Below are 72,089 nucleotides of genomic sequence, written 5' to 3'. Positions count from 1 at the left end.
AATGTTAATTCTTGAGTCAAATGTCACAGGTGAGCCCTAACAATCACCATCTCTAAGGCGTTTCGTCAGAACCCAAACAATCAATTAAGAATGTAGGTTGATAAGAATCAGAATGAGAATATGTATTTACACTCGAAGAATCCGAGGAGTTATAAAGCTATTTCTCAGAGATGCCCAATCGGGGCAGGTCAGAACGTTAGAACAACAAACAGTATAAACACATTATAGTAGTGCAAAGTATATGAAAGGTAAACAAATCACTTATAAATATAAAAATAAACGAAACTTTTTTTTATCTTACCAGGTAAAGCCTGCTGAGCTATTAACTTATTTTTCAGAAGCGACCTAAGCACAAATTATAGCTCAACGAAGTGGCTTATCGTGTGGATATACATAAGCTGCAACATAATCTAAACAATCGAAACATGAGCTTAAATTGAAATACAACTACCATGAAACTACAGCATTTCAACACTGCTCAATAATCTCCCCATTCTGCGCACCATGTACATTAATCCGAGGCTCTGTCCTTTCCTGAATACGCAAATGAATTCATAGCAATTTTGTCCCGTAGAGCAATAGGATCTATTCAAACGAATGCAATAATATACGTGATATTTTGGTTTGTGTTAACTTTTTTGGCGCATACTGTTACAGGCTGCCCTAAATGGGTGCAGTCACTGGGGTAAACAGCCTTACTACAAATATAAGTACATCAGACAAGCAATTTGAAGTCGACACATCAAATTGAGCGTGTATTTCATTTACAACATATGCAAACTATATGTTAATGTTACATTTAGGCCAATGGACTGAACGAGGGAGGAAAAGTGACAGAAAAAAACTATAAAAAGTGAAAACCAATTGTGCAATTTAATCGTGATGCCGAAAGCTGACAATTCATGGAACCGCTGAGAAATTAAATGTGGAATCACTGAGGCGTGATAGGAATTGCTGAGGAGTGGATTGTTACGTGCCTAATGAGCAATTGGACTTAGTAAAAAAAAAGTTACAATTTTAATAAAAAAACCATACACTACTCAGGCCTCATCTCTCCCAACTCCCCCACCCTTCCATGCGTGCCGCTGGGAGTAAGATGCCATGAATGATGAGCAGAAAATGCTATTTTGCGATTAACAATCCTGCCAACGGTGTAACCACGACAGCGAGTCACGGATGTCACAGAAATGTCACGCTCCTCTGTGCGTGACGTCACCGCACATTGCCCTCTTAAGCCACGGCGTGCCGCGATTATTTATTGCTCAAAGTGCAGGGGTCATTGCTATGGGAGTGCAACCAACATTTACTCACCGCTTGGTATGGTTCCGCCCTGAGCCAGTGATATCCTGCCGCTTGATATGTCAGAACGCCAATGTGCTCTGCCCCATACCAGTTGATACTGCTCAAGTTCACGCGAGTCCGGTTCATTAAACAACACTTCTGCTTTCATTCTGTCGAATTTTTGACTGATGACATTTACTCTACCTAAGGGTCACCGTGCTCCACTTCTTCCGGGCCGTATCGCTTTCTTGGCAGCCATGGATGAGGCGGTAAGCATCCAGGGCAGTCTATATGTCAGTCTAGATGGCATGTGATATTCGACATATGTGGTCATAGTACAATATCAAATCAGGGTTTCCGGATGAATCAGAGGTCAGAGAACTAAGCCCACGTCACTGAGTTGATGGTCTCAGCCTGGACAGCAAGGACTGCACAACATCACATTAAATGATTGTTTTTATTTATTTCGAATCTTATAAAAATAAATCTCTGGGTTGACTGCCATGCGATGAACATTCTCTATAGTGCGACATCTCAGGAGTATTTCTGAGATTTCCGTCTTTTTAATGAATATATTCCAATTGTATACTTTTGGCGTCATACCAGGAAGGATATATTTGAAGCTCACGACGAATATTGTATCATCCTATGTGTTAGAGAACAATCCTTGGAGAGACGAAAGAACCACTTCAATGTCACACTAGGGAGCACACTTTTCCACATGCACCCGTGTATATAGATACTAGCATAAGTACCCGGCGTTGCCCGGGTGAAAAATATATTTCTTAATAACCTTACATATATACACACCCTCACCACTCACCACTCACCCTCACCATTCACCCTCACCACTCTCCCTCACCACTCACCCTCACCATTCACCCTCACCACTCTCCCTCACCACTCTCCCTCACCACTCATCCTCACCAATCACACCCTCACCAATCACCACTCACCACTCACCCTCAACACTCACCCTCACCACTCACCCTCACCACTCTCCCTCACCACTCACCCTCACCATTCACCCTCACCACTCTCCCTCACCACTCTCCCTCACCACTCATCCTCACCAATCACACCCTCACCAATCACCACTCACCACTCACCCTCAACACTCACCCTCACCACTCACCCTCACCACTCTCCCTCACCACTCACCCTCACCACTCATCCTCACCATTCACCCTCACCACTCTCCCTCACCACTCTCCCTCACCACTCATCCTCAGCAATCACACCCTCACCAATCACCACTCACCCTCAACACTCACCCTCACCACTCACCACTCACCCTCACCATTCACCCTCACCACTCTCCCTCACCACTCTCCCTCACCACTCATCCTCACCAATCACACCCTCACCAATCACCACTCACCACTCACCCTCACCACTCACCCTCACCACTCAACCTCCCCTCACCACTCACTAATCACCACTCACTAATCACCACTCACAATCGCCACTCACAACCGCCCTCACCATTATATTTTTGCCCCAGTCAACGCCGGATATTTCCCATTCGTAGCAGTTTATATCAACTCTATAAGTAACTTATATTAAACAGGAAGCGCGATCCTAAAGTAATTTACAACCTTCGATTAGTCCTTTGTGCGATTCAAATAATCGTTTCCTGGCATGTTGGGGGTTTACATTTTGAATGAGAGAGTTTCATTTTCATTGTTATTTTATTTTTTATTTTTTTCAGGAGTTTTTAATTAAATTTTTGCCCCGGCCAACGCCGGATATTTCCCGTTCGTAGCAGTTTATATCGACTTTAAGCAACTTATAGTTAACGGGAATCGTCCGAATCTAAAGGAATCTACAACCTTCGATTCCTTTGCGCGATTCAGAGAATCGATTCTTGGCGCGTCGGGTTTAAAAGTAATTACACAGTTGTTTTTTCATTGGTATGTAATGTTTGAAAGTTTTCATAAGATTTTAAATGTATTTTCCCCCCGGGCAACGCTGGGTATATCGAGTTTATACCACAAATGCGTGCGCATATTTTTAACGGGAATTAAAAATGGCGTCCACCCGGCAGCGAATGCGTCGCTACCCGTTGCCAGGGGCAACCGCCGTCCAATGAAACTGCGTATGGTCCGGCGACACACAGACACACACACAGACAGACAGATTTGCGATTTTATATATATAGATACCAGGACATTTAAAAAAATCTTAATTGTAAACTACTGAAATAAATTAATTAAGGTGTCCAGTTTTGGGGGACGTTGCACCCCCGTGCCCCCCCCCAAACTCCGCCCATGATTGAAAGGTCAAGTGCAGTCCTTCCAATACAAAACGAGTCCATTTGATGGAACATTTGTGTGGTTAAAGGTAAAGATGCAGCCCTGCAATTCCTTACTCACACTGGTGCTGGCAGAAAGGCCTTCAATAGAGTCCATTCGAGATATGAGTTGGCCTACTCTTCCACGCGTCTTGCATTAATGTGCATGTCAGTAGCCCAAAAAGCCTGGAGTTCAGTCACAAACACCAAGAGTGCTACTATATTTTACGCTATGTATTTTTTTGAAATATTATGTTTTAACTTCTAACAAGGTTTTTGGTAGTCGTGGTTAATTGTTGTAATATTTTTCAGGAAGAAAAAAATTCTGACATTTTTTTACTTATTTATCTGTTGATTCGGGGCCCCCCTTTTGTGGCCGACGGGACCCCTACAAGTCCGGTGTAATATTTATGGGACATTTTTGCCAGTATCAAAATGAAAATATATATATATAGGTGTTAAGATGTTCAAATAACCCCAGCTATTCATACTTTGATATTTGCATTGCATGTGTGCTGTTCACCTTTTGGCGTTCTCTGGTCTAGCACTGGTGAGACAAGGGCATGGTGTAGGCCAATCAGTTTAAAAGATAATGCATATATTATCAGAGTATGTTCATATGCATGTTTTGCCACATGCGTGTGTGGTTAATGCAGACTTGTATCAGAAAGGGTAAAGCCTATTCTTGTTTTTTTCATCATCCAGCGTAATAACTATGACACAAACCGTGGCAGAATGTCTTTACACATATCTATGTTATTCATTACTTTCTTTTTTAAATGTGTACTTCATTCACAGAAATGCTGTCTGAATTTGGGAGGTGAAAGTAACACCTCAGCTTTGCAACACACACTTCCCCCGTGGTGCATGGTCGCATTTTCTCTAAATCCTTTGTGGTTTTGGTAAATCATTTGATCGCTGCCAAGGTGAAAAGGTCATTGTATCCAATCATATTGATACAAAAACACTTCGCCATTCCAATCTCATAGTACATTTCACAGCTGTCATAATTGGTGCATTCGACCTTTATAGTTTAGCATAAAGGTTTCTCGCCGCATGGTTCTAGGTCTTACCCTAAGTTCGGTCCCTTAAGACCTAAGTTCGGTGCCTATCTCTGTAACCTGTACTCCTTTATTTGCATGTTCTATTCTTAAGTTCCAAGTTGCTTACCCTGTCCTGCCTTGCAATATGTAGCTCTTTGTGCATGCATCTACATTCAAAGTCCTGAATCTTATTTTTTTCTAAGTCTTTTGTTTGAATCCAGATTTCTCACTGGAACACAAATGTAATTCTGCCTCACATAGCCATCATTTTAATGCTAAAGTTGATGTCTCTGCTCTTCCACAATGTTTTTTTCAACGGTTTTATTCAACGGTTTTCCGTAACTTGATTCCTGTGTCGTGGTCAAATCTTGTAATCAAAACTTCGTCTACTTCCGATTGTCCAATCAATTCCAAATTCTGCACACGTACTCAGATCAGATGACAGTGCATGCCTGTATCAAAATCGACATCAATTAATCACTTAATTGCCTCGTTTCAAGCAATTACAATTTTTGTGTGGACGGCTTATTAATTATATATTTGTGTAGGTAAAAAACGCCGCGGTCCCTAAACTGTGGAATCGGCTCACACAAAAAGCAGGCGCCGCGTGTCTCAGGCGCCATTGACGTACTTCTTCACCTTGAGTTAAACGAAGTTGTTAATAAAACCGTTGTATAAAAAAAAACTTTTTAAGCAGTTTATGTTTAGTCCATAAAACCCACTGTGATAACGCCTTCCGTATATCTAGAGCTCCTCATAATGACCATATTATTATTAATTGTAATCATTTGTACTTAGTAGTCGCCTTTCACAAAGTTGTTTTGAGTCGGGACTTAATAATATCAACCGTTGGATAGCCTGATTTCCAATGGAAGGGAGTTCCACAATCAGGAGGGGCACCATTAGGGAATTCTACAATCTAGCAAGGGGGGCTACCAGAGTAAATGCTCGATGACTCCAAGAACACAGTCGAGTAGGAAGTATGCATAAAAGGGTACCATCGGCAGATATTATATACCTTGAAGGGGTATAACATTGAATTAGCTCCTGAATATCTAGTGGAGCTCGCCGTTGTAAGGTCTTAAATTAAGCAACGTGATCTTAAAGTCCACTCGTTTAGAGACTAGAAGCCATTTCATGGACGTTACTTCATCACACAAAATGTTCTCCTGATTCCACTTTCTCATTTATTGCCGATTTGCAGGATGCATGTCATTGCTTATCTGCAAGAGTCAGTCTTTCCAGCAACTAGCAACACATAGTTTATTAATCTCTTATACTGGTAGTAACCTCCTAGTTACACCAGCCCACAGGGGATTATTCTGTCCCTCCGTCCGTCGTGCATCCAAAAATGGGAGGGGTGGGGCTGGGTGGAGAGAGGAGGGTGGGGAGGGGCTGAGTGGGGAGGGTGGGGAGGGGCTGGGTGGGGAGGGTGCGGCTGGGTGGGAGGGGTGGGGCTGGGAGGGGAGGGACTGGTCACCCCGTGGTGCCCTTATAAAAGTCAACGTTTAACCTACTCACGCCGGCTTGTGCCCGCCCTCACAGTCGGGTATATTTGCGGAACACACCACGCCGCCGTTGACCCTGGCCATTGACCGAGCAACCCAACGTTACTACCAGCTCCGTCCGCAAGAATGTGTTAATCCAAGCAAAAAAACCTGCATTCCATATAAGACATATCGACATTTGTTGACTCATAATAAAACCAGGCGAATCAACCTTTTTTTAAAAACAAGATATTTCAACTATAGGCGAGGAGATCGTAAACTTTATCAGCCTGAAAACTTCCCCACAGTTGTGTAGGCACAGAACACGTTGAGGGCAAAAGGAAGAAGCGACAGAGGGCCCGATGTTACCGTAATGACTGTTGATGTTCTCAGCTGCGCGATGCGGATTCATGACATATTTGAACACTTGTGTTCATTACCTTGTTGTTGAATAATTTACGGTTTAATGTACTTCTAATTCTTTTAAACTGTGGATTTTAAATAATAATGATAATAATATACAACCTCTCAATAAAATCTGCAATTTTTTTTAGCAGTTTAATGGATTAAAAAATATAAAAGCAATAAATGTATGATTATTTATTAATGAAAACTTGGTCTCGTTAACTGGAAATGAAATAGGTCGCCAGAATAATGTTTAACACTGCAACACGGCACAGTAATATTTCAACGGGGGGTATGCAGGATACGACTGTGCCCCCCTCCTTTCTCCCAACTCACTTTTACTGAAATAGCTACGGATGTTTTTCACACTTATACACTAATATGTAGGCTATGCCTATATACATTATTTTAATTACACCGTGTACTGGGTTTAGAGGAAGACAGTCTCACAGTGGCAGTATTAATAACAAAGTATTAAAGGTACACTACTCACAAGTTATCATGCGTCTTGCTTTCATGCTGGCCCCATCGGTCTAGGATTTCCTCAAAGTGAGTCGGAGATCGCGTAACTTAATGCTGCTCTATGCACATGATAGCCAGATGCGTTCATCGGGCTTGGCCCATGGTAGACCGCAGGAAATTTTTGTTAAATTAATACATATTTTGAATATTTTTTTCTTGACATGTTGTACTTGTTTATCTGTTGATTCTGGGCCCCCTTGTGTCCGACTGGGTCCCCGATGCGTCGCAGGACGCTGCATACCCCCAATAATTGCGCCCCCTGAGTGATAAGCGATACCGTTCAGTAGTTACTTTTACTGCCACTCTGCATAGTGCTGTAACATAATGCCTCGTGTCGAGGCATTTCACCTTGAAAGATAAAAAGGAACAGCACGCAATTCACCAGCCCATTGACGATAATGACTATACACACACGCACACATTCCTTGTTGTATATGTTATTCGTGGTTCACAAAATGTTCAAATCAAGATAGGATGTTATTGAGCAGGATTTTGCGCCACCTTTAAGCTTATATTATAGCATTACATCGGTATGAAGTATAAACTTCTTTGCAGATCTAGGTGTATCCGTGCGCTGCGAATAATGATTAACAGCAGTTTGGTATAAAAGTTGCCTGCAGGGCATGAGTGTCATTGTCACAAACGGTACAAACAACGCATTGATGTGGGTGAATACATTTGGCTTCACCTTGGATTACTTTGAAAAATATATATAACGTTTTTGCGATATGCTAATGTGGGAATTCAGTTCCACGCAGGAATGTTTTTTTTTCCAAGGTTGAAGGTCACGTTGAGGACAATTCCTGGCTCCAATACAAAAAAAACGAATTTGCAGGGCCCCTGGTTTTTGTTTTTCAATATGACCTGTTGAACATTTCAGAAATATATATTGTTTTATTTTAACTGTGTGACGATCATTTGTTGAATCTAGTTACTTTAAGCTTCGTGACATGCTTGCGATATGTGTTTGTTTTGCGGTTATTCATACTTAGATGTTTTACAGTGCATCACGAGCGTGATAAGATTACAAAATACATTGTAACGTGAGAGATAGCATGTGGACACGGAGACGCACAAATGTTTGTTGATAAAGCAAACTGGATACCTTTCTGAAAATACCTCTTTTAAAGGTCATGAATAGAGTTGATATAATAGGGGCCGTCCATAAATTACGTCACGCACCTGGGGGGGGGGGGGGGTCAGACATTTGTGACGATGTGTGACGAGGGGGGGGGTTGAGAAATGTGACGTCACATCAAAATGCGCAACTTTAAATAAATATAGACAACACGTTCTACTTAAATAAATATACTTTTTAATAAATGTTTTCTCCTACAATATCAGTGCAGCGCCACATTAAATACGCACTACAATGACAATAGTTTAAAGAGATTTGAAGCATGTTTTATTTTTTTTGGGGGGGGGGGTGGGCAGAGCTTTGTGACGTCATATTTGAGGGGGGTCTGACTTTTTGTGACGAAAGGGTGGGGGGGGTCAAAAATCGTCAAAAATCGCGTGACGTACTTTATGGACGCCCCTAAGTGCGTCTGTGGCTAGTGGGGAGCGGTGGTGCCGTGGTTAGCGCGCTGCGCCACTAACTCGGTCACCTCAGTTCGATCCCCGCTAGCGGCCAACAATCGGTTACGAAGATCTTGGAACTGGTCCTGAGCCTTCCCTCCTAGGTCGACTCAGCCTCAAATAAGTGCCTGTTGCGGGGGTGTAAACATCATCCCCTCTGGGAAAATAAAGGCGCGTCGGGCGTGGTGTTGGCCACCCTACCCCCATCGTGTACCATGCTGGCCTTCATAGGGGCCGTCCATAAATGACGTCACGCACCTAGGGGGGGGGTCAGACATTTGTGACGAGGGGGGGGGGGTGAGAAATGTGACAACTTATTTACAGACTTGCCACTGAAATACTGTAAGTAGAACGATTCCAGAAAACCAAAGCTTGGAAAGTATCAAGCACAGACCAACAGGCCCAATAACCAAAGAATAACAGGAGTATTTGTGTTGTGTCATCAAGAAACATTTACAGAGATTACGACACACAATGCACTTTTCACAAACCGTACCATTGCAAGCAGAGCCTGCCATTGCTAGCCAAGCCTGACTGAGAACTTAAGTACACAGAGCATGTTGTGTACAAGACGTATCAACACGAGCCCTTTCAAATTCACACCACCGATTACCGAATGCCATGGCGTGATAGCGTACTTGACTTGCAATCGAGAGGGTGCCAGTTTGATTCAATATACCCGTGTATACGGTTACTCCACAGTGGTGGGGTTCGGTGTGGGTACTCAGAACCTCTTCTAATAAGCCATTCCATTGGGGAAAAGTAGGCCAAAATACCCTGCCAGGGGTGGGGGAGTTCCCTAAGTTCCCTCTAGTGGAGGAGGCCCTTCAGCAAGCAGTGGCACGAGGAAGCGATTGCAGACTTGCACCTTTAAATTCTAAAACCATGACTTCTTATTATTGATTTGTGCTTGAGTTTGCATACACAGCAGTGATGCCATATTCTCCACTGTAATAGATGTCTTGCTTAAGAATTGGCATGGGATTCATGCAAAGTTGACAACATTCTACCTTTTGGAAGTGGAATAATTTCATTCGTAAGTGTAGACATGATGTGCAAGTCCCAGACTTAAGTTGCAAATACGTGATTGAAATATCGACATCATATAATAAAGTTTCTTCAAAGCAGTTAAATACAACGGACCAATGGGCTTTCAACATACTGTTCTGCAACGTATTATTATAATGCAAAATGAAAAACAAAACTAATTCATGTCAGTTAAAACCAGGCCAAATGTAAGGTATTGAGAATAATGTTGACATTCTTTAAAAAAACATTATTTTCTGTATGCAATTGTGCCTTGTCAAACACAAATTGAATAATATTATTCAGCCTTTTGCCAGTCTACCGCTGGACGAAAGCTAAAACCAATGTGTTTTCACGAAAATAAAACAATTCACCCTTTTTTTTTATGAGAATTAAAATATTTATTTTAACTGTGAAACAGAAATGGCACTTTTAACACATTTATTACAGTTGACAATGTTGGTTTTAACTGGAATGTACTGCAATATTGTGAATGCGAGTGTAAGCATCAGCATTTTAATGGGCATAGCGTCTCCTCTCAAAGCTATGACACGAGAGCCTGGATAACCTTGAAAGTCTCAAGGAAACTAAATCTATTTTATAACGTAGTTTTATAATAAAGTAGTGTTTAAAAAAGTAATAATAAACCCAACAATAATTGTTTTGATATATTTAAAATCAATATTCCCTTTTTATTCGTCATAAAGCTTTTAACTTTCGCACACATCTCACGTAAAGGCATTCGTGAAGGTTCATTTAATAGGCAACTCTTCATCATAAAGCTTCAGTGTAATGGATTGCAGTGGCTATGCTTTCATGAATCCATGAACTAGCCATTGTGGTCAGGCACAAAAAGTAACTGAGGTGCAAAGATAAGGAGATGAGTGTGAGAATGGTTGGAAGTTGAATGAGCAATGATTATTAAATTCATTTGGGCATGTTGAAAGGTATGCGGATAGAGGTTAATGCACTTTTATACGTAACATCATTTTAACATCGCGAAATTTGTTTAACCATTTACTTGCATTGCTTCGTCTAATAGAAGTGGACTATTTAATTTGGAGCTTTCGTGACTGCAGGAATTACTCTTTGGCTCTTTCGGTAAAGTCACTTTAACGAAAGAACCAAAGAGTAAGTGGACTATTGCCTATTTTAATAAAACTTTGTTCTAGATAATGGTCAATACTTCGAGGGACATGTTTATTTCATAGACAACATTCTTTGCCACATTTAAACCCCATAAAACACATTAAGCCAATAATCATAACAAAAACGTATTTCCTACTGCAATAAACAGTTGGCATTTAAAAGTTATTGTTTTCCGCATTAATGCTCTTATGTTTAAAGTTGTCTTGCAACATGGACGTGTTATATAGAACGTAGATGAACATTTCCACATTAAAACGCTTTGTTGTACAATTTAGTGAGCTTAGATTAATGCAAATAATTTTGGAAATTTAATCTTCAAACATTATTTTCTGTTTGAGTGGATACTTTGATCAGAATTCCTCATCTCCAATTCAGAACACAGTGGCTACTTTACTTTTTTGTTTTACAAAGATTGATATATATACTGTATATATAAATACTGTTTACATACAAACATATTGTATGCAAATATTTACCAGATAAATACAAAATATATTAACACACCATTCTATATATTCATTATGTATACACACATGATAGCAAGAAATGGTATTCTGTTCTAGTTTGAATTACTAACATGAAAGTTTTTTTTTTAAATTAAACATTAAAAAAACAACAGTCTCCAAAATGGAATTCAGCAGCCTGCAGCATTGGAGATATTGGTTCATTTCACTATCATAAAAGTTTATGAGCATGCCTTGTCAAGCCAGACTGCATAATTTACCAGACCGTGTCATGGGGCCCCTAAAAGTTACAGCAAAACACAACAGTAAAACATCATGCTAATTGCATTTGCAGTGACGTTTATTCAACATACACGTAAAAAATGTACAGGTTTTAACTTTTATCTGTCGTTTCGCCAAAGCACCTTCAAGAAAGGCCCGAGCATTGATGATACAAATGTGTTTCTCCCTCCTACGTCTCATCAGTTTGCTAAACGCAACTACAAGCTGCATGAATAGTGTAATGTAAATAACTCCATAAGTCAGTGACCTTGTACCAGTGAGATGGATGAGACCAAAGTAAATTTTGTGAAGGAGATCTTGGGATATAAATACGTGAAAACATCGGCAGAAATCGTAGATTGCAATTGACCAAAAAAAAGTACAAATGAAATATATACATAATCATAAAGTATTGTCAGTATTGTATTATGATTCATATTCTCAGGTTTTTTTTTTTTGTATTATGATTGACAATCAGTTTGCATCAGGGTCAAATGAAATCTACTTGTCTTTTCTATTTGAAGAAGCGTTGTGTGCTTATACTTTCCTGCAGCAGAATGCCATCGTCCCTTTCCTAAATTATGATTGGCTTTCTGGATGGAAAATTTGTAACAAATTTAGTTTAAGGAGTCATCATCATCATCAGCTGTCATCAGTCCACTGCTGGATGACGGCTTCCCAAGCCGTCGCCATCTCACGATGCATACAAATCTTCTAGCACCTGCACACGAGCTGATTTCATTGGTCACAAACCTACGTAGGACGTGTTCTCGGGCTTGTGCTCTCTTTTTTTTTAACGAACATCGGCCACAATTTATTCGAGTAATGTGTCGTGCCCAAGCCCACTTACTTTTACAAAGTCAATATGATGTCTTCAACTTGCATATGGTCTCTAATCCATATGTCCATTCAACTGTCTCTATTAGTACAATTCCAAACATGATTCATATGCACATTTTGTAGATGTATTTCCATTTCCTTATCGATGTCCATGTATCTGATCCGTATGTCATAGCAAGTAATGCACACTGATTAAACAGTTTCTTTCATAGGTACAGTGGTTCATAAAACACTCATTAATATCACACATCAGAATTTTAGCCATGCTCCGGATTGGAATGCATAACACACAGTGCCACTGTCCCCACCGCCCCTACACATCATCATCACCACCAGAATCCATGGGTAGATAAACCAACGGTGTCCACTACAAATTTTGTCAGTTGTTTCCACTTTCCTCTGTCTCGTGCCATTATGCTCAAGTAGTGCCACATCTCCATTGCACAATCTCTAATGTCGCCAAGCCATTCTCTGTTAGGTCTCCCTCTTTTTCTGGATCTTACCATTTTTCCAAACAACACACTTAAAAATATCTTGTTGTTGACCATTCTACATGTGTCCAAATAATGTCAGTTTCCTTCTCACCACTGCCTTCATCAAGTCTTCTTCGATGTGCACTCATTGTATTACTTCTGTGTTGGTCACTCTTAGCATCTAGTTCAGACGCAGTATCCTTCTGTAGCAATATATAGTTTTTCTATCATTAAATGTTTTATGTTGTGTAGTATACACCATTGCCATCTCTTCCATTGCATTACAGACTTCACAAACACCACTTGCACGTGATTGCATAACAGTAACAGTGTCTGATGAGAACTGCACGTGATATTTGGTTGTAACTAAAGGTGGGAACAAGTTTCTTTATTTAGGCGCTGACGATTTAGGTGCTGATGTCCCCTCCCCCGCCTACCCTTCACAGATGATGTGATTGTCATCAAGTGTCACATCAGCTCAGAACAATGCAGCCTTGAGCCCCACACACGATCCTGCCAACCACTTGTCCAAGCCTCCTGTGAAGGTGATGTTAATGATTTTTTGTAATGCCGGAACCTGCGGAGGGAGCTGGTAGGAACGTTGGGTTGCTCGGTCAATGGCCAGGGTCAACGGTGGCGTGGTGTATTCCGCAAATATGGCCGACTGTGAGGGCGGGCACAAGCTGGCGTGAGTAGGTTAAACGTTGAGTTTTATAAGGGCACCACGGGGTGACCAGCCCCTCCCCACCCAGCCCCACCCAGCCTCACCCTTCCCACCCAGCCCCTCCCCACCCGGCCCCTCCACACCCAGCCCCTCCCCACCCTCTCTTCTGCACCCAGCCCCACCCCTCCCATTTTTGGATGCACTACGGGCGGACGGACAGACACAATAATCCCCTGTGGGCTGGTGTAACCAGGAGGTTCCTACCAGTACAAGATATTCCCAGAGAACGAACCAATGTGACTACCCTCACTGCCATAATAGAATTTTCATTTCTGGGAATCAAACCACCAGGCATTTAAGCATGGCACCAAAACATCTACCCCCTCCCTAACAAAAAGTTTAGTATGTTAACATGATTTTACCCATCGTACCGGTATGCTTAGAAAAGGCTGTAGGAACAAATCTCGAGGGTGCAACACATTTCATTGTATTGGTTCGGTTGTAACAATGCTTTGAAAATTGAAAGTGAAGTTTATGTGATGTATGACAGGCTTCTTTACACTAATATTTGGAGTTATTTAACCATAATTCACCACAATAGTCAGAGAGAGGTTCGTGAAGGGTGTTAGCCAGACCAGTTCAGATGTCGCTCGCCACCGATGTTAACCATGACTGAGAATGAAACTCAGAATACTACGTTCATAGCACAATGGATAATTCACTGGGTCCCTGTGAATATTAAAATGGAGTATGATAATTGTATTCTTAGTTCTATCAGTAAAGTCACGTAGAAGGGAAATAATAAAATAATACAAATGAAACAATAAAATTCTCACGACGTTTCGGGCGCAACACAAGCGTCCGTCATCAGGTGGGAAAGCATGGTCTGCTGCTGAGGCAGACTGTTTTAAAAGGCTTGAAATGGGTGTAGCCCAAGGGTCATAAAGAAGTGGGCGGGGCTAGTGATATTAATGTGAGAAATTAGCATGTCAATGTAAGATAGGAGGAGAGCGGCCTCCTCGACGAGGGCATGGAAGTGGCTATGTTAATGTGAGGGATTAGCATGATGTTAATATGAGAAAATAGAATATAACTGTACGCTAGGAGAGCGGCCTCCTCGACGAATGAGTGCAACCTAACTGGTGCTTGTGTTGCGCCCAAAATGTCGTGAGAATTTTTTTTTTCTTCTTGGTTCTTTCGGTAAAGTCACGTAGAAGGGAAATAATAAAATAAATAACATATGTTTTGTGTTTATTATTTTATTATTTCCCTTCTACGTGACTTTACCAAAAGAACCAAGAATATGAATCCCTGCAGTTAGAAAAGTATTAAATCGAAATGTATGATAATTGTGTTGATGATAAAGTTAGTCATGTTGATGATAAGGGCAATAATGAGTACTGTAATGTTGAAGATAATGATAATCATATTGATGGCGATGATAGCAAAGATGATGAGGTTAATGACTGACTATATTGATTGTAAACATAACCAGTAAGCTATTTTGCTGTTGTGTGTCCATCTCATCTACAATTAAGAAAATGTTTCATGGCAGTATTTGGCTAAATGCATAAACCAGTACACATTTCAAGACTTCACATTCACATTTCTATAAAAAAAAATCAGCCTGACTTGCAAGAAGCGAGAGCAACAGTACTTTATTGGTAACAAATGTATAAGCAATTATGAAATATCAAGCTCAAACCTTTACACATACACAAATTCTGGACAATATTGTGTATATTGATTATATTTCACTTCACCTTTCTGAAATAAGAGAAGACTTTTCTTAACTTTGGCCCCCATTCACCTCGTTCCACCAACCACAAATCAGCCAAAGGTCGATGACTAATCCCCTTCGAACACGTGATCTAGTACACACGTTCAGCATCAAGAGAAATGCTTCATTTGTTCATCAACAGGACAGCCAAAATGAAATTTACAAATATTCATATTCTGTACATGTGCTATGAAGCAAAGGTATACAACATAAATGAGGGTCAAAATGGCAATTTATATTATGACTTCCTTTCTTCACTGTGAACATAACACACTTTTTACATTTTACAATGTGGTGTAATTAAAACAATGGACTTCAACAGAGAGAGAAAAACCTCACCACCGAAAAAGGTAACATTGCCTTTATCAGAAAAACCCCTTTGATATCTTATGCAATGGACTATTATTATATGAGTGATAATAACCAGAACATTTTTACTGACGTTTGAAAAATATTTTTTGGAATATAGTGTCTGGCAAAAAATGGGCAATTGAAATACAGTCATTGATATTTGAGGATTGTATAAGCTAGATGGGTGGCTTGTATTGTGAATGTGGTGATTGGAATTAAACTAAAAAAATGTCAGTGTAACCCTGCACATTCATGCGAAGAATGCAACATTTTCTACCCATATTTTTATAATTGAGGATATAAATGGGCATTACTAAACACTGTGGCTGATTGTTTTACTTAAACGTAATTTTTGTTTGTTCAACATTGCAAGGTAGTCAGCATCTTGCTTGGAAACAAGCTCCCAGCTCTCCTTAATAGCGTATTTCCACCAAACAATATATTGACTTCACCTAGACATGTAGTTCGGACCATGACCATCGCTGGCAGTGACTGATTTAGACTGTCTTTAAGGTAGGCTAATTGGACACAATAAATACATTCATCACAAAAATGTCAGCTGGCATTACTGGTGTCTCATATAAAGGTGTGCATCAACAGTTATGCAAGATGTAGAGGTGGTTCTTTGGAGATGGTTGCAGCGAGATTTGATGAGTCTTATGCTAATACAATTGAAGCCCTGTCTCTTGTCCTTCCATTGGCAGGCGGTATTAATGTTTAGGTCCAGTGAAAGGAAATTAATGTTTAGGTCCAGTGAAAGGAAATGTCTTATTATTTGTGTAGCGTTTTTGAAAGCAACGATATTGAAATAACGCAATGTATAATGCACTCTCTTCCTACGTCAGTCAAAGTGTTCTGAGTGTCCTTTGTGTGTGCTGTGAAGCATGGTCATTGTCTCAAACATTGATATGAAATATATTTACTTATTTTTTTACGTAGTGTTAATATCACTGGTGGTGAGGATTTTTAATCAGTGTTACCAACGAAGTTAATTATTCTTGATTTTAACAAAAATGTCTAAGTTCATCAATATTTGCAATTATAGATGTTTTTTTCCAAATATAAATTTTTGATGCTGACAATTCTGAAAACAAATGTGATAGCATCCTTTAGCTAGCACTGTAGCTTCATAGGTAATTTCCCAACTTTTGAGTGAAAGTCTTATCTTGGTATAAAAAACTAAGTTCTGATGGTATGCCACATCTATGGTGGACAAATGATCACATGTGGCCGATTGTAATCTGTGAAAAAGCTCAATTTTCTTATTTTTTTATAACACTGATCCTTTACGTTAATAATTATGACATTACTGAATTTCCCCCAAAATATATAATCATAATATTTAAAAAATGCATTATTTGCAAAAACTTCCCCACAGTTAAGTTTCAGCTTTTAGATGCCATCGCTCTCGTAGCAAAACTACATTGGGCAATGCAGAAGGGTTAAGGAAAAGTCAAACAAGCAGTCAACTCCATATTATCCTGGTGTGATGGCGCAGCCTTTAATCCATTACATTTGTGGATGTCTGCATGGAAATGAGACACCCACCTTTGATGAATTGAGGAAATTGAGTTCTTGTGGAGTGCAGGAAAGCAAGTATGTTTGAGCGTGAGTTTCCTTCCACATGCAACAACAAATCTCAAAAAAGAAATTGACCAAACATAACACAAGCAGGACCTTCATGGAAATGAGTACTGGAACTCAGGATACATTTTGACCTCCAGTGGTTTGGAAAGTGGATTAATGGACAAAGATTTATCATTGTAAATTACTCGTTTTTTCGGTGGGTTAGTTGGGTCACCCCCTCATCCTTCTTCTGATGGTGGGAGATGCCATGTAGGCCATGCCCAGCATTACCAACGCGGCTGATGGTACCAATGTCACCAAGCCCTGCCCATAACCTCAGTGGCAAAGCATGGGAAACCGAGATTAAAATGTGTTCATCCGATTAGTTGGGTGATTTATCCCATCACCAGTTAAAGATTTCTGAATGAATCAGATAGCCCACATCTATAACATTCAAACACGTTTTTCATTGGAGTTTACAACCTTATGTAGACTATACAATGGAATGAGTTGGTTAATGTCCCATATTCTTTGGGTCTTTTGGTAAAGCCATGTAGACAGATCAAATAATACAAAATAAAAATAACACGTCCCATGTTTAAAACAATGCACATGGTATGTACAAAAAATATCTATCAATTTCCATTATGCCAAAAAACATGCATAAATACAATACAATTTAGATTCGTGTCGCATTTAATTATGACTGCGTCTCAATGGAAAAACAATGGGTTATTGATTTTATAAAGAGGCAGTCATAGGCAGAGGAGAAAAGGAAGGTCTTGAGCCTGTACTTGAACAGGGGCAGGGAGTCAACATCATTGATGGCAGGGGAAAGGGAGTTTCACACTTTTCGTGAGAAGTAAATTCGTTTGGCAACATTTAGCATTGCAATGATGGTACATATTAAATCTATGGATGAATTTGCAAAGTGAAGGTGTGATATATTGAGAACAGGGGGTTGAAAATGGAGCCTTGTGGGATACCATAACACGGTGGTTTCTTATCGGAAGACACACCTCATATGGAAACATTAGGAGGAGTTTGTGAGATGAGAGCAGATCCAGCAGATAAGTGTTCCAGAAATTCTTACGTAGTATTGAAATAGTTAAGGATTTTGGAGTGGTCTATGGTGTCAAAAGTCAATATATTACGAGGAGGGTTCAGGATGATAGTGATGCAATGTGTGATGAGAGAAGGGCATTTAGCACTCATAAGACAATAATTTGAGCAGAATGGCCTTGGTGGAAGACAAACAACGAAGTGGGTAGTCTATAGCATAGACTCTATACCTATCTGGCAAGTAATCATTTGGATCAGAGACACCATGATGGAAGAGATATTTGGAGAAATGGGAAAAATATCTTCTTTTTAATACTTTTTTTGACAAAATGGAGGTTGGATATAGGACACAAACTTGCATGGATGTTGGGGCACAGTGTTGCGTTTAAAAAAAACAATCCAGGATGCAAGTGACAGAAACGGTATTAAGAGCTAAGGGGAAGTACTATATAAAATTTGACATTGTACCATATTAGATGTAGGGTGGGCAAGCCGTAAGCGATGAGGGAAATGTGTTTAATATGGAGATAATTGTAGTAATGTTGTTTAACGTAACATAATTAAGGGTACGTACTGACGTGAAAGGACAGGCAATAGGGGCAGCAGTCTGACACGAGAATATAATTCTCAATTTATTTGGAATTATTTGGAGACATGACTAAAACATAACCTAATAATATTCATGCAGGTACATGTCCTACTGTTAACGTGTTCAAAAAAGATTGTCATCAATTCGGTCTATGCCTTGTACATGTTTATGCACATTTTATACTCAGGGAACATTCATCCACTAGATATTCAATTTAGAGTCAGAATGTATACAGTAGAATGTCGATTATCTGCGTGTGGTGTATGCGATTTTCAGATTAACCACGCAACTGAGATTTTGACATAAAATAATAACTCATGGATTGTCCCTTGAGCCCAAATTAATAAGCTAAAAACAGTTAAACATTTTTTTTTGAAATGTTTATTACAAGTTATGCACTTAAACCGAACAAATATGTGCTCCGGTTGATCCGAAATCTACGTGATCGCATCTACAGTACAGTAGTTGCATATCTTTACAACAGTGGGTGGAGATTGAATGATGTTGATTGGCGTGGCTCTGCTGTCCACTTAGTGGGCACACGCATCAATCGGTCGATTCTTCACTACAAATTTGACTTTTTCTCTTTAACAAACTACATTTTCTTAACTTATACATAATTTATACCTATAATAGTTGTTTTTGGTCCTTGAGATTGACGGAAATATATATTTTGGGAATATCCGCGATTTTTCATTATCCACCGCCGTCCTCCCAGTCATTAGCACAGATAATCGAGTCTACTGTATATGGACTTTTCATCCCGTTCATCTTCAGTATTCTGCTGGCGTTTATGCGACTGGAAAAATATCACATTTTGTTTTGAAATACATTAGAACAGCAGTCTCATGTCCCATCTGGGAGTTGCAACCCACAAGTGACATAACAAGCGTATGACATTATTCCACGGTCTGTTTTACACGACGACCAAACAGCACTCAACTTCATCTGTGTAGAAAACTGAGTTATTTAGTCTCTATCTTATCTGGCAGCTTCGTGCGAAAACATTTGACATTTTTCCAATTCCACCGGTTGTTATCGAGGTAATACAATCAGAATTTGTTAAAAGGAGTGAAAGCCAAAGATTAGAACTTAGGATTTTAACAATGCTCACTCAATATTCCGACATAGCCATTGAAACACAACTCACCCAGATTATATGTAGATACATATTAGATTTAAAGATTGTGATTAGTTGCATAAACACCTTAAGGGTATTTCCCTGTTCTTTAACCTCATGATTATTCAAGTGTAAAGGTGTTGCAGAAAACTAAAGAGAAAGCTAAAATGGAAAGCTGAGAAGTTTAACGTATCGTTTCCATTTGAGTGTGTTTACTTGGCCCCTTGCAGGTGAAATACAATTTATTTTCAGGACCCATTTTTACCCCTTTTCCGCTGGCAGATTTGAGTTGAGCCAGTTGGGTGGTTTTCCCACTGGCTATTTGCAGAGTCAATCCGGAACCAAACAACGCATCTGAATCTGGCTCAGGGACATTCGGGGCCAAAGGAGTGTGACACCGCTCAGAAAACTGTCAGGAAGATGAATCGCCCATTTTAAACTCAAAGGCGGCCACGTTGTTTACATGCGCCTAAACGTGTTTAATGCATGCGACGATGGCATCACGGCTCGGATTCTGCAGTGGAAAAACAAAACGGTGCCTCTTGAGCCGCACAGGGCTGGTTCGGCAGGGCATCAGCCCAGCTCGGTTGTACAGTGGAAAGGATGTATTTGACATTATTTAAGTAAAAAAAAGTGTTAAATTGACATAAATTTGGCTTTGAACCGAACCAAGACAAGGAGCATATAAAGGGAGAATATGCAGGATAATAACGTGGAATAGTAATTTAGAAAATAAGAATTCTGGCATGCAAATATGTGTCAAGTTGCGAAAATAATGTAAACAAATGTATGACATTTTTGCGTGATGAGTTCAGAACTGGATATCTTTCAACTTTGGGTAAAAATTTGAATTTGAATTGTACGATCCAAACAAATGTGCAAGAATGTGACCCAATTATAATAAATTAACACATTTTCTGTTGATAGGACTATGTTGATTCAGCTAATCAGCAGGAGCAATTTTTTTTTTATTAATGTCAAGAGCAAAGAGCATTGGTGTCAAAACATAAGCTTTACTAATTATTTATTTTATAGTACGCACGACTAATATAAAGATTCGTTTTCCTCTGGAATATGCTGTAGCCGAGGTGACAGAACCCTGGGGACATCTCTAGGCATGGGGGAACAATTGCATATTTTTTTGAAGGGTCAATTGCCACTTGTAAATAGTGGTGTGTGTGTGGTGAGTATTTACAAAATAAAAGCTAACCCCCTAAATTCATACCCAAGCTGGGAATCGAACCCATGTTTTTTGCGTCTTGAGTAAGAACCCGTATTATCTCACTCCATGTCTTGTCCTGGCGATGCTGCTTTGAGTATAAAATGACCTAATATATTCTTCTCAGTAACTAACCTTTTTGCTTGAAAAACAACATAAATGAAGCTAAGCATACGTGTTGTTGCTTGTATAGTAATGCAATACAATATTTTGTCATACATTGTTAAACAATCGATAAAATATGATCGCGCTCAGCTGGATTTTGCCGGTAACAGAAGATATCCAATGAAAACATGAATCTGACTGTCTGTATGTTGAACTTCTTTCGCACCATACGTAGACAGCCGTGCTAATCGGAGGTGCGGGACTGGACCTCATGTGATTAGGTCCCATCAGACCAAACAGTGTACCCCTCGTATAATATGGTACTAATTACAAAAATAGTATGATTATCACTTTAAAAGTTATGATTATAATTGGTATATTGTATAAGTTGTGCATTCTAAAACCACCGCAATGTAGTAAATTATAGGTTTATTAATTTAAAACTCTTATTTGTAATATTAGTGGTTATACATTTTAGGACTGGAATAACTTTTTTGATATTAGGTGATATCTTCACTGCTATCTTGATTACTAGAGTATTACCAGCCTTATTATGAATCAGTTTTAGGTCATATCTTCACTGCTATATTCATAAAACAAATATTGCCAACATTGTTATTAAATTAAGGTAGCATTTCCAATGTTGAATTAATTCATATTGCATTGTCAGCATTGTTATAAATGATGTTGTAGAATTTTCGCTGCTAAATTAATTTAGTATTATCAAGCTTGAAATTCATTAGTTTTAGGTCATTTTCGCCGTTATATTAATTTATATAGCATTGTGAGCCTTGTTTGTGTTGTAAATTAGATACATTGTTTGTGTTTCTGTGGTGACCACCAGAGGAAGAGTGCAATAAACCCATCTGCAAACCATGTGTAATGAGGACACATTTGATATTGAGCGATTAAATGTATGCATTCGTATGGAAGCAATTTTTGTTAAATGTCCATTTATGCAACATGGCATTGGGGTGTGAAGCTGCATAAAGATATTTTTTAAATGGGATTCTAAACATTTAATGTATCAGATTTCAAGCGAATGTGTTCACAACACATTTATGTTACATTTTAGTGCAAAATGTGTGTTTAAAGGGAATTATACATCACATTGCATGTTGGGTGAATTTAATAGAAAATCACTTTAGAAACAAGACCTCTTTTCTCACATTTTACTAGCATGTTAAAATGAAAGTGTCTCCATTGCGACACTGAAGAAAGGGTCTCAATTCCACATTTCTATGGCAGGAGCCAGCCCTCTCCATAGTATGATCACTATTGTGTATATGAAAGCGATATAAACACATATCTATCTGAGGGGTGCAATGGAATCATTGCCCTTTTCTTATGAGTAAAGGGTAAAGAGGGAAGGTGCTGCGTTGCTTAAGCCACCTAATCCCTTATAAATATCCTACTACCACTAGTTACTCTTTTCAGGCAAACGCTATTTATTTCTATAAATACAGGGAAACATTTAAATGGAAAATCTGAGAATAATTTCGTCCTGGTGTATGATTATGTTGCAATGGTTTTTTTTTATGTTCCGTAAAATTTCTTCCCATTATTTACAGAGGTTGTGTCTGAAGCAATTGCGAATTCTGTACAATCAGCTGGAAAAGTTTATATTCTTGTCACAAAATTGCAATACATATGTGAAGAATATGTGAAGAATATGAAAACCTGTTTTAAATTTCAGTTATTTTGTAAATGTTTTGTAATGAGCCAAATTAACATAAATACTACAGAATCAGATGGATTTCTCCCAAATTGGTTAGATTTTCACATCTTAAATAAGAAGTAATGGTTGATTATTTTTAAATGTATTCATATATGCACGATGAAGGCAATGGCATGCACACCTATAGCGAATATTATTTGAATTTACTGCAGAAGTAGAGCAATAAGCTACGTTGTCCAATCCTGACCATTGTGCTCAAAAACGTAATAAACGAATGAACATTATGCAATGATCAGGAAGTGACATCACATGTCTTTGGCCACTGCCCTTCATGGATCTATCTAATCCAACCAAAATATTGCGTGCTCCATAATTCAGCTACTTATTGAGCCCTCAGCTCTAAGCTATACCGCAATCACTGTACAAACAAAGCATATTTTACAGTTGGGTATTTGTGTGCAGTCATTGGTGTCTGGGATGAGACTTAATCTCCCTACACAGTGGGTGCAGTCTCAGAATTTGAATGGTGGATCTCAGCGAGGCTGGGCTCAGAACCCTGACGTAGCATTCGTGTGTCTCGACTCTACTTGAATCCCACTGCCATTTATTCTTTAAAAAAAAAATATTTTAGAAGCAGTACAAGCTTGAGCAAGGTATGAAAATATAATTTAAAAAAAAGAACTGAAATCTAAAGATTAAAATAAAATACAAAATTTCCAGGATACACTTGCCATGTATTTGTTATGGTGCCCAGCACTGAATGAATCTGTCACGGCAACAGACCATATCGACTAAATGGGGGAAAGATGTGGTTCACAATAGAACTTAATTTGAAACAATGTATAAATAGTATAACCATTTATAATACGTAATTTTAGATAGTTTTGTACAGTTATGTTAAGTTGTATATTCCCTGATCAGATTATGATTAGTTACTAACAATTTATTACAATGCTAAATACACATTCGTTCAACATTCTTATTGTTAAATTATTAACAATATACCCTGTATTTATATAAAATGTGTACACTTTTCTTGTCTTTTTGGAAGGCATTTCTCTTAGAAAATATGTTTCGGAAAGAGCTTTGCTTGCAAATTAATGTCATGATATATATTTTAAATAATTTCTTAATCTGGGCCCATAACTATATAGTGGTCACATCTTTGCCGTCCACTGGAAAACGTTATACGTTGACAAGTGAATGTTGGAATATACCATGTTTGTTATTGGAGTGCAGTCAATATACTTTACTTAATCAACTTCTGCAGTCGACATACTGTGAGAAGTACAAGCAGAAATACAAGAGATGATTGAAATAAAAATGTTAATACAATTTAATCACAATACCTATAAACGATTATGATTTAACTGTCATTGATCTAATTTACCAGCTGTGATACTGTATTTAAAAATGTGCACATATACATTGCTATACTACACTAGTTACACGTTGTATTTCCATAATCATAAAAAATAAACATTCATGGATTGTCACAACATTGTGAAATCCATCCATTTAATTCTGCGCCCTCCCCCACATCTGACAAAGCATCAGGGGCTCGTTATATATTCCGGCTCGCCCAACGTCGTTTGCGGAGATAACATTTCAAAGTGTGGAATCTCCGTTCAAGTTGGAATAGTAGAGGCCAGTCGTCCCATTTTCACAAAGCTGTGGGGGAGAAGACAACAGAGGAGAGAGTCAACATATGATTCCACAGTCACCGCTGTTGCACATACGACCCAAGGGCGTTGCTGGGAAACCAGTGTGTCATGTAGGGAGTAACCATAGCGATAGCCACACTGTTGTAAATGAAGGCACGCCTAACACACATAAAAAAGACCAGACAGATTCGTGTCTGTAGGAGATCGGGCTCTTGAAGATGGAAGATAAATGAAGGGACAGCCAAATACAAACATCGAATTTGACAACTGAGCGCTGAGGATGGGTGGTAATTCAGCCCACAAAATAGTCACGGTGTTTGTAGGACACGAACTGAACAACAATGGTTGTTTACCTTTAATATATGAACGAAAAATGCGCCCCCACACCCCCCCTCCATTCATTAAGCTACATAATTGCAAAAAGATGGTTTGTCAATATTTACCCTTTCAGCGAATTATGTGTCAACATTAATCGAGGTAGTCGTGTTACTAACCCTGCAATGTAATTACGAAAGCTGATTTTGTCATACTTAAGATAACAGTAATAATTTACAGCTATTTGTGAGTCCACTGCTGGATGAAGATCTGCCCACACCTCATGTACCATGTCGGGTCACGAGAGTCGTTTGGTCAAAATACTTCACCGTGCTGGTCGGTGCAGATTGCTAAAGGGGGGCTGGGGGGTGGTTGAACCGAGATGGGTTCAAAGTGGAGTGCACCAACCACTGAACCTGTCCGTCCTATGTGCACAACTCTATCCAAATAACGATGTGAGATGACACAGAGTGATCAGGTGAAGTGAATCAGGCGATGCTAATCACGATTTTATGGTTATGGTGTAATAATACACGAGGTGCTGCAATAACAACCTGTTTATGATTTTTGTACTCGAACTTAAATTATTTACATTTTAGTTAATTTACACACTGGACCAACATTGCCATATTAGTACTATTCAGGTCCGTTTCATGCAAGCGTGACGTGTTTAGCAGTAGTAGAATCTATTAAATTTAGATATAACAGATGTTAGGAAAAGATTACCATGTCGAATTACACACACTAACATAAAACTACCCACTACAGCTGTGCGCAATATCGACTTCAGCATTTTTTCTTGCTGTGGTTGTTCCACCCGATGAGGATTGCTTGTGTTGCGATCGAAACGTCGTGATTTGTTTTATTTTATTTTAATTTCTACCTACGTAACTTTACCAAAAGAACCAAAGAGTATGGATTCCTGCAGTCACGAAAGCTTCAAATCAAGGTATCACCACATTTTTTTCTTAAGATCACACCCATATTATTTGTTACCTACTTTAATTAGAACAGATTTTTTTTTATGTCAATCCTTCGAGTGCTGACCCTATCCTACAATGAAATTCCTAGCATTCCTCACACGCACCTGTATCAGCAGGCAATAAACAATCTTCTGTTTCAAATGGCTTGTGAATCAGACTGATTTGTATTAGTAACACAGTTGTTACTCCCTGCCAACCTTCGACAAGCAATATCCTCATGGCAATGTTGAGCTCTCCACTCCTCAACAGTGGTTCATGTAGTCCAGCAACAATGCACCGTCTCTTGTGCTTAGATCTTGACATGTTCAAATTTAATATAGATTTTGTTTTAAAAAAAATGTGCCCATGAACCAGCACTGTGATTGGTTGGATGATGCCACGTGGGGTTTGACAAGGGTCATCATGGCAATTCTCCACGACAAAACAAATGTGTCAAATTTGTATGCGTACAGGCTTGCGGATGTCAAATAAAAAAATACATACGAATTGATTAAAGTTGTAAAGGTAAATAACACATTCTTCTTGGGATATTTTTCAAATTTTATTTTACTTTTTCTACGCTGCTTTAATCTAATTTTTCATAGCCTGAGTAGGCCACGCATATCATGTTAGATGCCCTGTCTCAATTGGGTGACCACCTAAACAGGTAAGAGAGGAAAATAGGGTTCTGGACCTCTCCTGTATCATTAAAGATATGGGCGATACTGTAATTGACTGCAATAGCTCAATAAGATGCAATGATGTGGCAATACATGCGCAGCAAAATTATAGTTAATTATTTAACCGAGACTGTTGTGCAACCTTCGTCACAGGCATGTGCAATAAATTACAATGTGTAACTTCAGTTGTAGATTTTTGTTGTTGTTCAATAACGCCCTACTAAAAAAAGATTGCTTCAGTAATATGACTTGAAGCCCACGGGGTTGTACAGAATTGTCGAGGTTCTACGCAGCTGAGGTATGTAATGTTCCAAGTGGTGCAGGTCAGATGGGCATTGACCCGAAACATGGATTAAAACCTGACAGTCGCCTAGCCACCAATGGTTATTCATTCACTGATTCATTAATCTGTTCATTACTCATATTCCAAAAAAAGTATTTTGGCAGAATGGTGGCAGTAGCATACCAAGTGTCACTCGGCTTATCTCGATGTGATCTCTCTAAACAAGAAGGGCTTGAGGGTTTAATTTAATGATCACTAATTAAATTCCTAAATCATTTCTTATCAAAAGCCAAGTTGTGGCCATTTAGCTATTAGTAGTAGACCTTCATAACCAGTTCACAGCCCATTGAGAGCAGACAGAAGGAACGGCGTGGTTTCTTTAAATTAACAGCAAAAACTATTAAATTAAACATATATTCACAAAACACGGTAACATTTTTACTCCTAAAAAATATCCAACACAATGAATACATTTGAAATCACAACATTAGCGAATCTTATATTAATTTCTAAACATTTGTCGTTATGCATAACCAACAATGACTCGTCGCACATTGCAGCCTGAATGAGCGGGAGTATTGTAGATATATTAGTTACACCATAGACACATTTTTTCAAGTTTAAATTCGACCACTCAAGATGTTACAATTTTGACCAGAGTACTTGTAACTGTATAAATGTCACCAAGTAAACGTGTGCAATTTTAAGTTTACAACATTGATTTCCCAAGAGTGCCACAATCTCCGTGTACAGAAAATTGCACCCACACTGGTGACTACATAGATACAAAATAAAATAAAAAAGAAGCTAGATTTCTCAATGGACTGTGTGCCTGTTTAAACACACCCTGCCAGTGATATTACACACTACTCCAACGATGTCTTTGGAGTAAATTAAACTTACATAAGCTTTAACTTGGTGAGTTGTTTCCCATTTGATATATGTCAATGTCAAAACAATGGTAAGGGAAAAAACATGTTTGCTTGCTACACATGCCAGTACAAAACATGCAGCACATCGATGGCTCTAAAGTTGGCCTCGTGAAGTGTCAATGGGTCCCACCCCACTGGCCATGACTAAATCACCCAGAATGCACCTGATCACATCGGGTCTCAAAAGCTAAGCAGATTTGAGCCTGAGAAGTGCTTGGGTTGGCAATCCAAATTTGCTACAGATTGTTAGTATCGGCTGCTGGGCTGCATAGTGTGCAGGAGAGCAGGATTGCAGAAAAAGCCATTGTTGTACGATACTTATATATGCTCCCACGTCTATACTCCCCCACGTTCACCAACCAGAGGTAAAGTATTGACGTGGGGAGGCCTTCATCTGGCATTTGGTATCCCACCCTAACAAAACATAAGTTGTTTGTAATGGAGATGATTATGGGGTGGAGTGTTTGTGTGAATGTCTCATCCAACATGAGAATAGTGATTATGATTATAAGCATTCATGGTTGTGTATGTACACCTATACACTGCATTTACATACACAAATTATGAGATATTAACATATTTTATCATGTTTGCACATTTCCACTATTTGTAATGTGCTGTACTGTATTTGTAATCATGAATAGTTTGATTTCAATAAACAAAAATATGATCATTGTTTATGTGTAATGTGTAGGGTGTACACTATATGAATATAGTCTGGTGTGGAGAAAGAGTGGTCTGAATCAAGTATTTCGAGTTTACTATTTTCAACTTATCTCAACACAATATACAACAAGTAGTGCAAGTTGACTCTTGTGAGATGTAGCTGAATCGATACACGCAAGAGAGAGTCAACGCTTTAACAGCTATCACAATACTACATCTACATCGAATTGGAACTTCTTAAACTTTGGAATGAAAATGTAATCTTACCAATAACTGGCCCTCTTGGATGTAATGTTTAGAATTGACAATAATGTGTTTTAAAGATACGTGAATCAAATAAAGTTTCCTGTGTAATGTGAGTAGACACTCCATCTTTTTCATTCGTGTTATTTGCGTTGTTTGGTGTTGTATATATTCTTAAACAGGTCAGTGCAAATTGGATTAGCTCTTAAGTATTATTTATTTCCTCCCCATTCAGCGCTACCACGCAGAGAGATATTTGCACTTAATTAGACACACGCGCCTCCCACACGTACAGAGTTGGATTGTGGGTTAACTCCAACACATGCCTCTTTGGATGAATGCCCCAGAGGTTTTCACAACACACAGGAGTGTTCCACATTCTGGGTGGGTCGAGCGACCTCAGTAATTACGGCCCACTCTGACCAATGACATGGAAACAGAACGCCTCCTTTAATAAGACGATGAATTCCAATTGATCGCACAGCAACTTTTGTAGTGACAACCGATGGTAGCAATGTGATGTTAAAAAAAAATGTCAATGCATTCAAATGTAAAATGCCAATTTTAAGGTGCTGGAGCTCTTCAAGGGCTAGGCAATAAAGCACTCGGATTAGACGGACGGTCCTCGACTCACGAAAGCAATTCGTTCCTGAGACCCGTTCGTAAGTCGAGCGGTTCGTAAGTCGGAATATAGTAATCTACTGTATTTAAATGCCCCCCCCCACACACACAATCACTCACTCCCAGCACGAGGCTCGCTCAGCTGAACAAAATAGTGCCGCGGTTCAATTCGCAAGTAAGAGTTCGCGTTTTACGTCAATGTAAAAAAAAATATTTCATGGAAGCTGGTTCGTAAGGTCGAGTGTTTGTAAGTAGAGGACTGACTATAATGTCACATTATGAACAATGAAAGTTAGTTACAGGTGACAGGGAGACATGATTTAGACATGTCAATAGACCAGGATGTCTACATTGTTCAGCTAATTACATTTTATGATCTATTTACTGAGGTATCCAGACAATATATGTGAAACAATGTGGCATCTACTGCATGTGGACAATACACAAAGATATTCAATAATTTCCTTTAAGTTGACAGCTACAGGCAATATACCGTGTAGATTTTTTATTTAACAATTATGTCAAGCTGTGTAAAATAATTTTTTTTAAGCAATTCTTATTCTTAACACGGTAATATGATAACCATGGAATTCTCATCGTCGAATAAACGAGGAAGGATAGCACTGAACGTCTTCCCTCCGCTAAACGTCTTGACAAACAATATCCATTCTAGATTTGAAGCTTTCGTGACTGCAAGGATTCATACTCTTAGGTTTTTTCGGTAAAGTCACGTAGGTAAAAAATTTGAATTAATCAAAGTAAAATAAAACAAATTAAAAAATTCACGACGTTTCGGAAGCAACACAAGCCTCCGTCTTCAGGTGGAACCGTCACAGCCACGACAGCTGTATCAAGTAAATGAGAGATCACAAGAACTACTACCCCGTATATATAATGGTTGAGGGGGGGAAGGGCCAGGAACGGCACACTTTTTTTTATTAATATGGTAAGGTGAGGCTTAAGACAATATCCACACTTGTTCCCCGAGCAAAATGGTCACCCATGCCAAATACACAAAAACACGGCAAAAATATACATTCTAAAATTTATGAGTAAAACTCTCCTAATCTGCATTGATGTGTGCGACAATATTCGTGGAGCGTCATCCGCCATACGCTGCGAGTAAAACTTCTTTCCGCCGTGAAATGAATTCACAGAATATCGTAGAATAGATGAGTTTTAACCACGTGACCCCTCAAATAAAAAAAAAATGTGGATTTTAGTGTCGGCCTATTTGGCGTTGGCCCCACCTATGTTGGCCATAATATACATATAATATATGTTTTAATGTATGTATGTATCCATTTGTACATGTTCATATTTATATTGTATGTATCCATACGTAAGTGTAAATATGTATACACCTGTGTATACAATCTTTATATATAGGTATGTGTATATATTATATGTATGCATGTGTTTATGTACCCTTCCCTCACCTACTTGCGACTTCTCTGATCCGCGATAACATTCATATCGGAGTTATCGCGGACCGTGGGTGCACAGGGAATTTTACGATTCAGGGTCAAGAGGAAGGTGGATTAGAGGAGTTCTACTATCCATTGCTGTGCGTTCACATGCTTACCGGTACAGTGGGACAACATCACACGACACTGAATAACAATACAACATTACTATAGTTTACTTGAATATTTTGTTTCCACTGAATTTTATGCGATGACCCCAATTGTATTTCAGATATGCGTACCCTGTTTTGCTGGCAAATTTATAAAACAAAACAACTCTATGCTGATGATGAGTTGAACATATTTGCGTCTACTCTGTACACATCGCTATTCTACAAATGAAACGTGTAAAGACTGGCGTGACAGCTGAGGCGATTACAAGGGTCCCATTTCAGAGACAACACTGATGGTCGTATTTTGTAACATACAAGTTTAAACAGGGAGTTAATCGATGTCTTTGTGAGAGAAAAAAAACACATTCAATACTGTCTGCGTGAGAATCATACATGGAATGATTACGCTTAATATTTTTGAATTCTCACACGTGCCAATATCTACCGATGGAAACTTGTTCATGTGTTAATTAAAAACAGTTAATGTCAAGTTTCTTTAAAACATTAAATCTGTAAAATGAAATTTACAACTATAATCCCTCCGCATTCTCTCTACTTTTAAGGTCTCAAATTTGAAATGTGTGTAAAGGAAGCATTTAGGGCAGATATGATGAGTTTTTTTTTCATGTATTTGCGTTTTCCTTCATTGTCACTGCAGCCACATATTTTTGTATTTGTTTGTACAATATATTTTTTTTGCTGTTATCTAACATTGTGTTTCCATATTCTGTGGGTAACATGATAATTAGTAAGCTAATTTAAACAGATAGATTTTCACCATCAAACAACCGTTTACACAAATAACCAAGTCAATCATCTGCCTTGAACAGAATATGGGTGTCAAAGCATTCAATGATGGATGTCAACTCAAGAGGTCCCATTTGGCCATCCCCGAAGCAACCTCCATTCCTATTCTTAGCTCTCAACAAAAGTAACCAATCTGCTACAACCAAGACACCTGTATTCACTGCCTTGGCCTCTTTTTCCCATCAAAAACAAAGATCCCCCATATAGCCATAACAGAATTTTGGGGAAAGTACTGTTAGCAAGCACCTATGAAGGCCGGCTCAGCACACGAAAGTGGTGGGTGGTCAGCACCACACCTGGCTGCCTTTGTCTCCTGAGTGGCAATGTTTACACACCGCACCAGGTACTCATTTGAGACTGAGTCGACTGTGCCACCACTTCCCCCATTTTCTATCAGCTACTGGAGCAGATGGAACCTGGTAAGGATGGTCAAAGTAACACAGACGCAAAAATACCACTTTTGGTGGCAGGGTTGCATCTTACTCTGCCAGACCAGTCTCTGGTTAAACAAAATAGCATGCCATTTATATTCCAAGGTTCTCTAAAGGGACTTGGTGACACATTCATTTGGTTGTGTTCTCAGTGAAGATATCAGCATCCAAGCCTCTAATTCACACTGTAAGTTAATAAGCACAATTACTTTAAAACACATATATTTGTATTTCAGTTGAGATGACAGCAGCACCCAACACTCTGGTTGTGAGATTCCATGGTATATGAATATATTCAAGACTTCTATATTTACGTTACATAGGCAGACAGCCTGGATAACATCATGCAACGGCACAGAAAACCGTGAACGTTAGCTTGAAACCAGGAGATTCATCATCATTGTGAACTGTAAATACTCACTTCATCAACATGGTCAAGGTCAGTGACCCACCGCAACATATAGACAGCGAACACTTTAATCTACGACCTAACCAAACACTCAGTCATCGCACGCATATCCGGGTTCAGGGCAAACATGTACTTCTTCCCTGGTCCAGCATTTTTTGAGAAAGCAGAAATTTACAATCACTACACTTAACCATGTAGTTTTAGTCTGAAAGCACATGCTAATCATCAAACCAAAACATTTGGAAGAGATTATGCAGTCACAGGACCTATCAAAGTGGTGTCCCTCTAAGTACAAAATCAAATGCCCTCCACTGATCAACATAGACGACAAGCAGCTTCTGATATAACTTGCAATTAAGCTCATCAAGGATACAATTACCAATATTTCATCTGTTTTTGACGTTGTAGATGTGAAACCTAACTGTCGAGACTCCAGATGACAGCAGGTGGCACTTCATGCAATCCTCAAATTATATCATCGCCTCCCACCTTCAACAGTCCACCACTAATACAGTTCAGTGACTTTGCCATTCTGATGTGTGCACTGGCAACTGAGGGACTTCAGATGCCTTTTATTTGTTGTTAAAGTCCAGCTTTCTGACGAGCACAATAAAAGAGACATTATTTCTGCCTTCATCTATATCTTAAATGTAACGTTGTCTATACAGGTAGTCATCTACTTACGATGGAGATGCGTAACGACGACTCCATCTTAAGTCAAAAATATCGTAAGTCGAAGATGGCCTAGCCTACCCAGGAGTCTTAAAGAATGGTGATAATTTAACAAAACAGAGCAATTTACAGTACCGTACTGTAGAAACTATATACTGTATGTATTAATTGCAATACTGTATCTTCTTGGTTCTTTCGGTAAAGTCACGTAGAAGGGAAATAATAAAATAATCAAAATAAAACATAATAAAATAAAATTCTCACGACATTTCGGCCACAACACAAGCAGCCGTCCTCAGGTGAAGAAACAGAGCTGTCGGAAAGACAGCACTGTCGTAATATTTCCCTTCTACGTGACTTTACCGAAAGAACCAAGAAGATGAACAGGGGCAATTTTTATAGATAAATTCGAATAGGAACCACGAATAGAGCTCCAGACATCACCTCATGGATAAGAGCAGTTTTGCTAGATTTATCGAAATGATGAACCTGCCATCCATATGAAATGCTAAGGAGGAGATTTTATAAAAATGTGCTGCTTTTTTGTTATAAAGACGAGCTGAAGCAAATGCCCAAGTACAAGGTTGAAACTGGAGGAAAGACAAATAGAAAAACGCCCTTGCTTGACAAAGTTTGAACAGTAAATATTACTTCAGCTATTTATGCCTCAGTGATCTATAGGGATAGCACCAGTGGTATTGGCAGCTCGCTGCTTCTTAAATAACACCCCCAAGGCAATGCAAATAGTTTAATTGTAGTATTGTTTTTAAAACAATAGGCTTGAAAGCGCGATTCAACTGATTGATGCTAATCAATGGGCATTTCAACTGGGAAGATTAGATTACTCATTGGCATTTCGTTTCCCATATAATCAATTGCTTAGCTCTTGTGTCCATTGTCCGTATTTGCTGAGTAACATCGGGTCGGCTGATCAACCTTTGAAGACAATGGCCATTTTAAGTAATTTCTGTTTCACCGGAAGGTGAGGATCACCCCATCTGTAGATCGGCTCTTTTTATCACCCACTTATATTTCAAATAATTGGAAGATGGTGACAGACAGAATGAATATGATGGTTAATGGGAAGACTCTGATTCAACTTTTAATGGAGAAGAGAGCTTGAGCATTGAATGCAATGTGCTATTCTTGATTTGTTCATTAACACATTTTCACACTTCTGGGAGGTAGTGTACCGTGCCATAATTAAATGCAATGCTCTTTTCACAGCCTGCTTGTATATGTTGTCCTATTTTTACTTTATTATGGATAAGAAATATTACCAAACAAATTAATCTGATTATCCATGATACTGCAAATAATACGTCTAGAGTAAGGTTTACTCATCCACAGGGGTCTCCCAGGTCTACCATAAATGACAGGAGCTTCACCACAGCACTGTATACATATAATATGAACATAACTGCTTCAGATACCACTGGATGTCGCCTTGCCATAACCAGGTGTCAAAACAGATCTCACAGAACCTAAAGATTCAATAGTTTTGCACTCATGCATTGTGAAACTACCCCTTCACAAGGCACACAACGAAGATATATCACTCATTAGACTTCCTCGTCCGATATATAAGTTATTGTAGAAACTGAATACGAGATCATATGTATACAACTGGTGGTTGCTTTTGCACTCCTAATTGTCAGTTGTTGTGACAAGATGTGTTCATATCCATTTCCTTCTATAAACCCTCAAGGCCAGTAATACGCTTTTCATTAATAATTTCTGCAAAGCAGACATGAATATTCATAATAAACGTTTTTGGGTTAGATCGCGTTATTTATGTGTCGTAACCCTCCACCACCCGACATGGCCAATCAGCAAAAAAGTGTCACGTTGACAAAAGACAAATAGTTCACTACTTTATCCCACCGGTGTGTTGAAAAGTGAAACCACAACATTTAAAATTTTTGAGTAGTACGACGTTTTGCTGGTAATTGCATCCAGCATCGTCGGGCAATTCGCCAGAATGGTGAGGCTCTGCTCTTGCTCCCGGTCTTAAATAGAGCAGCAGCAGGATGACGTCATCATTTAACATGACACTTTTTTGCTGATTGGCAGTGTCGGGTGGTGGAGGGTTACGACACATTTATAAATAACGCGATCTGACCCAAAAACGTTATTATGAATAATATTGGTCGCGAAAGCCTACGTGTTAAACAGACATGAATAACTGTCGTTCGTGGCGTACATTTACACCAGTTTAGTTCAGGAAAATGTTCAAGGAGGGATCTAGTCTAAGACATACTAATCTATAACTTGCACATGATGGTCTTTAATGTCACAACATAGAATTTATTAAAGTTTGTCAAGTGAATGGGAATCAAATTGATGAGTATATACTGTGAAGTATGCTAGCTACTTGCATATGTATCTATTTTGTAGTTCTGTCAATTCATTAGAAATTGATAGAATTTTAAGTTATCATTTTAGAGATTCTAATATATTTAATGGTGATGTGTATATATATATAAAACATGTCCACCTGTGTTCAATGTTTTATGAATAATGCTGTTTTAAAATATAATTTTGCTATTTGAGCATCTTCAAACGGACATCTTCAAAGGGTAGTGGTTTATTTATTTACCCCAGCATCTGGATCGTTTAATACAGAAAACTGACCTTTTTAAAGCGTACTCGTCCTTATAAAATGTCACCTCTAAAACAGGCTCATCCACACTGTAAATTTTGCATCTGTTGAGCATGATATCCAAAGTTCTACATAATTGAGTTTCTTATATATGTCTAAATGCAAAGGATAATGTCATAAAGCACAGCTTTAGTAATTACAGTGGTGCAACATGAATGCCCAGAATAAGCACCCCTTTCAAGACCCAAACATCGCACCTCTTGGCTTTGACATTTCTTGAAGACCCTGGTGTACATACTATCAACTGTATCAGAACATCAACAGGCCGATGCACACATCTTTATGAATGGGAAGTTAAAGACACAAGCCCCAGTAGTGCGATTGTGGCAATGCAACCCAAACGGTGGACCTGACATTCGTAGTATGGGCTCCTCCAATGGAGGAAGAACAGCAATAAGTAATATTAAACAAAAACTTTTTTTTTTAAACACGCTTTTATGAAATGTATGAGTAATGGCAGAACTCCACGACTCCAGGAAGTGCCCCCGAAGCTTGCCATAACGTACGGGACCGTGGCCAATTACAGCCAACGTGAGTTGAGCGTGGACAATTAGACCCAAGCCGAAACATAACATTTGAAAAATAAGGTTTAAAAAAATGTAATTTTATTTTTAATGATATAATATAGCATTGCCATCAGTATGACATAAGTATACAAAGTTTGTTGTCGATACCACATTGGGAAGTGGGTTAAAATTGAGTTACAAGATTTGAGGATACAACGACAACAACAGAGTGAGTTAATAAAAAGCGTGTAAAAATACGCAAGCTTTCTCCTGAAACCCTCTCATGGCTAGCAGACCTCGACATTGCTATTAAGATCCTAAACATATTGCCATACGCAAGAGAATAATTACACTCAATCATCTGGAACTAAACAATGTGGAAGAAAGCACCGAATAGTTTGCATTCATTTAATTGTAATCATGACGATAGAGTCGCGTGGTTAGCACACTGTGTTCTAAACTCAGTGACCTGAATTCAATGCTCAGCTACTAGCTTTTTTGCCCGTCCAAGGACGGGTGTATATTGCAATAAATCTGAAAAATTCAATAGAAAAATTGTTCAGCTCATGATTATTAATGAGGGGGGGGTTGCCCCATGTGGAGTGACGTCACCCGCTAATGGTTATTGGGGAGGGGTGCGACATTTAGAGTGACGTCACCCGCTCATGATTATTAATGAGGGGAGGGGTGCGGCATGTGGAGTGCGCGACCTTCTTGTGCGTTCGTGTAAATTTCCACGCGGGCATGAATATTAATGAAGGGGGGAGGGGCTCTTTTGAAGTGACGTCACGCACGGATGTAGCACTGTGCTGCGTAGATTTATTTTCTACCATCACTTTTTGTAAAGAAACGTCATATTTGAAGCGACTTTGCGTAATCGACCTTCCTCTGCGTTAGTGTAAAAATCCACCCACTCATGAATATTAATAAGGGGGGGGCTCATGTGGAGTGACGTCATGCGCGGGACGGACAGACATTTATGGGTGATTATAGTAGGTAATAGCTAACATTTATAGCTTGTGATATGTGAACCAGTCCCAGGCTGTGCCTTTGGCAATCTGCACTGACCAGCGTGGAGAAGTATGGTCAAAACAACCTCCATGACCGACAGAGCATGCCAACGCCTTCATCCAGCAGTGGAATGACAAAGGGCTGTACGTTATTATAATTATTTAAATTAAGACACAACTTTTAATGATTGAAACCGATAAAATACCAAAAAGTATCTCGACCAGGCACAGCCACGTGGGTTACTGTAACGCCCAAAGTTGGGCAGAAAAAACGAACAGAACAAATATTCCTCCCGTGACTATGGGAGATTAAATGCGCATATATGGCCTTAGCCTGGGACAATTGCACGTTAAGTATATAAATCAATATGCGAAACCTGTGACGTGTGTGAAAGGGAGCACATGCCAAAGGAATGCTTTAAACTTATAAGTCAACAGTGATATGGCTTTGACATTTTCCAAAACGACCTGTACGTGCCAACTTGTAACAATGTCTTGTAAAAATGCTACGCGCAACTCAATCTTTGACACAGGTTTCCAGCTGTCCTGGTTTTCCTAGGATCATCATCTTTTTGAGCTAGTTGTCCTGGGAAATCTGCAAGTCTTCTCGGCACATTAAAAGTCCTGGTTTGCGGCTGAATTTAGACGCTATATGAATCCAAATTGCAGTGTATTGATTGTACAATATGCAGAACCTGTTCTGCAGGCTGTAACATTTGCACACAGCTGTGCTCACACTCTCACGTTCCCGTGGCACAGTCACACCAATTGCACTTCAATAGTAAATGCATACTGATGTGTGTAAGTGCATTCACAATTACGTGCAGACTAGGCTTGTGCTCCCAATTTCCAGATCAAACAGAAAAAAACACATGAAAATCAGACGTACATGCAAAACTTTCAACGACCCAAAATACATTGGTTTAGAACAAAGCACAGTATTGCGATAAAGGGACGTGAGATCACTCATGTGGAGTTACTTCTGCTGCTTTCCTGCCAAAAACGTTGTCACGTGGCGTCTCGTGACATCGCTTGTGTGACAGTACAACATATACATATATAACAGAATGTAAATTCGAAGATCAAAAAATGTTTTATAATATCTGAAACCCAAAATGTTTTAACCCGAAACTCATCATCGACAGGACAAACATATGCCACCGTAGGCAATTATATGTATGCATTCGTTGCATACCTATCTGTTCAATACAATAATACTCCTAACAACATTTCAACCATTTGCTAATCCACTGCTGAATGAAGGCATGTTCAAACCACCAATCATGGAGGTTGTTTGATCATACTTCATCACACTGGTCAGTACGGTGTAGTGAAGTTGGGCCAGGGGGTAATGGGGACTATTTCAGATATCGCCTATCACTGCTTGCCACAAATGAACCACAATACCTTCCTGATCTTGTCAAGAAGCAAAAATCGTCACACGGACTCCAGTCATCCTCATAGCAGCAGATTTTGGCGAACCATCGAACAAAGATGGTCACCGCTTCGTGCACTTTTAGGTGCGCTTCTGCAGCCATCTGTAACGCACTTCCTTCCGATATTAAGAAGCCCCTGGAGCTATGCATTTTAAAATCTAAATTGAAAACTAATTTCTGTAGAACTGCTTTTTGTGTTTAGTTTGTTGTCATTCCCCCACACCTTCCATTAGCACGGTTGGCTACGTACGGTGCGAAAGAAGTTCAACATACATATGAAGTTCAACAAACATTAGCCTTGGTGGGAATCAAACTCGGGTCTCTGGGATTGTAGGCCAGTGCACAAACGACCGTGCCACCACTCTGCTGTTGAATGCAATATACACGTATGACCTTCTATGTAAGTTATCGTGCCACCCATGTCACCCTACCTCACGATATTTCCTTCCTTTTGCAAACACATGCTGCGCGGCAGCCACCCAAGCTCCAATGACGGTTCTTACAGCATCTCATTACCTTGGTTTTGATTTTCTAATTGGACACTGACTTTGGACTGCCAGCACGTCTTGCCACCATCCAGCCCATGTGCAACTAACCACTGTCTACATTATAAATATGCAGACAACATGTCTCTTTCATCCATAATAAACGTTGTTTGGGTTAGATTGCGTAAATATAAGTGTTTCGTGAAACTCGGCTCCACCTGACAGCCAATTATTAAGGTTTGTCACGTAAACAAAACGTGCCAATTAGTTACGAGTTCAGCACACCAGTGTGTTGAAGAGTAAACCCACAGCATATACAATTCAAGTACGATGTCCCGCTGGTAATTACAACGAGCGTCATCAGGCGATAGCCTGAATTGTGGGGAATTCTTCCTGTTTCAGTCTTATATAGAGGGGTAAAGGTGATGTCATCACTGTAAGCCTGTCCTAAAATGAACAATACTTTTAAATTAACTAAATTATATCTTCATCTTAACTTTCCACATTTTCAAATCAAACTAATCTACAGCCTGAAATGGTGCATAGTCTCTTACTCTCAAACCAATGATGCTGCGACCATTCAAATGACAGTGAAGACAATTATGAATAATACTATTAAGGGGAAACACGTACATGATATTAAGCTATGATAAACAAAATGTCCTTAGTAGTTATTGTGCTTATTTACCGTCAAGCTCATTTGGAATAAATGTGCTCATGGAAAACAGAATGCAAATATGAGTTGCATCTAGAGCATCTAAAAACTAAATTATCTATGGCCTGTGTTACCTGACTAACTTACAATTGAGTAGTAATGTGGGCAACCAAAACAAATGAATATCTCTAACTTGTTAATAAGAATTAACAATATACACATTAGTTCATTCACTCACAAATTATATTCATAAGGAGTGTAACAAAATAGATGAACATCTTCATATATGTATGTCTCTCCAAGTAAAAATAACAAGATTTTCTTACATCGCCCAAGGGCCGCACTGCCTTCTGGGAGTGTGTCATTTCATCATCATCGAATCAGTGCAATGGACCTCTCAAAAGACATGTTGTCTATAGACATATTGTCTGATTGATATCTTTTGAATTCGACATATAGGTAGCAGTGAGCCATCTTTGCTCAAGCTCCATCTTGCAGCTGCATTTGGCACTATGGACCTCATGGTTCAATCTCCTGGTATATCTTGAGATCCTTGTGAACTTTCAAGTATTAGTTTTAGCCTCTGTTTAGATGATACCTCTCTGATTCCCATGTTACTATTCTTGGCTGTTCATGTTAGGCTATAAATTGGTTGCTCTTTGTTGTACATCCAGCAATTTGTTCTGGGACCAAATTTTAAATTCGAGCATTCCCCACCTACTCTCCAACATCAGTGTGTGCAATCTTGGAGACGTTATTTATCCTAAGCTCTTATTCGCTTCCAATATAATTTATCTGTGCGGGACATCCTACCTTTACCTGTGGAACATCTCCCATATCCTCCACTTCCTTGCCCCACATGCTGCCGAGACCCTGACGCCTGCCTTCACCTCAATTTAAGAATACAATTTGTATCTATTCATTGCTACGAGTCTGGCATATAGGTAGCAGAGATAAACTTTTCACTTAAAGAAGTGTTGGAATGTACTTTAATAAAGAAGGCATAAGTGTATATATATGAATAAAGAATGTGTGTAGTATACAGTGGAGTGTAAAAATAAAATCTAACTTGGGCCTTTTAGCATTTTTGATTCGTGAAAAGTATGGATTTTTGAACATAGAATACTCTAATTAGAGGACTGTATTTCATTTTACTTGTGAAATTAAGTGGGCTTGGGCAGGACACATCGTGAGAAGGGATGATGATTGATGGGCAAGATTGGTGATGAAGGTGGCAGCCAAAGGACAGAACGCAACCAAGAGGGCCGACGATTGTGAAGATGAACCGATGAGTCGGTTCGTGTGTAGAAGGCAAGATGGACGGTGAAATCGCAGAACGTAATATCACTGTGGATAGCAAAGGCATTGGAAATGTTTTACCCAGCAGCGGGTAGCCAATGGCTGATCGTGATTACATTTAGAAATGATTTATGCACATACATTTACATACTTGAAATACTAAACCGAGCAAAATAAAATACGCTTGTGAATGGTCAATAGGATTCCCTTACATTCCCCAATTGTTGATTTTGAAAAGAAACACTGGGGATTTGGACATCACTGTTGCAGGCGCGGACAGTGGAGCATTATTTCGCTTCTCTTTGCCTCATATGCATTTTGTGCGTGGAATCCTCCATATCTCCCCACCATCAGCTCCCCCCCCCAGGCAACGTAACTCCCTTAACAGTACCCCATCCTGCGTGTAATCCTGTACCACAACCATCTCCGCAATGCCAGACGCCGGTGCTAACCGGTTGCCACAAGCGCACAATAAAAGCCTGTGCAAGTTTCCAAACGATATGGCCCCCCCCCTCTAAGGCACGATCGAAACGTAAAGATGAGCATGGAGTAAGCACACAATCTAATTTGCAAACACAAATCCTACACAAAGACGACTGTAGGAGGATTTCAAAGGGCCACAGCAGAATCCATTGTATGTAATGACAACGGGGTGGTAAGGTATTTCGAATGGATGTTTGCATTGACAGTGCACGAGGACGACAACGTGGTAATGTTTTAGCTTTTAAATAAAGCTAAACGAGCACATATGCAGTACAGTACGTGCATTTGCAGTGTCTGTACCTGTGGCGCTGCCTGAAAATTAATCATGTAACGCACCTGCTCCTTGTTCCCTGAATTAATCATTTACTTTGTTCGGATAATGTTACTGCCATTCCCGGGGCCTCTTGGAGACCGGTGCGGTCAGGCGACTGGCACGTGGACACTTCAGGTATCCACGCACTCGGGCGCTCGTTAGCAAACATCTAAATTTAGCCACAATAATGAGAACTCAGTATTCATTAGGATCCGGTGGCAAAAAAACAGCGTTTGTTGTGTAACGGTGCAGTGCATATATACACACACACACACAAGGATTAAACATGTATTCAATCTTGAAATTGGAGAATTCAACTTGATCGTTCAGAAAACCGTTCTGATGGAATTGAAACATTCATTAGAGCTTTCGATTTGAAACTTTCGTGACTGCAGGGATTCATATTCTTGGTTCGTATTTCTCTTCTACGTGATTTTACCGAAAGAACCAAGAATATGAATATTTATCAGAGCTGTTCACTCCCAGCTAGAATCTGCACGTTTGCTCTAAACACAGTAAGCAGCTGGCACTCAGATACAAATTATGGATTCATAATTTATCGTATCGTCAACATGCTTAATTTACATCACTGAGATTAGAGCTTGATATTTTAGTTTTCCAGACATCCCATGCTTTAGAATTATTATATGAAGAGGCCTTACTAAAGCTGACTAGAAGCTTTTGTGACTGCAGGATTTCATACTCTCAGGTTCTTTCGGTAAAGTCACGTAGATAGGAAAATAAAGAAATACTAGATCACTACGTTTCCATCGCAACAACAAGCGATCGTCCTCAGGTGATCGCTTGTTGTTGCGATCGAAACGTCGTGATCTATTATTGACTTATTTGTCTACGTGACTTTACCGAAAGAATCTAAGAGTCTGACGAAAGCTACTACGCTAAACATGTTTGAGTTTTATCAAAGGTCTGTATTACGTTCCAATACGAGTATGGACATCAAATATAAAATGTGCTTCTGAGTCTTTTGTATATATATTTACTTCAAAAGTGAAGGGTAATATAAACAAATTCATAAATCAATTATCGATCACCTGAGGTGTGATTATTGGTAATCTGTGGAAAGGCGCTTCACAGCTCATTGGATTCCTCAAGTCTATTCTGATTCTGACTGACTGACTTTACGAGGTGGGAACTATGGCTTAAAATAGCACCCATAGATATGCTAGATTGTGGTATATACAGTATAGTAGAATACATACGCTCATTAAAGACACATGTTAAATAGTATGTATTAGATATGTAAGTAACGATGCACATACCAGCAATTCAATGAATTGTCACAATTTTGAGTTGCAATTCGACTCAGCAACACTTTTTTTAATAATGTTATTTATCCATTGCAGCCTTTGCACTAATAATTGAGAATTATTTATCGCATTCGTTTTTTTTAATGCCATTCTTACAGGGCAAGGCTCTAACAAATGTGCTTGGTTCACAGACACAGTTCGCAACAGTTTTAGAGTAGGTGGCCATGTTGCTACGTGCAATCCCGCTTGAGTACAGTAATTTGCAGGTGATTTTGGAATTTGGAAAATTTGGAACACGACCCCAGGACACAATGGCCTACCCTTTTTCATATGATGTCACAGGATCTCGAACATCCACTGTGAAGTGGATGACGCATATTTTACAGTGACTACAATACAATCTCTACTGCGCTGCCTATCCCAATGCTCTTGGCTGTTTCCAGGGCAAATTGTCTGTCTCACTGAAACGGTGTCTTGTTTGTATTGTCGGCTTCCTCTGTTCTCGTATATCCTCAAGATACATTTCCACGTTGTGTCCATTTTACGTAATATAATAGCATCTTACAATTGTGATTTAATGCGTGTATTGTGAGCGTACACATCTATTTTAATCTATGAATCAATAGAACGTTACAGGCCTGGTAAATAGATGGGCCAGCAGAAACACATTTGCCATTCTGCAGTTCGAGCCCATGGCTTCTCTGGCTAATTCTATAGGCGTATTAATCGTAAACAATGCGTGCCACTTCTGATTATCACGAATGAAGTGCAACATACAGTACATAAATTCAAAGTGGGCATTAAAGAGCCTGTGATATTAAAATAAATGGTTGGCCATGTGTGCCAGCATCATCATCCAAATTGTAAAAAAAGGCTTTCAAGATACTTAATTGCATATTAATCGTTGCTGGTACAGCTAAAGCTTATCAGGACACACATGAATAAGAGTCTTGAGATTCAGTGAAACATTCCTGGGTAAACAAAACATAATCATACATGGTGTGACAGTTGAAACAGTGGGCAAGTTTCTTAAATCCACTCCCATATGTCCACTCAGCAGTATAAATGGTACACACCACAACTAATCAATTGGCAGGTCACAAAGTAAAGCGTGGATAGTCCCACCTCTTTTAATATACCTATTCAGCATGGAAGAGTAAGGAAAAATATCCACTGGAGGGGCTTTATAGAGCTCCACCTTATGGAAGCCCTTTGTCCGGCAGTGACATGAGCAAGCAATTGCAAGGATGCACCTTTAACTTTCTTTACCATTTACACAGTAGCTGTATGTGTACTGTATACTGCACATTGACGTATCAATGTAGCCAGGGACTTATGATGTATTCTCAGGAACATGCTCAATGTCATGCCATGCAATGGGTACGATGGAAGCCCGTAGGTGACATACCTCGGGCAAGCTGTGCTGCTTTCTGGAGTGGGCGAAGGTGGAATGGGAATGATACATGGGGAATGAGTTTTGTTGCTCACTTGGACAGTAGCTGCTGTTCCGGCCAAAACATTTACAGCGCCGGCAAAAGTAGATCATCTGTAGGAAAGCAAAATAAAAATGTGTGAGTTATCATTCAAAACATACAAAACATATACAGTATTATCAACACATAATGTGTTGTTAAAATGTCTAGTTAATATATGGCCTTTGTTATTTTGAACTTACTAAGATAGACTGGTTCGTAGCAGATATCACTAAACCCTGGGATGTTTGGAGACAATCTACATTTTGTTGTTGTTGTTGGTGGTGTTACTTGCTGACCCGCTCCTACTGGACATCTGTGAAAAAGAGCCTCATAGCTCATTGGATTCCTCCAGTCTAAATAAAGATTCTGATTCTGATAATCCCGTATTGAAAATGTCTAAACTATGGCACAGTCAACTTGTTAATGATATGTTTTGGAAAAAAAAAACCTCATTACATTGAGGTTAAACTTGTATTGTTGTCTCTGTTTTGTAACAGTGAACAGATTGATCTGTAATGAATTAAAAAGACAACCAATTCCCTTGTCATTTTAAGAACCTCAATGAAAGTTAATTCGTGTTTTGTTTGGACCAACAGTTGGCATCCAATTGTCACATGCACGTTTTAGACCCTACATATTTTAATAGTATTTTATTCAGGCTTTCGCCAGGTAATACAAATACATTTAGAGAAAGGTAATGAGCAATCGTGTTCTCCTGGCTACTTAAAACAAGAAAATGGGTTTCAATTTGCAATCAATAATAATATTTTTTTTATGAAATACAAGTATATAACTTGGTAAGAATCTGAAATAAATAAACAATGTGTTGCGTGTTTCCCCACCAATATGACAATATGGTAGAGCGGAATTGGCCTGCTATCTGCTGGTGTCAGCAACACACTTTATGAAAAAGTAATTGGAAAATGTAGTTATTAAAAATATTTTGTATCCAGATACAACATTTCATAGACCTAGGTTAAAGAAAGAAAAAATCTGAAAATTTGTCTTCCAATCAACAGTTTTATTTTTAGGATTTAACATCTGCTAAGCAGCCTGGAAAACCCACCAGTACAAACTGTCGTAGGCCTTAGTCTATATTTAAAAAAAGGTTAATACATTTTTTGAAGACTAACCCTTGCAGAATATGATACAAATTTGATGTAAGTTCACTCATTCCGGGCTATATATTATTAGATGTGCTCGTGGCATGTGCACCAAATGTGCAAAATTTATATCCCATAATATCCTGTGAATGGTGTCATGTGGCTTATTTGAGAACTCCCAAGAAGTGACATCACAAGTCTTTATCTCGTGCTTTTTAAGGGTCCACCTTGGACAATCACTGTACTCTGCTCCATTCAGCTGCAAATGCAAGTGAGTAGTTTGCCCTGCGTCTCTCCGTAAAATACAATTTGCTTTCCGAGCTGGGTGAAGCTGAATTAATTTAAAGCCAACATTTACATCGTCATTGTGTATGCCTCAGTAAATAGGCGGAGACAATCAATTAACCACACATGAGCACATACTTTTACCTGACATCAATTTGAAACCAGGATTTCAGCAGCTTTAAGACATTTCACAAATATTAACCTGTACATGGCTAAACAACAGTTAACTTGCTCACTCTTCATTATATAATTACAATGGCGAGAGTACTGAATAGTGATCACAATAAAGAGTAAAATGAGAGCAATGAGTGCGCCCAGGCTTACACAGCCGATGAAAAGGAATATGTTGATGAAGAGGATCAGACTCGTCATGACGATGAGAGCGATGCCCCAGTCTGGGAACAAGTTCGGAGCGCTTGTCGTTGGTGTGCCTTGACAAAAAAATAAAACATACATTTTTAGTTTTAGTGTGGGCTTGCGGTCAAAAATAAAATATTGTAAATGCACAAATTGAGACATTCTATTAATTATCAGGCATTATTGTACCACTATACCTGTACATTTATGTTTAATTTCATGCATTGGTAATTTATGGGATAAAACAGTGACCGATTTAAAGAAAACAACCCTATAGTCAACCCAAGTATGTTACATGGAACACTATTTATTTAAATATATAAGAGTACTGTATCCATATACAGTTCTTGAATTAGTGTCATATCATGGTAGCGTTTTTATCACCCACATATATTTTCAAATGAAAAGGTTTCACCACTTTGGGAGAAAGTAATCTTCATGAGTTGCTGGAACCTGGTATATATTTTTTTATTATTATACCAAATAAGGCCCACTAAGCTATGTGGCTCGTTTTCAGAAGCAACCTGGCCACAAATGATAGTGGCTTATCACCTGGAAATGGAGAGCAGCCAAATACTCTCAATGCATGTTTCTATTACGTGGAAGCTAAAAACTGGGGGACCCGGAGAAAAATCCACGCGACCACGTGAAGAGAGACATGCAAACTCCAAATATACAGGCGTCAGGGTCGGGATCGAACCCACGACCTCCTGTATTATGAGCTCAATAGGCTAGGAACCCACAAGGTCGTGAAACCCTAGTCAACCAGTTGAGCCTTCAATAGACCAATGACATCCACATGAGGAACGTGAGTAAAACACGAGTAAAACATGAGACACGACAAAATATCCCTTGTTAGGTCAGATGCCTGCATTTACATGGTGTGCACTGTGGTGGCTGTAAAAAGAGGGTTAGCCGATCTGGTCTCTACAGCTGAGCAATTGGGGCAGGGTGAAAATAGGCTATTTAAATTAAAATACGTTTTTTTTTTCCTGGATTAACTTTAAGGTCCAAGTGAGTAAAGCGCAAGGGGCATTTCCCTACTTTCTACCAAGCAGATGAGGCAAGAATAGTGGGCAAGTGAACCGAAATTGTATTCCATCATAAGCTGTAATGGTCATTGAAACATGTTGCATTGATTCAGGGAGCTTGAATACTTGACTACTTTGTGAACATTTTAGTGAAATGGGCAAAACAACTGACAGCAGCCAGTCGGTATATAAACCATCATTATCAAGAACATTGTGAAAGTATGTTGCCAGGTTTTTATTTTATTTTAATGTAACTATGATGTTAGACATTGTGATATGACTGTAGCCGAAGCCTATGCACCAAATGAGGCTGTAGAAGATGAATCCATACAGAACTTGTTTGACCGAATACAATTTTTGTTGGATACAACTCCAAAGCATAATGTTGTCAATACACAAGTGGGCCCTAAGTATGACAAACAGGGGCATGTGCTTATCCAGCATGGCAAAGAACAAGAAGACATATTCTTGGGCCTTTCGGTAAAGTCACGTAGATAGGTTGGAAGAACCAATTCCTCAACCACATAAATTCCATACACCCAACCATCAAATTTACCATGGAGGTAGAAAAGGATGGCAAGTTACCATTCTTGGATGTTTTAATTGAAAAGAGACCAGATGGCCCAATGGGACACTGTCTACAGGAAAGCCACCCATACGGATGCCTACCTAAAATCTGACTCCCACCACCATCCATCACAGAAGAATTCCCTCATCAAAACTCTACACCATAGAGCTCGATGTATTTCCGACCGTCATCACCTAGCCAGTGAACTGGAACACCCCAACCGTTGGGGAAAGAACCATCTGAGGACCCAATCAAAACCATAATCTTGCCATACATAGCAGGGGTCACTAAAAAAAATCCAAAAACATGAGCAAACCCACGATCCAGGTACTATTTAACACAGTACATAAAATTCGTGATCTGATCCCATCTGTGAAGGATGTGATCCTTGACATGCAGTACTCAGTTCCAACATAAAATAATAACTGAAAATGACAGATATAATCACATGCTGCAATTGATACTCAGATTGCACTGTGACCGATGAAGAGCACAGCCCTTCTATTTTAAATCCTAGGGTTAATTAGGGTGTAGAAACAATAACTTGGTTATTGCAATGATAAGAGTGATAATGGTAGGCACTTCGACAATAACCCTACCCTATAATAGTGACAAGAATTAGCCTTCACGATGTCAAATCTATTGATGGCAAACTAAATATTGGGAGTGTGGGTGGTGCTCTCAGCGAGTCAACCCAGTCAGTTAACTTGTAACATCTGGGCCTGTCCCATGACCTCCTGCCAGATAGACTTCGCCCCGTCATATGGCCTCAAAATACACCGAGTCTGACACGAGTGCTGTGGTGACATCACCTCCTCCTCTTTGTGGTGAAAGGCGGATGTTGTTTTTGTGTGTACGTGTAGGTGTGTACGTGTAGGTGTGTATGTGTGTGTGTATGGGGAGCGGTAGCGTAGCACTACGAAGCCGGCCACTCGAGTTCGATTCCCGCTCACGGTCAACACCAGTGACGATTATCTAAACCGGTTCTGGGCATCCCCTAGGTCGACTCGGCCTCATATGAGTACCTTATGCGATGTGTAAACATCGCCACAAGTGTGGTGTTGGCCACCCACCCCCTCATGTGCCATGCCGGCTTTCATAGGTACTCGCTAACAGTATTTGCCCCACCATTCTGTTAAGGCTATACGGGGGTATTTGTCTTTGTGTATGTAGGCATGCATTTCTGCCATTTATGTCTTTGTACAATAATTTGTGGGCGTATTAATGGGTTACGTACATTTATTGTGTGGGAATGTAATATGGTATATATTAAGTAGGTTTACTTAAAACAAACATACATTGACAAATGTATATTTTGTATATAAAAAGTTATGTCATCAGTTTATTTTTGTTTTTCACTGAAATAAATGTATAGTTTCAGATTTTGTATTTTGGAAAAATCCAAGGGAGACTTTAGACGTTTCGATATACAATCAGAAAACTATGACTTGGAATTTCACCCCCCCCATTTAAGGGCATGTGGGGCACAGGAAGTTGAAAAAAGTGAGCAACTCTACTGCGACAGCAGGTGTGAGATCTAGAAGAAACTGATGATGAAACATGGTGGAACTGCATAAACTAAACAAAAATGTTTTTTATTTGACCAGGTAAGGCCCACTGAGAAGCCACCTAACCACAAATGATAGCTCAACGAAGTGTCTCATCATGTGGAAATGTGTAGAAGCCAAATACTCTGAATGCATGTTTTGAAATGGTGGAGGACCCGGAGAAAAAATCCACACGACCACGGGGAGAACATGCAAACTCCAAATATACAGGCGTCAGGCTCAGGATTGAACCCACGACCTCCTCTACATCATGCGAGGTAGTTCACATCTCGCCACTGAGAAGTAGGAGGCAGATAACACAGACCTGAACAAATGTTATCATATCATTACAAAGAGAGGATACAGAAAACATGGGAGTAACTCTAGAGGGAAAAGATTGTTGATTAATCCAGGTAAGGTGTTCACCGGTGTTTTGAATATAAGCAAATGTAAGCTCGCTTCATGGAAGACCAGTTTAGCATGGAGATATACTATGTTTACTGTTGGCAGCGAATTAAGAAGAGCTGGGAATATCTAAGGATGCATTTCCAAGACCTTAAAATAGCATATCATTTTGTTTGCAGAATATTGCAAAGTTATGGAATTATCAGTAAAGTAATCTGACTGCCTTAGAACTTGTAGAATGGAATTCCAGCATGTGTGCAGTTAGATGGAAATAACAACCTTTGGAAATAGAAACAACCTGGACTGGTTATTATATAAAGCACAATATGGGAAAGTTTCATGAGTTTATAACAGCTCAAATTAAGAAAAATATTCCGAAAATGGCCTTCAATTCCTATAGCAGATACATTTTTTTGGAATGGGAATGTTATTTAGACGGATGGCGCAATTTCTTATCAAACAGGTTGCAATAAAGAGTGAACTTTATGATTTGATGCCTTTTTTAATGCGCAGCGGGGATGAGCGAAGGGTGTTGCCACCTCATTGAGTGTGTGACATGTTTAATGTGTCATGAATTGCACAGATGTGTGCACATACACTGACAAAACCCAATAAGTCATTACTTTACAGTCTCAAGTATTTTAGCGATTATAGTGTACCACCAAGGTGAATATAATCAAGTTTACCATTTCCTCTATTAAGATATTGCTTTCAATTTGGAAATTTGACACACATCCCTAGACATGATCCTCCTGAGTAATAGCCTTGAGACTCGGTGAGGCTTATCTGAATTAACAAAGGGCATTACTATTATACTATACTAAAACCATATTAACTATATGGGTCAATGTGTACTATGTGTACGTTCATTAGGATTCAAGAGTGATGGATACGGCTTTTGGTTAAAAAAAGCCACGTCAATCGAAAGAGGCAGAGGATATGAAACATTCACGCAGTGTTGCTCCCTCTACCATACAGTACCATGGGCTTTACGCTGCCAAGCAATTCAAAAACAAATCAACAATTCAACAAGCAACAATAACTAATCAACAACTACATAATGAAACAACATTACCATCGAACAACTGGCACAACAATCGCCTGAAAAAATAATCAATAACAACAATGAAACTGCAATTGAAGAAAATATACACGTACTCAACAGCATCCTACCCAACAGCAATTCAATAACCCACACACGCAATCAGGTGACAATAACGACTTACTGCACGAAACAGCAATCAAGGAAACAACTCAACAACCAATGCCAATCAACCAATGAAGAACGAAATAGCCAGAAACACATTTTTGAACAACCAAAGAAGAGATTATTGTAATAACAACCAAAACACAACCATAAATAAAGATAAAACTTCAAATGTAACCAGATGCTTAAATTGAGAACATGTTTTTTGATGTTACTACATTTTGGATATTTCATAGTGGTATCCTGCTGTACGGAATCAACAAACTCGTTACCTGGCAAGTGTAATAAAATTGCGTGAAGTCACAGGGGCATATTTAACGTTACATATACACATTAATTGTCAATTGTTCGTATAATACATGGTCAAAGGTAAAAAAAAAAAACGAAATGCTGATCAAAATTTGTGGATATAAAAATGTAAGTAAGTTGCATTGCCTGTCTAAAGATTAAATGACAAAAATAGTTGGTAGCATTAAAGGGTTTCTTTAGAAAAGCATAATTGGCAATTTTGTTTTTCAAAATTACAGAGGTCACGAACATTTGTATTGTTTGTGTTGATTGCACGTGGAATAGCCATTGGGAAGACACAGTCTCTCCTGCATACTAAGTGTATGCATCTGAAATGACACCCAGGCAGGTTCAAGTGGAATCGAAACCCAGGCAACCAATGTCAATCAGGGAAAGCCTCTGTGTTAAGCCTGTGATAACCCATTGAAAGCATGGATGGGGGTGCTTTGTGACTTACTTGTCGTTTGCGTCCCAGAATTTACATCTATAGACATTTGAAGCACAGACATACACACGCATATTTTAGGCTCATAATATAACAAAAATAGCAATGATAATAATAATACCGATGGATAACAAGGCTATGAAAAATATTCCTGAACCAAATTAATATGCTATTACTGAAACGTTTGTTTAGCATGAACATGTATTTAACATTACACAATATTCAGTGGATGAACCAAATTAATAAGGTTCATGTAAAATAGGAAATACACAGTTAGTTTATATAAAAAAAAAAGTGCAGTGTTCACACTCTTATTTGTGATGTTTGTCAAAGTAATGATACAAATCAAAAGATCATCATGGCCAAAAGCCCTGATGCTGCCACACCTCACCATCACTTCCTTTCTCATGCCAGATCCTGCAACTGTCACTGAGGTCTGCCCTTGGTGCATTTTCTTTAAAATTATTAGCATTTTCTGCATAGAACTCTATTCAAGGGCCAGAAGATGTTCTTCTCGTTACTTTGTTACAGTGCAGATATGTGATTCATGAATTGGGTGAAAGGTAATGGGGGTGGAAATTTCCAGTCACAATAACCTCTTGCAAAAAGTATTCCATAGAATTCATAACCAAAGTGACACAATGTCTAAATTTGTCTCTCTCTAACCTGATGCCTGTGTTCTGTTAACTTAGTCTGCATTCTTGCCAGACCTTCATGAGTATATATCCAGATCAATGCTTACATGTACTGATATCCTTCTATCAGGTAGAGCTCTAGACCTGCGTCAAATGCTGTTATGATATTTGTTGCCTTCTGGAACTACAGTACATGCCTACGGATCACACTGCGATGTTTACTGTAACTGTAAAGTGGCTTAAAATGGCCACCTATTAAGGACAAGTTTGTTTTTGTTCAGTTCATACTATGGGACACATTTGTTTTGTGAAGGAAAAATTGTATATATATAAAAAAAAAGTTTTATTGGAAAGTATATCAAACGTATATTTATATAAGACAAATTGTGCATTTGCAAAAACAGGATACACTATAGTGGTTAACATTGCACATGTAAAAAGCTGCATTTAGGCCTATAGTGTACACATAAATAAAACATTCTCACCAATCACTTTGATGCTATCGGGGTTGACTATGAAACGACCAAGCTGATCGCCTTCTAGTCCGTGCTTAAATGTGTCTAGAACTCCCATACTATTGACAACTGGGTTGTTGGAAAACACCACCCTGGTTTCTGCATCAATTGATCCTTTCCTAAAAAAAAGACATTCAAGCATTAATACACATACAGTATATATATACACACATTCATGCCCTCTAAAACCAGCCAGGAGAGCATTGAGGTCCTTCTTTTGCAATAAAGATCTGTGCAGATGTAGAGAAAATATATAAGGGACTGCACTGGTAGTGGTATAGTGTGCAGGTACATTTCACAAATAAAATATACCACATTAAGCATTAACAATGCTTTTTAACAGAAAACATTTATAGTAGGTTTGGAAATGGCCAAATTCATAGCAGCACAGAGAGACAGCCAAATAGGACTGTCTGACTTCGAGTTTGAGATACCACATTACGCCTCTGATATTAGCACGGTTGGCTAAGTACGGTACAAATTGAGCATTTCTGATAGGGTGTGCGTGCACAGATATGTGTGCTGGGGGAGTGGTGGCGCAGTGGTTAGTGCACTGTACTACGAAAGCGGGAACCTGAGTTCAATTCCCCCCCCACCCCATGGCTAGCATCAGTTGTGAATATCTAAAACAGTTCTGGGCCTCCCCTAGGTCGACTCTGCCTTAAACATTAGCCATATGAAGTGTGGATAACTAGGTTAAGGTCTTGACTTAAAGCTTTCGTGACTGCAGGAATCTGATTGCTTGTGTTGTGATTGAAACGTCGTGATATTTTTTATTATTTTTCTATCTACGTGGCTTTACCGAAAAACCCATAGAATGGGTTAAGGTCAATGCTAATGTTCTGTTCAGAAAAAGATGGGAAAGTGTTTTTCTCATGTTATAACTAAATGGACATTAAAAAAATACATGTTACTGTTAGCCATCATCCAATACAATAGATAAAGATCGTTGTTAAATTGTAGTTTTGTATAAAAGAGGAGTTGACGCAAATTACAGGATAAAATTACTCTTATCTGTAAATCATCATATTTCACAGCCACTTTACAAATATCACACATTCTAGAAATTACATATTTCCGTAAATTCTACAGTGTTTAATGGCAATCACAGGTGTGAATAAACCATATACAATGCTTAGGGTCGATTACCAACATATATATCTTTCAGAGGTTGTGCAAAGATGTGGGAAACACGGAGCCTAGTTCATAGTATGTACTGACTTGCATCACGCACGTTTGAACCTCGGATAAATAAGACACTTGACCATCAAATAATCATGGGAGACGACAAATACAATACGGTAAATGCCTCTTAGTGTTAATAACTTCGTACAAATTGTGCATTTGGAAAAATAATTGACAAGAAGCCTTGCAGAGTTATAGGGGATACATTTTTTACCTGAGATTGGAGGCAGTGAATGTATCACCAAAACCAGCACCGGTTGAATACAGTGACATGCTGTACATGTTCCGTTGTAATTCCAAATTTAGCAATCATCACTGTCATCAGCCACTGTCCATCTCCTGCTGCATGAAGCCCCTCCATGCTGCCACCATCCTGTATGATTAATCTTACTCCTGCTCTCATTGCTCCATCTCCACAAGGATTGTCCTCTCGGACACATTCCCTCCTTCAGCTGCCATTCCATCACTAGTCTTGTTATTAGTGGTGTGTCCTACCCCAAAAACCCAATTACTTTTCTTCACAGTCACTTTGCTGTTTCTTACTTGAAATGTGTTCCCTCGTTCGTGCGTTCCTCTTTTTATCTTTCAGTTAAATGCTCACGAGCTTGGAATTTTAGGATTGCATTAATATGTATCAATACATTACTATGCATGCATGTGTGTTGAACTTATTTCGCACCGTACATAGCCGACTATGCTAATGGGAGGTACGAACTATGTTAATATGCAACATATTCTCTGAATTACAAACTATTGACATGTTTACTTTGTTGTTATAATCATACATAGTGTAGTGTTAGATGTGTGTATGCACTTACGAAAATCGCTCCACTGTCGTGCTCCTGTAGGAATCCTTTAAAGAGCTGCTTTTGTAGATATTTCCTATCTGCAAAGCATAACGTTTCATTATTTTGTCAGAAAAGGGCCTTTTGAAAATACAGTGTATTTCATAGTAGGGTCCACTTTGCACAATGCATTTCAAAAGATTCGTCTTAAATGTTTTTTTTTAAGAATGCAACATTACACTGCAACAAACATATTTCATTTGGGACCCTTGATTCATGAATGATCCTTATTTGAACGCACAAAATCTACACAATGCTATTACATAGGCTTTTGTGGCAATGCTATGCAATTCTCTGATGTGTTTTTGGGTTGTGCAGCATGTTGTTCGGTATGGAATTGAATCAAATAGTTCCTGAAGAAGCTCCAAGTAAGTGCATCGAAACGTCAGACATCATGCTGAACAACACCTGAAGCAACCCGAAAACACCTCAAAGAGCAAAATACACACAATGTACAAATGTCATAATTACTGTTATAAATTTACTGAGAAAATACATTACCTCATTGATGATTTCTTTTGACAACATCTGAAAATCATTGGATGTCTTGTCGTTTAAGGATTCGTTAAATTGATCGTTCGTAATCTTAAATGTAAGGTTAAACGTCGGCAATGTTGGTGGTGCAAGTGTTGACATGCTGGGCACATTTGTTGATGCTGAGCTTGCAGTTCCATTCGGAGTTGCTGCTGACAGAGTAGGTGACATCGTAGCGGAAGACGAACTGGTCACGTTCGTAGAAGGGCTGGTGGCGTTCGTGGACATTGTTGTAGATGAGGTAGGAGCACTGCCACTTGCCGTATGAAATGTTTCTGTGGCTGTGGTCGCTGAAGCAGTTGTCACTGTAGAATTTTCTGACCCTGGAGATGTGGTCACAGCCATTGTGGTGGAATTGACTGGAACCACAGTACTGCTACTGAGTGAGGCAGTAGTGGTAGTCTCATTGATGCCAGAGCTGGTTGTCGAAACATGTGTTGTGCTCGTACCCTGAGATGGAGTTGCAACCGCAGTGGACGTGTCATTAGTGGAAGATGTCGGAACATTTGGAGTTGACACATTGTGAGGAGAAGTAACTGAAGACCCTTCTGTTGAAGAAAACGCCGTCGTATTATCTGGATGGCTGGTGGAGGCAGATCCTGCGTGGCTTGTGGACAGTTGTGTTGTTGCTTGGGTGACATTGATACTAGACGTGGCATTATTCCAGGAAATTGTCGTCTCAGACATCAACGTGCTTGCCGTGAGATTTGATTGGGATGTGGCTGTACTTATATTTACTGTAGGTGTGGTGGTGGCCCACGATTCTGTGGTCTGAGACATGATTGTGGTAGTATTTGATGTCGTTCCTGTTACTTGACTGGCAGTGGAGTTTGATGGTGAAGATGGACTCATCGTCGTGGCAGGAGTGGTGTTGTTCCACGAGTCTGTTGTCCCAGAGGTCGTGTGAGATGTGGTGTTGTTCCTTGAATCCGTGGTCTCAGCCATCATAGTTGTATTCATCGATGTGACTGCGGGCGAGCTGGTAACACTGCTTGCTTGCGATGACGTATCAGGTGTTGCAGCGCTCGTAGCATTGATCGGCTGTGTTAGCGCGCTCACGCTTGTTGACTGTGTGGTGCTATTCGACGATTCTACTGTTCCAGATGTCACATGAGTCGTGCTGTTGTTGAAGAGCTCCGTAGTCTCAGGCATCATAGTTGTATTCATAGTGGTCTCGAATGGAGTGCTGGTAACACTGCTCGGTTGCGATGATGTATCCGGTATTGCAGTTGTATTAATGGCGGTGTGTGAGGAAGTGCTTGTAGCATTGTTTGAGTCTGTTGATGTGCTTGCATTTGTTGATTGCGTGGGAGTGTTCGATGATGCTGTACTCGCATTTACAGTTGTTTTTAGTGTGCCCTCTGTTACAGTATTGGTAGTCTCATGTGATGGCAATGTCGTTGCACTTATGTTCAAAGCAGATGTGGTGTTGTTCAATAGTACTGTGGTTTCAGACATTACTGATGTCTCTGTTGTGGGACTGGAAGTAGAGTTATCCTCTGGTGTTTGAAATGATGTTAAAGAATGGGTACTGGTCTCAGTCTCATTATTTTGAGATGCAGTAGTGAGATGAGACCCACCAGTTGACACGAACGATGAGGTATGATTTACAATGCCGGTTGTTATTGACATCGTGACTGTTGAGTTGTCACTCGGAGTTGTTGATAAAAACGGTGGCTCTGGTGTCATAGAGGTATTGAGGGGCATGCTGGTGGTCGACCCAGTCACATTTGCTGTATATTGCGTGCTTGTTTCTGGGGTTACAGCTGAAATAGGCCCGGTCACTGATGGCCCTTGAGTGCTCCGTGTCAAGGTAGTTTCATTAACCGAAGTGGAAGTTACAGCGCTATGCGATGTTGTGGTAGACACAGTTGCTCTATCGGTAGTAGCATTGGGGCTGGCTGCTATGGTGGTTTCAATCGTTGATGTACCATTCGATTCTGTGGTAACAATTGGTGAAACTGCTGATGGTTCTGGAGAAGTCTGATGTGGAGTGGCAGATGAAATGGCTGTGGTGTCAGTCACAATTGATACTGTACTCACTGATCCTGGGAGGCCTGTAGCAGATGTGAGCATCTGCGATGAAACCGTGGCATGAGATGTTACGTTCACGGATGTGGTTGTTTGATCTAGACTTGATGATGATGTAGCTACAACTTGGTGGGTTTCTGTCCCAGTGTTGGAAGGAGATGTTTGCTGGATGGGTGTGGTTGCAAATGTAGTTGCGCTAGGAGCAGTACTATTTGTATCTGTCATGGATGTTGACACATTTGACGCTGCTGTAGACTCCACAGTATTTGACTCAGTCGCGTGGCTTATGCTTGTTGTAGTCTGTGCAGCTAAACGTGGCGTCTTGGCTGAAAACAGATGAACAAAGTACTATAGTTAATGTGACATCCATGTATCTCTAATCAACCACCATTTAAATCTCTTAGTGACCGCTGATATCACATCCGATGGAAAATATAATGGCTATATATAGACATCTTTCAAGTATTTTCACATGGGGATGATGATATATTCAGTTACAGGCACATATACGGGCACGTCTGCACCTTCATAGGCACTGTAATCAGAAAGCTTTAAACTGTGAACTTGGCCTCAAGTGCCAGTTTAAACTTGGCCTGAAGCGCAAGTTTAAACTGCGGCAACAATATAGCCACGTGCACCTTTTGGCGTCATCTGGTCGAACACCATATGAGACTAGGCTTTAAGAAAAGCTGTCTCTGGTGTGGACCAATCAGTTTCAAGGACAATGCATACATTATCAGAGTATTGTTTTTTGTTTGCATTTGATTGCAAGTATTGTGGTTAATGTAAACATGATTCCTTGCAAAAGGTGTCAGTTTTGTTGCCATAAAAAAGGGAGAAAACCCTATTAGTATATTTTGGTACTGGCAAAGGAGGCCTCATGATAAAATATAGGCACACTTCAGCTATTCACACGAATGCAAGGGAGTACTTTTGCCAATCGTAAGAATATGGCCCCTTTCATGAATACAATGAGGCTTATTGTGTAGGCGGTACACTGACAGGGCACAGAGAGTGGTTGGGCTGACAGGATAAGGAAAGAGGCCTTTCGCTGATGAGGAACGGAGTGAGAAGGTGGCAGCAGACCAATGGGTCGCATAGCAGGTCGCATGAATAGTTCGTAGAAACAGAAGGTCTAAGGATACAAGATTAAAATGAGTTTTGGTATGCAGGTGATGCTGGTTTTCAGCTAGCATTTTGGCAGTGTCATTAATGGGAGTGGTTAGGTGAGAGGTTTCTGTATCTTTATCCCAGGTGTCAGCAACAAATATAAATGTGGAGATCGTAGAGGACACGGTAATGTGCATACTGTAATTATATTAATTAACTTTTGTTAACCCAGGAAAGCCAACCTCACTGAGTCTCATGACTCTTTTTCAGGAGGATCCTGCCAAGTTTTCACAGTAGGGCCGATAATTTATATGTATATTCCAATTTAGTAAACTGCATTTTTTTCACATTTGGCAAATTTGTACCTTGTCTCCAGCACACACAATGGCATACTCTTTGCGAATGACATTACAGGATCTTTAATGTCCACTGTGAAGCAGACGGCCAATGTTTGTATGGTTAACACACCTGCAGTATTAATCAGGACGACCACTGGATTCGAACCACGAACCTCTACAACGAACGCATTACCACTAGGTCATGTCACCATCCTGTGTACTGTGTATTTACATAGTGTTGGGTATAATGCAACGCCTATACTTCTTAATTTTTCATGTATTTATTTGCGTGATGTACAGCACCTTGAGTAGTTTGTAGGAAGGCGCTTCATAAATGTAATTAATTATCATTATAAAGCAACTTAAAAATAGCAAAACGTAATCGCAGACTTACTCGGGGAAAAGTTTTGTCTATTCATATCGCGCATCTATAGATCCCAAGTATTCTCACTTATGCACTATTGGTCACAGTCTGATCGCGAAATCTGTCGGCGTATGCACCAGTGCAAGGGTATTGACAATCCCATGTACTTCGATCCAGAGAGTGTGAATTAATTGGGATTAATATTATAACCCTTTGTCAATCCACTGCTGGATGAAAGTCTCCCAACTCTGTGTTAGTTGTGGGAGTTGTTATGCCATGGCCAGGAATCTCACTCTTGTAGCCTCTTTCTATGAGCGATAGCTCAACCCCTATTAAAAGTGATACTGGGATGTAAATAAGGACATTTTTTACATGTTTAAGATTCCACAAGTGCAACTGCATTTCAGGTATACATTGGGGAAAGGTTTACAGCTTCTGCTGACCATATATAAAGTGATCATCAGAACCAGGGACACTGTGGGGATGATTAAAATACCTGTGGTTGGTGGAGTGGCAGGTGGCAGAAGTGCAGAAAATTAGGGAAGAAAAATCATTGCGTTCAAACTGGACGAGCCATAAATAAGATTAGGAAAATTAAACACGATTTGGTTTGACAGAACTGATGACTTTATTCACAGTAGCAAGTGGATGAACTTTAAAACAAAAATGGGGACGGCAAAATGTAATTTTATATTGTTAACAGACTTAGTGGCAGAGGCATAGCTAGGATATTTTGCGCCCGGGGACGAACTATAAAATTGGCGCCCCCCCCCCCCCCGTTTATTCACATTTTCCTATTACATCGAATAAGGAATAACAATTTAAATTGTAATGAAACATTGTATTTAAAGAAGCAAATTTATAGAAATTATATTACATGGCTCACTCAGTCACTGTCGTAGACTGGTTGACATAGTCTACAAAAGATACATTTTTATTGATTTCACTGTCGCAAACTAGTCAATCACGTAATCAAAATCTGTGTTTTCTAATGTTTCTCTTTCAACGCTAAGAAGAGCAAGATCGCTGAGACGATCTTGTCCCATTGAAGCACGCAAATACGACAAAATAAGTTTCAATTTGCTGAACGACCGCTCACAACTTGCAATTGAAACTGCTATTGTTAATACAATTTGCAGTGAAATTCGCAAATTCGGAAATACGTCGTCTCCATAAAACACAATAAAACCAAGAAGATCCAAAGGAGTTTCTTGTAGAACTTCATTCCGGTTACTGAGCAGCATTTTGGAATCTCCAATTTCTGTGAAAAGTTCGTGGCCATTGATGTCGGTGTCATAGAAATTTCCAAAATCTGTGCAATTTCGACGAATTGCATCGACATCTGTGTCGGATAGAAGAGTTTTGACGTCCAGCAGAAATCCAAATTTTGTGTTCAGGTCTTTTAGTCGTAAAAACCGTGTTGACATCTCCTGTTGAACTCGATAAAATACGCTCATCATAACGCGCACAATTTCATCTTCTGCTGAAAGTCCTGCATCTCTTGCCAGTTCTCCTGGCATCTTCTGACGTCGCCTAATTCTTCTGTCCACATCGATCCCCCAGGCTGTGCATCTTGTTTTGGCGTTTTCTACAGCAACTTGGCTCAAATCATCACGAAGCTTGACAAATTCATGCTCCAAAGATTCAAGATCAGTTGCTGCTTCCTTGAAATTCATAGTAGGATCCTGTAAGCGCTTTTGAACACGATCAATTTTTCCAAGAATGACATTCCAGAAATGTAATAAAACTATGAAGTTAAAATGTAATACGCATAGCTGTGTAGTGAGTTACACCTGTAACTGTTCTGCATCACTTCTGGTTTCAGGCGTCATAGTTACGTCCTCCGATAATTTGTCTAGCAGCCCTACTAGTTCATCCAGTCCTTCATAGATAGCTTTAACAGCTTCTGATCGTGCACTCCAGCGTGTTTCAGCCTCCTGCTTTACTGTGATGGGCACAGCATTTTTTTAACTCTTCCCAACGAATTGTTGAACGAGAGAGAAACAAATATATACTTTCAACTGTTCCAAAAAATGTGACGACAAGTGGATCCTGTTTAGCTGAGTGTACTCCTGCTAAGTTTAAGCTGTGGTTGTCACAGTCGACAAACAATGCTCTGTGATTTTTGTCACATATTCGTTGTTGAAGGCCGGATATATGCCCAGTCATCACAGCAGCATTGTCATAACATTGTGCCCGACAGTCGGCTAGAGGTATGTTGTCAGATTTCAGTCTCTCGACGATGACTCTTTCTAGGCTTGCTGCATCTTTTGCATGTATCTCGATATAACCTAAAAATGATTCTTTGATAGTTACTTTTTTAGTTTGAAAATCCACATCCACAAATTTTATGACCTGAGAAAGCTGTTCCCGATGTCCTTGATTAGGAGTTGAGTCAAGTAAGATACCGTAGTACTTGTTTTTCCTGATATCACTCAACAATTGGTTCTTTACAGTCGACGCAAGTATGTGGATAAATTCATTCTGGATTTCCGGTGACAAATAAGAAACTGATCCCGGATTTTCTCCTGCGTGCTGTACGTCTTTTGCTAACAATGGGTCATACTGAGCAACGAGTTTGATCAGCGCGAGAAAGTTTCCAACATTTTTATCCTCATCCGCATTCAAATTTTCCGCGTACCAAAATGTAATTACATGACATGTAGGCTGTGTGTGGCGGGATATATAAACTTTTAGGTTGAGGTGTAGATTTGTGCACTAGTTTCAGGCTGCCGCGCCCGCCGCAATAAGTTATGTCACGTTGTAAGCCTCATTTTGGCACCCCTTTACCTTGGCGCCCGGGGACATATGTACCCCCCTGCCCCCCCCCCCTAGCTACGCCTCTGCTTAGTGGTGATCGTTCACAACGTACAAGTTCAATACCTATACGGGATAGCAGTGCTACAGGATTTTCGGAGAAGAACAACGTTTCGTGGATGCGGTGCAACTGATTTAGCAAGAAACTGAACAAGGAGCTACAATATCCATTATAATCGCTGATAATTGTTGAGAGAACACACGTTATACTGGTTGGAACCTCCGGGTTACACCAGCCCACAGGGGATTATTGTGTCCGTCCGTCCGTCGTGCAGGGAGGGGCTGGGTGAGGAGGGAGGGGCTGGGTGGGGAGGGGAGGGTGGGAAGGGGCTGGGTGGGGAGGGGCTGGGTGGGGAGGGTGGGGCTGGGTGGGGGGTGGGAGGGGTGGGGTGGGGCTGGGTGGGGAAGGGCTGGTCACCCCGTGGTGCCCTTATAAAACTCAACGTTTAACCTGCTCACGCCGGCTTGTGCCCGCCCTCACAGCCAGGCATTTTTGCGGAATACACCACGCCGCCGTTGACCCTGGCCATTGACCGAGCAACCCAACGTTCCTACCAGCTTCTTCTGCAGGAATGTGTTTAAAAATGGCAGAAATTACTGACGAGCTGGAGAACATAGAATACATTTAAACAGAAGTAAAATGGCAAAAATGTGGCAATCCTTTAAGAGTGTGGGGTTTTGCTGCTGATATGTTTAAGGAAAAAGACATGCTTGAAGTATAGAAATTAATTACCAAGATACAGGGTGTGGGCTCAGTTTAACATAGGATTGGAAATATCATATATCATGGGCTCATTACTAATGTTTATGCAGTGGGCATAGAATATACATTTTTTTTAAGCACAAAGAGATTGACGTGACGACAATAGATTGGTGCCAGAAAGATATGCACTACTTGGACATATTGGCACAAGACAAAGCAAAGTGTAAACAAATGACTAAATGTGCAGTGGACACCTAATGGGCTATCTGCCCATGGATCGTGATGACCATGATGATGCACAAAGAGTGACAGGCTGGAAACGGTGTTCTACCAATGTTTCAATGAAACGTGTCTGCTTGTCAAAATGACTTTTTTTCTAATCAGGAAGTATAAAACATACGTAAAATAAATCTTAGACTTCCTCTCTAAATATACAGAATTTCAAGAATGAGAATATGCAAGTGTTTGAGTAAAAATTCCACTGAGTCTGTTATGCCTCTGGGATCAATACAAGGGATACAGTACAATTGTTTCAGGTCTGTCGAGAAGGCAGAGTCTGCCTTCTCGACAGACCTGTTTTCTACCTGAAGACGGCTGCTTGCGTTGTGGCCGAAACGTCGTGAGAATTAATTTGTTATGTTTTATTTTTATTATTTTATTACTTCCCTTCTACGTGACTTTGCCGAAAGAACCAAGAAGATGAGTACAATTGTTGTTAACAGTCGTTATCATATGGAGAGACTGGTCCCATAGTAGGAATGTGGACTTCCCCACTGGTTCTGTGTCACTCATGGAGACATCACTGCAAAATGCTGCTTGACCTATGGTGACAATGACTTTTTGTTTTACAAATAATGTAACAATAATAATGTTTTAATTACCATATAGAGTAATGGTCATTTTCCTATGTCACACATACAAACATTTCAATTACATATTACATATCATCGAACTATAATGTGACGTTTCCATCAGAGCTAAATCCAGGTCAAATCTAGATCTTACCTGCGGTCAGCCTTATCCAAATCTGGATTGTATAACAACATCAAAAGGTTGTGAATTCTCACAGCAGGTTATCCCTCGCACACATTCGCAGGATACAGTATTAAATATAACAAATAACCAAGTAATACATGCATGGGGTGGATTGGTGGTTCAGTGGTTCGTGGACTGTGCTTTGAATTCAATAATCTGAGTTCAATTCGTGGTCATGGCTAATATCAGTGGCAAAAGATATAAACACTGATTCTGAGCCCCTTTCACCAACCTGAACTCACCAGTACGGTGAAGTATAGTCAAAAAACCTCCATGACCAACATAGAGTGGGTAGGCCTTCATCTGACAATGAACTCTATGTGTCCTAAAGTATTACTACTATAATTATTTAATAAATGCAAATAAACAACAAAATATTAATGACTAAAAATAATGCACACACATTTTCGCACGTCAGTTTTCATCGTATTGTTCACAAAAAAATATACTTCTTTTATCTGTGAATGTCACCTTGTTAATCACAGACAATGGAATGGATGTAGCATGTGATACAGGAAAGTGGCTTATCCAGGATAACTTTCTCCACGAGGTAGCGTTGCCGGGTAATGTGTGTGATATAGTGTAAAGCGTTGTGCCTCACGGGATGTGGTCGCGTGATTTGAGATTTAGAGTTGTTGTATGTATTTCAAAGTACACATTTTGTCTTGATGTGTACGCATATGTGCGTGAATCTGTGGAAATATCTGCTACGAAGTGGGTGCCGCTGATGCTGGCTGATGAGGGTTGATCAAGGGACCACACACACACACGCGCGCGCTTGCGAAGACATCAACTCTTTGCCACCCTTTCCCCACCTTAGCTTTGCGAATGCTGCCTCACATTGATTATCTCCGGACATGTGTCTGGAGTGCGGTGAGTTATTGATCAGAATGGGTCCGTTGCAAATAAACATTTGGCAGCTCAGCAGTATTGGTCCAAGAAAGCCTGACTGTTGAGACACGTCGAGACCGGGCCAGAGTTGATTTGTGTTGAACCAACGCTGCTGAAATGATGCCCTACCAGAAGGCCATGTGGCTGATACAACGTGTAATGTGCAGGGACAAAGATGCGCAGGAGGCATATTGGCTGCTTTTTTATTTTGCTACTGATCGTCTCCACAACGATGCTAATGCTTGTTTAGTGATAAGCGTTGATGATTGCTCATCATGTTCCCCGCTCTCCCTTCAATGGATGGGGTTTGTGCCAGTCACAACAGTTGGGGGATTTCAAATCGATGCTGTGGTCAAAAGATCAAATTTTAGTCAGTAAAAGGCTAAGCCATTTACACGTAAAGTGTACAAATATAATTTTGGCCTAAGCTCATAAACATTATAAAATCCATAATATAAACCTCCACCCAACACTCTGCTGGGGTTTTGTTTATTCGCAACAATCTTACCTTTACGTTACTTAATGAAAGAAACAGCCTAAAACAATGTAATCTACAAATGCAACGCTGCGTTTTGCCAATCACAACACTGCCACACTTGTGTTAAAATTGACAAAACAGCAGGTAATGGTGAGTAACAACAACAGCTAATGTTGCAGGTAACACACAAACACGTTTTGTTGAATTTTTTATTTTATTTTAATCGTAATTCAAAACGTTCTTTTAAATCAAACCACATATTTGCCATGTTCAGTGTTGGGGCTGGCGTCATAGGCGGGAAGTTTGCTAAATACACCTTCACTGTATAGCATTCATCATCTGGCAGCACAATCGTTATAACCTTGACCTCTATTGAATACAAAAAGCCGTGCCCTTTTGTTTAATTACATTGTCTTTCAATGCTGTCCACTATATTTCACGAGTCTTGATTTAACGTGTTATATTGTCTGCTGTTACTACGTCTTTGATTAGTTACGTTTGTGTATACTCTATTACAATGCTTTGCTTCTTTAGCTGTTCAATTAGTTATCTAATATTCTTGCAAGTATTTGATTTCATTGTTGTTTTTCTGCTGTAATTTTGTGGTCGTTTTTTTCCCATTATTGGTTTCGCTGGCGGAACAATTGTCTATTCATTTGTTGTGTTGATTCTGCTGATGGAATTATTTTAGCCTTGGTGTATTTAATTGCTGTTTTGGATCTGAAATCTGACGCGTTGAGACGACAATCAGGCAGTTTACAGCGATAGTGTGTCCCACGATGACAGAAAATTGGACAATTGGAACTGGGGAATAACATTCAGTTGATTTACTGATTAGTTTGTTCGCTCTCACGCAAACTTCAGCCTGGCTGAAATAGGCAGATTATATGAAAAAAACATTTCCTCACAAGGCTTGAAGCTTGGACACACATTTGCTCATCCATTTGTTCGTATGTATAGCTTATGCCCTGGCCTATACTCGCTGCACTCAGGCTCTCGCCTAGAAGCCCTACCTGAATTTTAGTAAGCTCCCTTGGCAGGGTGTGTAGTTAGAATGAGCGAGTATCAGGCCAACTGCACTTGCTTTTGTGTGCTTTGTTAATGTGTGTATTTGTGTGTGTATTTGTGTGTTGCTGTTTGTGTGTGCAGGGAATGAGTGTGTGTCAGATGTGGGACAGATATTTCAGGTTTGGAGGCTAAGTACAATACATACGTCTCCCCATATATTCCCTGCACATCAGGGAAGAAGGGTCAACACTGTAGAATTCCACACCATTGTCCCTGAGGTCCCAGCACAATATAAAATATACACATGCGTGTATTTACACGTGAATACCACCTTGGCCCAGCAGCGACTGCCCCTCCCGTGTCACTCCCCCTATAGACCAGACACATATGTTCCTCTCGTCATGCCCTTGCCCTCTGACCTCCCCCTCCATCATTTTCCTCTTACGTTCACATACCTTCTCAGGGCCACATATTACCACTGGATTACAGTGGATCGGGGTCTACAGATCCAGATCCGCCAGATCTTAGCAGTGTAGCACCGTTTTGTGCTATTTGATACCACTTTGTTTTGAGCCGTTGACATAGACAACACTGCTGGCTGGCCTGATTGCATGCTACGACCGATTAAGTAACATATGCTGACACTACAGTAGTCTTAACTGTTGCAAGCAGGTAAAACTTAAAAATGTTTAGCAAATATTATAACTCTGTAGTTAAATGTTAGGCGACAAAGTTATTGATTCATTTGTCATCAACATTACGGCTATATTATAAAGACACCACGTGTGCAAGAGAACATATGAGGCAACAACGGCATTCTAAGCAACAATACAATCTCCTGACTGTTTAATTACTTACTTATCCAGGAAGCCACACTGAGTCTGACTTTTTTTCAGTAGGGTCTTGCGTTGGGGTTTTAATTTTAAAATGTTTTCACCTATTTAATGAGTGTTTGTATAAGTGGGAAGAAACCGCAGCGCCCAGAGAAAACCCACGCATGCGATGAGGCAACACTCCATACAGATGGAAACAGATGGCGATGCCTTCTCTTGGCCAGGTAGGGTATGGAACCTCGACACTCACGAGAAGAGAGATTTACACCATTTAAGCGATCCGCCAACCCTAGCCTGTACAGTGCTGACTGATAGGCATGCGCCACATCTACAGCTTGCTGTGTATGTGTGAACAGATCACGATGCACTGCAGGCTTTCAATGTATGTATGTATGTTGAACTTCTTTCTCACCATACGTAGCCAACCGTGCTCGTCAGAGGTGCGAAATTGTATTGATACCTAGCAAACTATCTAGCAATACAATTTAAATGTCAACATCAGTATTATAAAACTAATTGCACGAGGGAATTTAATGCATCCTCATCGTTGTAATTACAGGATTTATGTCAATAATAGTACAAAGAAGCTCTCCGTTAAATTACGGACTTATTGTAATATTAGGTTAATGTAATAAAACAAATTCAGTTTTCATTTTCCATTTAAAAATCTCACCTTGGCATCAGGGACGGACTAAAAAGCCGGGCGGTACAAACCGACGGCCAAATGAAGGACGGAGGCCCGCCCAAAAATGTGCACGTCCAATAAATGCAAATGGTGTTCTTTAGCGAATATCAATCATTCGGACTTGGTAATCAATTCCAAAATTATGGACTTAATAATATAACCCTGTTACATTTTAGTAACAAAGTCACTGATTGTGTACGTGTCAACCCTTCATACTGTATGGCCCGTTCTTATGCGATTGGTCAGCCCAAACCACCATCAGGCATTAGTGCTCATTATTCACATGGTACATCCGAATAAATATTCCTTCACACTGGACATTTAGTTTTACTTAGACCTTTTCAATTATCATAATCACTGACGGATGAAAGCCTCCCGTAGATGTTGCCATCTCGTACGGTCCTATGACTGGCACAGTAATTCACCAAGAACCTCTAAATGAGATTATTTCATCGCTCGATCTCTGCCGTGGTCGTATACTCGAGTGGGTTTCTTCATTCGCAATGCGCGTTACCACTTTACTTCGCTTAATATGATGCGTCTAGTTTAACACATAGGCTTCCGCGACCAATATCCATATTATGGATGATGCATCTAACCTCCGTATGTTATCCATAATAGAGGTTTTTTGGGTTAGATCGCGTAAATATATTAATGTGTCATTAAAACCCGCCACCACCCGAAACACAGGCAACTAGTAATGTTATCTAAACCATATGCTCCTCTTGCTATCTCTTAAGTTTTAACCCCAAGTGTGTATCTCTCCATGCTTCATGTTATTCAATGTTCTTCGTTAATGTCCACGTTTCTGATCCGCATCATAGCAGGTAGTATCCGTTTACTCATTACGTTATTCTTTAGGTACATTGCTTTTCATGACCAGGTTCAGGTTTCCAATAGCACTCCAACCAGCTCTCTGTCCACCTCTTTGTATCATTATTTTGACCCCGGTTCACTTCAATAAATGCCCCAGGCACATATCCTCCAGTTGCATCCCACTGGTAGACATCTCCAAATATTTTCCAAATTTGTCATGCGTGTCCTTTGTTTTGCTCTTAATTATCCTGAGCCCTACGTTGCAGTCTTCGTTTTTTAATGAAGACATATCGATGAATGTGAAAAACCGATAATCAATGTTTCTCAGCGTCTGAGGGCTGCCTCAAAGCATGAAGAGGATCATGAAGGTGCATTTTACTCGGCAATACGGTGGCGTGAAAAGCTCCTATCTCTGGCCCTTGATCCTACAACTCCTATTGTCTGCGAGGCTTGTCCGATTAAAAATGCATCCAATTTATCCATATGTAAGCCTATTATCATTCTTTTTTTTTACAGCTCTGTCAATCTTTTTGCTGGATAAATCCCCAGCCATCCCACTGTCGTGATGGTCACGGAGGGTTGTTTTCCTTTGCTTCACCGTGCTGGTCACAGTGAGGGTTGGTGAAGTAGAGAGGGGTTGGGGGGCGGTAGAATCACTCGCCGCTGATGTCAGTCATGACCCAGGTACCACTACGCCACCTCTCCACCCGCATGATCATTGTTGTTTGGTACGAAATGGGCATCTGCGATCACCTACAATAACCGGCGAGGTGGTGTAAACTAAATAACGGAACTAGCCGAGTTCAGAGATAATATCATATTGATTACGTTATCGTAGAAAAGGTTAAAAAGGATTTTTAAATACGAGTATTTTGCCTTTTCACAAATATGATTAAAAAAACAACAGGGTAACCCACACCATTGAATCTTTGAATCTCTCAGAATACGTCGTCGTTACTTCCCCACCACAGACTACTGCTGAAAATGTATTTACCATTTTGCATGTGATGTAAAAAAGCCCCCCCACAAAATACAAAACATTCTCGCCATTATTTGGCTCCGGCCCCTCACTCACCGAGCATGACGACGACGAACATCAGAAGCCAGGCTGCTCCATTCGGGATGCGGGAGCGCACATGAAGGCCCCCCATGGCAGAAGAACCCCCGAAGCTGCCCGGATGAACGGTGGCCACGGCTCAAGATGCCGCCGCCGAGCAAAACCCCCCGAAAAAAAAAAAAGTCAAATTTGGCGAATGCCAACGCCCTCTTGGCAGGTGCCGGTGAGTGGGGTTCTGCTGGAGAGAGACACACGTCCTTTCAGATGAGAAAAGCCACAGCCTCGGCTTCTATGGGGCAGGTATCGGGGGGGGGGAGTCCAAAGAGAATCTGACGGAGGAGGAGGGCTGCCACCTGTCACGGCCCTGTGGGTCACGTTACAGCCAGCACGCAACACTCGTGCGCAGACACGGATACGCACGACTCTGTCGGGGAAATCCTATTTGAATGGCTTGTAACGTCCACGGATTCATACCTATCAACCAATAGAATAGAACGGCTGATATGAGCCTCCGCTTCCCCCTTTAATGCTGACAATGCACTTCAGTCAGCAGCAACAGGTGACACCGACCAATGCCGTTCGCTCGCATGGAGCAACCAACAGCAGCGTGCAGAAGAGCCGATCAATTACATCGCTTCCACAGAGAGAAACGATCAAATACAGCAAACAAAAAAACCCAACGCACCTCTACGCCCAATGCAATTCTTCAGTATCCCAGCCCCCCCCCCGCCCCCCGCCGGGCAGATCTTGTGCAAGGATCTAAATATCACCAATATGACAAGAGTCGTCTTCGTCGTCTGTGTCTGTGTGTGCGCAACATACAGCAGCCCAGACTGCGCAATGTGTGGAGGGAGACGACGAGCAAATATACGACGGGGCCAGCATCACTGGGGGAGAAACGGGGGGTGGGTGGAGCGGGTCAGAGAGAGAGGGGGGGGGCGACTCCGCCCATCGCCCCCCTGCCCCCCCGCATCGCAAACAAAAGGAATAGCCCCGCCCCTCGCACCACCCCGCATCGCAAACAAAAGGAATAGCCCCGCCCACTACCGCGCGCACACTGCGGCTCGGTTTACGCAGTCCCCATTGCCCGCACGAGACCCACAGTCCCACACTGCCCATTCGTGCTGTGAAGATGACAATGCCCCGGTGACAATGGCACCGGGGATTGTTAACGCGCGCCGATTTACCGAGACAAATTCGAGAGACCTATTGCATTGTGCCGCGGTGTGATCATTATTATTGATCTTGGAATCCAGAGGTCGCCTGTTTTTTTGGGTTCATTCTATCTCCAGTTGAAACGATTGCACGGAGGGACTAGTTTGTTGGCTTTCACCTCGGCTGCCACTCCGCAGTGGTGAAGTCGGTCGGTAGGTCGCATCACTCTGTAGAGGAGGCTCTCTGGAACTCCAGTGGACACCCTTCCACCAGCAGCGTCGTGAACGAGCAACTTCAGGGCTGCACATTTACCGCATTAGGCCTTCAACGTGTAGATTTATAAAGACAAGTATAACAAAAAATGTTTTACCAGGTAAGACCCACTGAACTATACAGCAATTTTTTTCAGAATCGATCTGGCCACAAATGAGTGGCTTATCATGTGGAAATGTATAGCAGCCAAATACTCTTGAATGCATGTTGATTTTAAATGTGGAGGGAAAAAAAACAGAGGACCCGGAAAAAATCCCCGCATCCACGGGGAGAGAGGGGTACACACTCCAAATATACAGGCGTCGGAGTTGGGATCGGGAGCGAGCCCACCACCTCCTTTGCACCAGGCTGCTCATCATCTCCGTTGGTAATGGGGAAATTCCACGTTCTTACGATGAGGGCCAGAGAACCACTGTTGATAATATACATGAACAATTAATACATGTAGATGGAGTATATAACACGTGACTAAAACACAAATATATACAATTTCACGCATAAATAGACGTACGTGCATATTACAAGTATATAAAACTCTTGCACATAATGTACTCGACATGCATAGACAAAATACGCGAGAATAATGATCCCCCACATCGCCTTTTATAGACTGTTAGGGCAAAGTATTATTATTGATCCAACCATCCCTAAAGCACAGTACACAGCAGACCATGTCACTGCCTCACCGTTAACATCATATGCATTGTCATCATTGTTAAGTTGTGCTCAGCAA

General features: G+C 40.1%; 1 protein-coding gene across 4 annotated transcripts; it reads right to left on the bottom strand.

Annotated features, from left to right (window-relative positions):
- Nucleotides 1-15,128: 15,128 nt before the first annotated feature.
- LOC144738472 (uncharacterized) lies at nucleotides 15,129-70,774 on the bottom strand. 4 transcript variants are annotated; one of them, XM_078621499.1, is made up of 9 exons: nucleotides 70,614-70,774; nucleotides 69,947-70,166; nucleotides 55,730-58,119; nucleotides 55,202-55,269; nucleotides 53,169-53,317; nucleotides 52,061-52,087; nucleotides 46,525-46,631; nucleotides 44,746-44,883; nucleotides 15,129-24,627 (listed from the first exon to the last, which is right to left on the bottom strand). In XM_078621499.1, exons 2-9 carry the CDS (start codon nucleotides 70,020-70,022, stop codon nucleotides 24,565-24,567), a joined length of 3,018 nt encoding a protein of 1,005 aa, XP_078477625.1. In that variant the 5' UTR covers nucleotides 70,023-70,166; nucleotides 70,614-70,774; the 3' UTR covers nucleotides 15,129-24,564. The 4 variants fall into 4 exon arrangements, with proteins under 4 accessions (XP_078477625.1, XP_078477632.1, XP_078477640.1 ...); XM_078621506.1 differs by having other exon boundaries at nucleotides 69,947-70,163; XM_078621514.1 differs by lacking the exon at nucleotides 70,614-70,774 and having other exon boundaries at nucleotides 44,826-44,883; nucleotides 69,947-70,605.
- Nucleotides 70,775-72,089: the final 1,315 nt, after the last annotated feature.

This window comes from Lampetra planeri, chromosome 3, assembly GCF_965212315.1.
Source record: "Lampetra planeri chromosome 3, kcLamPlan1.2.h2, whole genome shotgun sequence".
Taxonomy (NCBI): Eukaryota; Metazoa; Chordata; class Hyperoartia; order Petromyzontiformes; family Petromyzontidae; genus Lampetra; species Lampetra planeri.
This window is presented reverse-complemented; position numbering and strand designations above follow the sequence as displayed.

Coding starts and splice junctions, on each gene's coding strand:
- LOC144738472 (XM_078621499.1), bottom strand. CDS start 70,022: ATGGGGGGCCTTCATGTGCGCTCCCGCATCCCGAATGGAGCAGCCTGG. Junction 58,120..69,946: donor GTTCGTCGTCGTCATGCTCG/GTGAGTGAGGGG, acceptor ATCTGTTTTCAG/CCAAGACGCCACGTTTAGCT. Junction 44,884..46,524: donor TATTCCTTTTCATCGGCTGT/GTAAGCCTGGGC, acceptor GCTTTCCTACAG/ATGATCTACTTTTGCCGGCG.